Source organism: Mirounga leonina, unplaced genomic scaffold (genome assembly GCF_011800145.1).
Source record: "Mirounga leonina isolate KUSES-001 unplaced genomic scaffold, KU_Mleo_1.0 Mir_493, whole genome shotgun sequence".
Classification (NCBI taxonomy): Eukaryota; Metazoa; Chordata; class Mammalia; order Carnivora; family Phocidae; genus Mirounga; species Mirounga leonina.
In genome coordinates this window covers 2,397,359-2,466,630 of record NW_023270780.1, presented here as the reverse complement: position 1 = coordinate 2,466,630, position 69,272 = coordinate 2,397,359, and the positions used below count along the sequence as shown (strand labels likewise).

At 46.1% G+C, this 69,272-nt stretch overlaps 4 protein-coding genes across 8 annotated transcripts in view; 1 reads left to right on the top strand and 3 right to left on the bottom strand.

The window, feature by feature from the left end:
• ANXA9 (annexin A9) overlaps nucleotides 1–8,109 on the bottom strand; it is an 8,447-nt gene extending 338 nt beyond the window's left edge. Inside the window, exons 1-12 of the mRNA XM_034989966.1 lie at nucleotides 8,035–8,109; nucleotides 7,756–7,852; nucleotides 6,528–6,622; nucleotides 6,211–6,324; nucleotides 5,898–5,988; nucleotides 4,241–4,320; nucleotides 4,007–4,066; nucleotides 3,385–3,469; nucleotides 3,147–3,242; nucleotides 3,004–3,062; nucleotides 236–358; nucleotides 1–4 (exon numbers count right to left, since the gene is read on the bottom strand). The exon at nucleotides 1–4 is cut by the window's left edge and continues 338 nt beyond it. Coding sequence (XP_034845857.1) covers nucleotides 1–4; nucleotides 236–358; nucleotides 3,004–3,062; nucleotides 3,147–3,242; nucleotides 3,385–3,469; nucleotides 4,007–4,066; nucleotides 4,241–4,320; nucleotides 5,898–5,988; nucleotides 6,211–6,324; nucleotides 6,528–6,622; nucleotides 7,756–7,852; nucleotides 8,035–8,109 — 979 coding nt within the window. The remainder of the gene's footprint in view (nucleotides 5–235; nucleotides 359–3,003; nucleotides 3,063–3,146; nucleotides 3,243–3,384; nucleotides 3,470–4,006; nucleotides 4,067–4,240; nucleotides 4,321–5,897; nucleotides 5,989–6,210; nucleotides 6,325–6,527; nucleotides 6,623–7,755; nucleotides 7,853–8,034) is intronic.
• A 7,149-nt stretch (nucleotides 8,110–15,258) lies between these two features.
• Nucleotides 15,259–24,779, top strand: CERS2 (ceramide synthase 2). Its single transcript, XM_034989964.1, has 11 exons — nucleotides 15,259–15,403; nucleotides 20,418–20,591; nucleotides 21,011–21,128; nucleotides 21,313–21,431; nucleotides 21,871–21,928; nucleotides 22,032–22,082; nucleotides 22,317–22,409; nucleotides 22,808–22,936; nucleotides 23,135–23,241; nucleotides 23,372–23,525; nucleotides 23,709–24,779. The coding sequence occupies exons 2-11, from the start codon at nucleotides 20,419–20,421 to the stop codon at nucleotides 23,847–23,849; spliced, it is 1,143 nt and encodes a 380-aa protein (XP_034845855.1). The 5' UTR covers nucleotides 15,259–15,403; nucleotide 20,418; the 3' UTR covers nucleotides 23,850–24,779.
• Nucleotides 24,780–24,960: 181 nt separating this feature from the next.
• On the bottom strand, nucleotides 24,961–59,815 carry SETDB1 (SET domain bifurcated histone lysine methyltransferase 1). Of its 3 annotated transcripts, none has more exons than XM_034989961.1 (22): nucleotides 59,651–59,815; nucleotides 58,483–58,753; nucleotides 57,553–57,704; nucleotides 43,342–43,376; nucleotides 42,827–42,926; nucleotides 41,859–41,984; nucleotides 41,490–41,691; nucleotides 40,883–40,956; nucleotides 39,592–39,782; nucleotides 37,919–38,048; nucleotides 37,087–37,261; nucleotides 36,637–36,795; nucleotides 35,139–35,765; nucleotides 34,588–34,704; nucleotides 29,472–29,641; nucleotides 28,308–28,936; nucleotides 27,197–27,225; nucleotides 26,965–27,097; nucleotides 26,572–26,737; nucleotides 25,978–26,189; nucleotides 25,628–25,716; nucleotides 24,961–25,482 (listed from the first exon to the last, which is right to left on the bottom strand). In XM_034989961.1, exons 2-22 carry the CDS (start codon nucleotides 58,740–58,742, stop codon nucleotides 25,365–25,367), a joined length of 3,894 nt encoding a protein of 1,297 aa, XP_034845852.1. In that variant the 5' UTR covers nucleotides 58,743–58,753; nucleotides 59,651–59,815; the 3' UTR covers nucleotides 24,961–25,364. The 3 variants fall into 3 exon arrangements, with proteins under 3 accessions (XP_034845852.1, XP_034845853.1, XP_034845854.1); XM_034989962.1 differs by having other exon boundaries at nucleotides 36,637–36,792; XM_034989963.1 differs by having other exon boundaries at nucleotides 59,627–59,753.
• A 9,119-nt stretch (nucleotides 59,816–68,934) lies between these two features.
• Nucleotides 68,935–69,272, bottom strand: part of LOC118000315 (cortexin domain containing 2) — a 10,462-nt gene continuing 10,124 nt past the window's right edge. For 2 of the 3 annotated variants that reach the window (XR_004676431.1, XM_034989960.1), the window contains exon 3: nucleotides 68,935–69,244. The gene's annotated coding sequence lies outside the window, so the exon portion shown is untranslated. The other variant, XM_034989959.1, reaches the window with a different exon arrangement.

The following is a 69,272-nucleotide window of genomic DNA, read 5'->3' as shown; positions in this document are numbered from 1 at the left end:
CCTCCTGCAGACAAGAGAGTCAAGTGTTAGACCCCACTACCACCATGGCCCAGGCATTCTGTTTCCTCCCTTGTGCTGGTCCAGAACTGTCTGATGTCAAGAGTTGTGTACGAAATTAACCAAAGACTCATGAGTTCTCCAGGGCATGAATATGCTCGGTGGTGTGCAGGGAGGGCAGAGTGGAGGTAAGGGGTGAAGCTCTGGGGCTCCAGGTTAAGAACGAGCCAAGTCTCACCTGGAGAGAAGAGTAGAGGGACTTGCCAGATTTCTTTTTGAACTCCGCTCGGATGCTTAGAAGGTCAGTCTCACTTCGAGAGATAAGGATGCGCATCAGGACTTGGTAATTGGGCTTGATGTCCTGGTAGAGGGAGAAACAGAAGGGGGAGAGGGTGGTAGTAAGCTTCTCACAGAGTAGAGACTGGACAGCATGGTAAATTACTCTAGAAAGGGGAAGCGAGGTGTGAATCCAGGGAAAAGAGAAGTGTACGTTATCTAAGAGGAAAATGGATCCTTGTCCACCCTCATGGAAGGTGATATAGCAGGAAAGATCGGTCTCTGTGGGAGCAGCTGGTTAATTCTCGTCCTGGCCACATGTCTTTCTAGGCCACGCCACTAGCTTAGAGCCTCATTCCTCAAGATCTCAGTGGTGGGCAGCTCCAACGGCAGTTCCTCCAAAAAGGATAGGAAAGACTTGCTACCTATAAAGACTTCCAGCATGAAAGCCAAGAAGTTCTCAACTTCCAAGTTAGTGAATGTCCAAGGAGGATATACCCAGCCTATCCCCAAACTGAGTTGATGGGGCTCTGAGAGAGAGCAGGGTCATGTGGCTTTTGGTTCTGAGCCTGACCTACCAGGGCCACCTCACATCCCCATCTGTATACATCAGTTTCTCCTGGTTGGACCCCTGGGTCCAGCATCACTGTCTTCCTCCTAAGCCTGTACCAAGCCTCCTGCCTTTTGGTTAAGGAAAGTAATGGAGGATTCAGTTTAGAAATAATAGAGGTACAATACGTGAATTATAATTGGTTATATCAAATCATGAATTTTAACTGATTATAATGAATGTGTTAGCTATCATGAGAGATTTCTAAATAAAAACATTGGTTGCAAAAATCCTACTTATGTCATGGGCTGTATACCGGCGCTGTCACAATTTCCTAAAAGCTTCTTTCCCGGTGTTTCCTGTTACTGGACTCACGAGACCCTTCCCAGAACTGCCTGATACCCACACTTAAGGCATCTACACAGATCATAAATTCCCACGAGGGAGAAAAAAAGAAAATGAGGAAGTAACAGGATGCCATATTTCATTTGGACTCATTACCTCATGGTCAGTGCTGAGAGCTGCTTTATCTTAAATTTCATGTATCATCAATTTTGTATTGTGATAAAGATTGTTGATCGCTCCCTAATATCCGTTCTTCCCCTTCTTCCAACTCTTATTACTCCAAAGTTGTAGAATTGGGGCAAGGTACTCATTACTGAAAATTCTGGAACATTGATGCACAAGCACCCTGTCTAGCAAACCTACATTAAACATAATTCTTGCCTTGTTACTTGAGAATGTACGTGGCATCTCATACTTCCCCAGGACCTTTTAGTGAACATTCATTGTATGGTTCAGATTGGTCCCAATTTTCCTGAATCAGCCTTCACTGAAGGTCATTTTTCTGAATAAATATTTGTCACAATCTATGTTTTCATATATTTCTCATAAGAGAGTTAAGAAGCATATGATTGAGTTTTTCCTTTTAAAAAAAAACTTTTCAGAAAAATAGGCCTATATTATTTTGTGACTCCTAGAATAAACCTGGCATTTACAGCTAAGAGCATGGGTCCCACAATCCAAATACATTATAATCATTTACTGCTGGGATACAAGTTTGTTTATGACCGGAATTTAGACAGATAACCAGAACTCTTCAAATCAGTCTTAGTGTTGGCTCAGTATAATAGTACGGAGTTTACTGGGTAAGTAAAATATTAATCTACTGTCAAAATGGAAATCTCCATTGATGATAAAATAAGTGCACATATGTACTGTCTTTTGAATAGCTGTCAACAAGGCATGATGGTTTCTCACTCAGTATACAAGAAGCTATGCCATCTACCAAAACAATAACTCCTTTTATCTTCTTAAAAATTTGGGTGAGTTTTTTATTTATAGGTTTTGGGGGACAGTTGTACTAATAGGAGACCTAGCTCAATGAGTAGAACGACTGGATTCTGTTTATGAAATTACTCAAACCAACATCACCAATTTAGGTGTGGATAATAGGGAACTAGGTCCGACCAGTGTGGAGAAAGGTGGTCCTGGGTGCTAGAACTCTAATGGTTTAGCTTATAGGATAGACCAACACCTATTTGAGTTGACACATGGCAGTTAAATGTCTTATAAGACCATTATGTGTGTGTGGTTTTTAATTATTTTTAAATTCCAACATAAATAACATACAATGTTATATTAGCCATTATGTGTTTTATAGGAAGCCTATATGATTTATTAGCTGTATATGACCTTGGGCAAAGAATTTAACCTCTCTGTACCTCAGTTTTTTCATCTATAAGACAGATGGAGGGTGACCATGGAGATTAATTGAAATGTGTGTAACAAGTTCAGCATAGGCCCCGGGACACAATGAGAGCACCCAAGAAATGTTGGTTCTTGTCATCACCATCATTATTCCGGTGACAACTGAAATTGGACATGGTGCTGTCTTACAGAGCAAATTCATATCTATATTTGGCCACCTAGACATCAGTTAGGCCAAAATTTTGGCTTCAGTGCCCTTTTGAGTCAACTCATTTAGCTTTAACCACGGCTCACGCCTCTATTATTCACAAGACAGTTTGCAAACCTAGGAAAAGAGAGCTACTATATGTTTATAAAGTAAATATGTGGTTGTCACATTAGCAACAGTGTGAAACTTCCTCTCTCTTGCCCAGAAGATGTCTTCCCCCAGTTTTTGTCCCAAAGGGAGGGGAAAGAAGCGTCCCTCTCACCTGGAGGGCTTGATGAAGTTTATCAGCAAAGTAGAGCGGTGTGTTCCTGATCACCGAGGCTGCAAGCAGAGAGGGAGAGATGGAGAGAGCCAGCTCCCACGCTAGGCCAGAGCCCTACCCGGCATGTGCTGAACAGGCCCTACCTAGGCTGAGCAGAGCTGCCTGGGCATCTCCGTGGAAAAGGTGGTGGACAGTCTTCTCCAGCTCGTGCCCAGTATACCGCTGGTACAGATCGAACACTTGTGGGGGGTGTGGGAGGTAGTTAGAAAGATAAATGGGAGCGGGGGTTGATTATCACAGAGAAGGGTGAGCCCTCCCCACCTTCCTCAGCCAAAACTCATCATTAGAGTAAGCGGGGAAGACAAGAAGTCTTGCGTGTACCTCGGACGAGGTGTTCAGGATTTCGCTGGGTGAAGATTAGGACCCACGTGCCCTCTGTGCTGGGCCCTTCAGCCTGTCTTAATGCCTGGGAGGGAGGAGTAAACCGGGATCATTGGTTGGGGGTACGGGAGCCACGGTTGTGATGTTCCCAGAATCTGTGATCATGATGATGGAAATGGGATTCAGAGTGGAAAAGCTTAATTGAACCTGTGAAGCGGTTGCCTTTATTTATGGTTAAAACAAACAAACAAAAAGGGAATAGGGCTAAGAGAGGGACTCTGCCCTCACAGCTCGATTCCCCAATTTGGGGAAATCCTGGCACTCAAGGAATTAATCTCCAAGGGAAGGTCTGAGGAGGGTTACCCCACCCAAACGCCCCTGAGAGGAGAATGTGTCAGTTGACGAGCTCACTGCCTGTGAGTTCAGGAATCAGAGGCTAAACGAGTGAAAAGCCTTCAGATGGTCACTACCTGAAACTTCATGTCCTCACCTGTCACTGAGGACTCCCCCAAGGCAAGGAGAGATTTGCAGGACAAGTGGGGACACTTGTCACTGGCTCTAGGAGTGGGTGGAGGAGGGTGTCTTACGTGCGTGGCTGGGCAAGCTCCTCACCCCTGCTCACCTGGACATCCTGTTCCACCAGGTTATAGTCAATGATTCCAGAGTAGCTCTCACGGGCCCCCTAGAAGAAACTCTCTCAGGAGGACTCTTTGAGGGGTAGTTTTTTACCTCTAGGACAACCAACCCAAACCAACCAAAGCCCTCTCCCCAAAGCCTTCTCTTGTTAATTATACCAAAGCAATGCTCCCCCCTCTCCCCCAGCCCCCTTACTCTCCTGAAGGCCAGTCCTCCTCACCATGGCCAGGGCCAGGAGCAGTTCCTGCAAGATGCCGCTGGTCTCACATTTGATGTCCTCCTCAGCCTCCACCTGGAAATCTGGGGTGGGGGCAGGAGCTCTCTGAAGTCTCCTGATTTTTCCCAATGTAGATATTCCCTGTCAAATGCCCAACCCACTGTGCCCTGCCTACACTGTCATCTCCTGCTGGGGGTAGCCTGATGGCTGCTGGTTCCCAGGATGTAAAGCAGAAGCACCATTATGGCCACCCTGAAAACATCCCTAAGCTGTGAGTAACCCATGCGCTGTAGGGTCATGCACCACAGGGAGCCAACCTGCTAGGGGAAGGAGGCGTCTGTTATTTGAGGGCCGGCCAGCAGTCAAGGGGGATAGGGAAACTTACATCATAAGGCCGGATGGCTAGGGCCTGGCCCCTTCATTGGAGGCAAGGAGAAGTGATGTGGAAGGATGTGAAGAAGTGAAAGAAAAAGAAGGAAAAGAAAAACAGAAGCAAGAAGTGAGAGGTAGGGGACGACTGGGTGGCTCAGTCTGCCTTCAGCTCGTGTCATGGTCCCAGGGTCCTGGGATTGAGCCCCGCGTCAGGCTCCCTGCTCAGTGGGGGGCCTGCTTCTCCATCTCCCTCTCCCCCTGCTTGTGCTCTTTCACTCTCAAATAAATAAAATCTTAAAAAAAAAAAAAAAAAGAAGTGAGAGGTAGGAGAGGAATTTAGAAAGACCAAGAATGGACATCAAAGGAAAATTAGGGAAAGCAAAAAAGGGGGGGTGCTCAGATGAGGATGAGGGAAGGCCAGTTAGCAATTAGTGGGTGAGGCATGTGGCAGTCAAGCAGGGGGCTGAGGGGTAGTACCCATGACTTAGAGAGCAGGTCCCCCACCTTTCCCCCCAGCTGCAACAAGGTTCCATTCAGCCTGGGATGGGGTGTGAGGGCAGAATCAGGAAGGGGCTGGGAAGATGACATGGGTACCCTTGGGATCGTCACAGTGCCCGACGTCATTACCTCGGAATCTGCCCTGGAGCCCCAGACTAAGATGGCTACTCATTGCTTCTCTTTAAAGAAAGGAAATGATCATCGGGGTGCCTGGGTGGCTCAGTTGTTTAAGCAACTGCCTTCGGCTCAGGTCATGATCCTGGAGTCCCGGGATCGAGTCCCGCATCGGGCTCCCTGCTCAGTGGGGAGTCTGCTTCTCCCTCTGACTCTCCCCCCCTCATGCTCTCTATTTTTTTTTTAAAGATTTTATTTATTTATTTGAGAGAGAGAGAATGAGAGAGAGCACATGAGAGTGGGGAGGGTCAGAGGGAGAAGCAGACTCCCCGCTGAGCAGGGAGCCCGATGCGGGACTCGATCCAGGGACTCCAGGATCATGATCTGAGCCGAAGGCAGCCGCTCAACCAACTGAGCCACCCAGGCGCCCTCATGCTCTCTCTTTATCACTATCTCGCTCAATAAATAAAATCTTAAAAAAAAAAAAAAAAGAAAGAAAGGAAATTATCACATTGGGCTCTCGCCCTGGGGGAGACTGAGAACTGGCAAGGGTGGGGGGAAGACCCCAAGGGAACAGAGCTGGGGCAGACAGGTTCCCAGAGGGCTTGCCTGTAGGGAGTGCCAGAGAGTGGGCGCTGTCCTGCCATCCCTTTCCCCTCTCCTTACGTGCTCTTACTATGTTTGTAGACCGTCAGGCACTCCTGCAGCTGGGCTGGGCTTCGGGTGGCAAGAATTTCCACGGCCACATCCTCAGCAGAACCTGAGTTCTACAAGAAATTGGGAGGCCACTCTGACACTGGGCCATGTCATTAGGATGGCAGAGAGCAGAGGCCGACCACTTGTCCTTTAAGGGTCATTATGGGCTGTTTAAAGGGGGCCCCTGCCAAGTCGACTCCTCTGGAGTGGGCAAAGGCAAATCAGTCAACCCTCTCCTCCCCTCAGTGGTGTCCTCACTTCCTAGACACCCAGCGAGCCTCCTCTGCTGGTACCTTCAAGGCTGTCCTCAATTCCTGGGCATCGAACTGGGCTGCAGGCTGCAGCAAAGCCATCACAGTCCTCTCGAGGTTGCCAGAGAGTGCTGCCTGCAGGGACTTCAGCAGGTCCTACAATAAAAGGTCCCCATGGCAGAGAGCGGGCACCATGGGGAGGGCCCTGGATGTGTGGGGAGCTTTGGGAACATCTGGCTGGTTTTTTCCTAAGGCCAGAAGCACCAGCCATCCCCCTCTCAGCTGCTATTGCTGTACTCCAAGTCTTCCAGGGGGCTGCTCACCCCAGTCCACTGCTCCTGGGAAGTCAGCGGCCTCACCTGTTGGGTGCGCTCCTGGAAGGCTCGAGAGATGAGCTGCCTTTGCTCTCTGCTCCTGTTGGTCAGTACGTCCACGATGGAGCCACGGTCCACACCTGAACCAAGATGAGGGCTGGGTCATCAGCTGGGCGGAACCCAACAGAATCTTTACAGGGCGGGGATCCCCTTCCTCCTTGGACTTGAAGCCTCCAAAGGGTGTTGCAACATCCCCACTTCCATTCAGCCTCAGAAGAAGATGCAGGGCCACCGGGGTGGCTCAGTCGGTTAAGCTTCCAACTCTTGATTTTGGCTCAGGTCATGATCTCAGGGTGGTGGGTTCTGTGCTCAGCAGGGGTCTGCTGAAGATTCTCTTCCTCTCTCTCTGCCCCTCCCCCCAATGCTCCTGAGCACTTTCTCTCTCTCTCAAAAAAAAAGAATTTAAAAAGAAGAGGGCGCCTGGGTGGCTCAGTTGGTTAAGCGACTGCCTTCGACTCAGGTCATGATCCTGGAGTCCCGGGATCGAGTCCCGCATCGGGCTCCCTGCTCGGCGGGGAGCCTGCTTCTCCCTCTGACCCTCCTCCCTCTCATGCTCTCTGTCTCTCATTCTCTCTCTCTCTCAAATAAATAAATAAAATCTTAAAAAAAAAAAAAAAGAAGATGCAAATAAGATGCCAAAATGGCATGCGAACCTGACCCAAAATTAGGTGAAGGTGGCCTGGTGTGGTGGGGGAGAAATGGCTTGGTGATTATAGACTTAGATTAGAATCCCAGTCCTGCCATTGAGCTGTGTGAACTTGGGCCAGCCTCTTTGTCTCACCAAGCCTGTTTCCTCATCTGTAAAATGGAAATAAGACTTACCTCACAAGGGTGTCCTGAGAATGGTAATGACATACCTACCATGGTACTTGACATACAGGAATTCAGGCATTCCACAAACATTTATTGAACAACGTCACTTCCTCCTTCCTGGCTCCTTCTTGGTCTGCGGACTGTTTTGTTTTTTTTTTTTTAAGATTTTATTTATTTATTTGAGAGAGAGAGAATGAGAGAGAGAGCACATGAGAGGGGGGAGGGTCAGAGGAAGAAGCAGACTCCCTGCCGAGCAGGGAGCCCGATGCGGGACTCGATCCAGGGACTCCAGGATCATGACCTGAGCCGAAGGCAGTCGCTTAACCAACTGAGCCACCCAGGCGCCCTGCAGACTGGTTTTTAAAAGGTGGATCCTCAGGTGCAGAAGGAAAGGGCTCACCTTGTCCTGCAATGGCCCTCAGCAGCCTTTGCACATCCTTGTCCACGCTGAAGCTCAAGAAGGTCCTGAGGGTGCCCAGGGTTCCCCAAGCTGCAGTCTGTAAGAGCATGAGGGGTGGGGGGTTGGGGGGAGCATCACAGGTCCACACATGCCTGCCCCAGTGCCTCAGCACGGCCCTTGGCATGGTCTCAGGGCCTGCTCTCCCTTTTCCCATCCTCCATTCCTTCACCGCCCTGGAGTTGATATAGTAACAACGATTCCAACGATCACAGCCCCTACCTTGCTGGCAAGGCCCAGGTGGCTGAGGATCTCCTGGGTCAGGGATGATCTTGTCTTCCCACTGGCCACAGACATGGTATGACTGGCTGTCCCAGGGAGGGAAACAGGAGCCAACTGAGGAGAATTTCCTGCCCTTTGGGCCTCTTTATGACCCCCAGACCCTGAGGCCCACCTCCCATGCCGGTCCTTTCCCATGTTGCAGAAAAAAAAGAACATCAACCTGCTTGTCAGGTTTGGGAGCCCAAATGGAGGGGTAAGGGGATGACATGGGTACCCTTGGGATCGGTGCTCAGTGGGGAGCACCCATCTTCCCCACCTCTCACCCCTCCTTCAGGAAGCAAGGATTGATCAGGAATGCTGTTAGAATGAGCACCAAACAAACCCTCCCTGACTCCAGGGTGGTCCCAAGGCTCCCAAACTTTGGTCTCAGGTGGATGACCCCCTTCTGAGATCCATATCCCTTCCTTCTGATGGCCTGGCTAGGTGTTCCTGGGGCGGTGCAGGGGAGGTGAGGCGATGTGGCAGGATTAAGTATGTGGGGTGGGAGATAACAACCTCTAAAACATCTCCCCACCTTCAGCCCCAGCCCAGGAGTAAGCCCCTGCCCCCTGCCCACCAGGCTGTCTACCTGCTGCCTGCCTTTCCTCCTTGGAGTCTCTGGCAGTGATCTTCAGCTCAGCAGGTGTGATCTCGGGGCTGATGTATGTGTTCCTTCGGGTACATGGGTGCCTAGACAAGGGAGCAAGCACTCACATTAGAAAGAGAAAACTCCAGGGGCGCCTGGGTGGCTCAGTCGTTGAGCGTCTGCCTTCGGCTGGGATCATGGTCCCAGGGTCCTGGGATCGAGCCCCGCGTCGGGCTCCCTGCTCCGCGGGAAGCCTGCTTCTCCCTCTCCCTCAGCTGCTCCCCCTGCTTGTTCTCCCTCTCTCGCTGTCTCTCTCTCTGTCAAATAATAAAGTCTTAAAAGAAAGAAAAAGAAAAAGAAAACTCCTTTCTCCCTCTCCCAAGGGATCCACAAGCTCTCCCTCCTCCTTCCCCCCTGAGGGCCCAGGTCCAGTGCTTACCTGGAGGTGCTGGGGGCGAGTGGCAGTCACAGCCTGGCAACTGCCTGTGTGAGCACCGGCTTCTGCGTGGTCGGCCAGTGTGCCTCCCAGGCCGGGCAGCCAGTCAGATGACCTCTCTAGCAGCCCAGCCCAGCCGTCGCCTGGGCTCTGGCCCCTCCCAAATGTGGGAGAGGACCCGGCCGTACCTGGTCCCACAGGCAAATCCCTCCCTAGAGAGCATCTTTCCTCCCAGGAGCCGGGCCTCAGCCCGCGGAGAGAAAATTCTGCTCAGCCTCTCAGCAGCTCAGCTGGACACAAGAGGCTAGGTGCGTTGTTTCCCCTGTGAGGCCAGGGGGGAGCCATAGAAGCCCAGGCTTTAAGTCCAGCTTCTGACCTGGCTCCGCCTCTGGCCCCAGCTCCCTGGGGGGACAGGTCAGACAGGCTCCAGGCTGATTTAGAGGCTGATAGAGAAAAACCTGTTGGGGCACATACCAGCAGGGCACCCCAGCCTGCACCCCAGAGGGGGTCCTAACCCCCAAACTCCCTGACTACTACTACCTTATCAGAGCCAGTCAGCCTGGGTGGGAAGGGCAGGGGAAGAAAGAGCAGGTATTTGAGGGTGGGCACAGATCAGCAGAATCAAGGGAGAAAAATGCAAAGAGTGTTCCCTGTGGACAGAAGCAGGATGCTCCCAAAAGGCAACAGGGAGATGGGAGAGGCTCCCTGGGTTCCTGTGTCTTCGATTCCTTCTGGGGCCTTTTGGCTGCCAGGACTGTTTTAGCAGTAGTGATGCAACCGCTGCAGCTGGGCTTGGGGCTGCCAGTGCACAGAGGGGCAGGTGAGCAGCCCTGGGAGCCCCGGGGCCCCTAGCAGGTAGTCGCTTGAGCCTCACAGCCTGGGACCTAGGAGCAGTCTCCTTCCTGCTTTCCTCCAGTCCGGTGGGGGCTGGGCACAGAAGCTGGAGAGCTGTTTCCACTCCTCTGCCCCTCTCCCCGCCAAGAAAGGCCCTCGCCGGTTCTCTCACGTCCCTGAGGAGGGAGGGACCTGCCCCTCTTCCACAGAGCAGACCAGGCCTAAGAATGCACGAAGGGAGATTTCCTTGGTGGCAATCACTGCTTCTCACTTTGTCTCCTGTTAAACTGGGAAACATCCACCAATTTTTGCTGTGAGAAAGTGGGTTCAAGCCCCAGCTCTGCCAATCGTTCTGTTCTGTAACCTCAGCTAGTCATTTCAGGTCTCTGTGTCTGTTTCTTTCCCTGAGAAAAAAATGGGACTATTGGGAGAGACTGAAGTGTGTGGAGGGGGCATCCTGGGCACCTGAGAATAGTCTTCCTGGGAGGACTGAATTAGGTAATATATGTGATGGCATTTGGCAGAGAAAAATGCCTTGTAAAATAAGGCTGGCAGATTTAATGAAAAAAAATACAGGACACCCAGTTAAATTAGAATTTCAGGTAAACGATAAATAATTTGTTGGTATTAAGTCTGAACCAAATATTTCATGGGATATACTTAGGATAACAATCATTTGTTGTTTATCTGAAATTGTGATTTAACTGAGCATCCTGTAATTTACCTGGCAACCTGGAAGATGGGACTCAGTTTCAGCATGGTGATTAAAAGCAAAAATTCTGGAGCCAGACTTCTTGGACTCAGAATTCCAGTCTCCTATGTGACTAGCAATTACCTCAAACTTTCTTTCTTCTCCTTTTTTTTTTTTTAAATTAATGGCAATTTTTTAAAAAAAGATTTTTATTTATTTATTCATTAGAGACAGAGAGAGAGAGGCAGAGGGAGAAGTAGGCTCCCAAAGAACAGAGAGCCCGATGCGGGACTCGATCCCAGGACCCTGAGATCATGACCTTAGCCGAAGGCAGACGCTTAACCATCTGAGCCACCCAGGCGCCCCTTTTCTTCTCCTTTTTAAAGATTTTATTTATTTATTTGTCAGAGAGAGAGAGAGAGAGAACAAGCAGGGGGAGAGGCAGGCAGAGGGAGAAGCAGGTTCCCCACTGAGCGGGGAGTCCAATGTGCGACTCAGATCATGGACCCTGGGATCATGACCTGAGCCAAAGGCAGATGCTTAACCAACTGAGCCGCCCATGCACCCCTACCTCAACCTTTCTGTGCTCAGTTTCCTCATCTTTAAAACAGAGATAATAATAGTGTTTATAAGCTGTTGTGAGAAATAAATTAATACATGTAGAGCACCTTATTTTTTTTTAAGATTTTATTTGACAGAGAGAGAGCGCGCATAAGCAGGGGGAGCGGCGGGCAGAGGAAGAGGGAGAAGCTCAGTGGGGAAGGGCAGGGAGCCCGATGTGGGGCTCAAGTCCAGGACCCTGAGATCATGACCTGAGCCAAAAGCAGATGCTTAACCAACTGAGCCACCCAGGTGCCCCTTTATTTATTTATTTATTTATTTATTTATTTATTTATTTATTTATTTATTTATTTAGATTTTTTATTTATTTTATTTGACAGAGAGACACACAGAGAGAGAGGGAACATAAGCAGGGGGAGTGGGAGAGGGAGAAGCAGGCTTCCCATGGTGCAGGGAGCCCGATGCGGGGCTCGATCCCAGGATCTTGGGACCATGACCCGAGCCGAAGGCAGACGCTTAACAACTGAGCCACCCAGGCGCCCCTCAGGCGCCCCTTTAGAAGAGTGCTCGCACAGACTAGTAGGTACACATGTCAAAATGTTAACTAATATGTAACAATAAATATTGATACAATGTTATTTTATAAGGAACTGTTATTGTTAACTTGTCTCCCTATGGAGTCCAGTCTTGGCTCTCTTCCGCAAGTTCTATTTTGCCAATCTTCAATCTGGCCACGGGAGGGCATTAGAAGCCACCGAGAGCCGAATGCCCTCTAGTGGCCACTTGAGGCCTCCGAGGCGCTGGCTCCACCCACAGATAACCCAGGGGCTCCCTTCGTGAGCTTGTTGGGAAGTGCAGTCTCTGGAGGACATCAGGTTCCTAGGTGGACTTGGCAGGCAGGCATGGTCAGCAGAAGAGCCTCAAGGAGACACCTACTCAAGGGACCTCCCCCCGACCAATGGGACCTCAAGACAATTGCAGGAAACGTCCTAGGCTGGGTTACCCCAATACAGTGTCTTCTCAAGTCCCATGCCTTTGGCCTTCCGTATCCTTCAGAGTCCATTCTGGACACACATTCCAAGTAGGTTTAGAGGGAAATGAAGGGAGAGGGAGAGGGCTCTTATTTCCCCAGTCTGAACTTCTGTGAGGGATTCCTGGCAGATCAGCAAGGCTGAATCCTGCGTTTGAAGGATGTACGCAGAAGGGCAACCACACGGCAGAAGAGCGGTCCTTGTGGTCCAGGAGCGTGAGGAGGGAGTACGGGAGATGCTCTACTGAAACTTGGTGGAAACTCACTTCTTTTGTCCTGGCGTTTTGTTTTGTTCAACTCCAGGGCCAGATTGAGGTTGTTTTCAAATTTACTAATCACCTTTTACCCCTGTGCTCTAAATTTTAGAATTTCAGAGTTGGAGGGGTTCTTGGAGATGACTGGTCTACTCTTATTACTGACTCAGGAGGCAAAGTGATTTCCCAAGGGCCACGGTGTTGGAACCAGATCCAGGTCTCCTAACTTCTCCTGTGCTTTCTTCATTACTTAGATGAGGGCATAGCTGATTTGGGGTCCGTCTTAGTAGAGTATATAGGGGACAGGCAGTAATATATAGAGCCTCAACTGTTGACTCGTGAATTCGGGTTCAACTCCAACACCATATTGCTCTTCTGCAAAATCTTGCATTGCATGATTTCAGAACACATAGAAATTCCTCCCGGGTATTTTTCTCGTTATGAAACTTTTTCTCCCCAGAACTCCTGGCACCTGAATCCCTCTGCTCACATAGTAGCCATGCTCTACTCCTTTACCCAAACAGGCTTCTGTGTTGCACGAGCCAGCCTGACTTTCCTCAGCTGGGGTCCATGCCTTCTCCTGTCCACGAAGCCTGCTTATACGTAAATCCCAGCTTGAAGGCCTGGTGGTGTCCTCTGCCTCAGGCCACCTCAGCAGCCCATATAGAGGAAGTGAGTCACAGCAAGGCAGGCAGCTTGGGGCACTGCGGGCGTGGCTGTGTCTGCCCGGGGGCACTGGGGGATGGGTCAGAAAGGTGGCGATCGAAATCTCCTGGTCCAGCTGCGGCGGGGAGTGGGTGTGTGGGGCGGGGAGTGGGGGTGTGGCGCAGGTGCAAGCGTCTGTCCTAAGTATGTTGACAGAACTGGTAGCATCATTCTAATGCTGCCTGAGGCTACTTCCCCTTCTCCATCCACCTTCTCTTTTGTCCCTTGGGGGAGGGGTACACCCTCTTATCTTTATTTCTCAGGCCTTGGCTATCCAACTTCTGCCCCCAAACTTCCCCTGCCCACTGCTATCTTAAAAAAAGTTAAACGGTCTTCAGTCCCCTAAGGAATCCTTTAAAAAGTCTTGCGGGGACCTTGGAGAAACCTGGCATCTAGGAAAACTGCTTGAGAAAAGGGCTCAGAAGCCAAAGGAAAGGAACCAAATAGTACAGAGGCGTGAGGAGTTAGAGAGGGACCCGAAGGTTAGCTGGAGCCCGAAGTAGAGACACTGAACCCTTCTGGAAAAGGGTGTGTGGGTATGTAGCAGAGAGGAGTCTGTGGAGAACTCTCAAGAAAGGTAGAGGGAACTTTGGATTGGAAGGCAGAGGGAGAGGGTTACAGAGAGGTAAAAAGATGTAAGCAGTGCTAATCAGGGAGGAATTCAGCCTGGGGCAAAGTAAAACAGGGCTGGAGGGCTTGTTGGGAACTGTAAAATCAGGCAGGTCAGGCTAAAAGAGGCGGAAGAGTCCCCTGGGGGCTGGTCTGGGGGGAGATGGGCCAGGGGTTGGGCCAATAATTCTCATTTCTCCACTGGTAGGAATGAATGGGCTGAGGGTCCTGCGGCAGAGAGCAAATGAACAAATAGCTTGAAAATCAGTCGGCTTCTGCTTCTCTACCTCTCTGGAAAGAGCCTTAGGTGAGGGCCAAGCTCTCAACTGGAATAGGTGGGGAGGTCACTCTCCTTCCTAAGAAAGCTATCAAAACACCTGAACTTGACTAGATAAACCATGAAAGAAGCTACTGTCAGAGGTTCTAACCGTGACAGGACAAAAACACCATTTCATGGAGGTAAAAAACGAACTTACCTCTACGTGGAGTAAGCTCTAGCTCTCTTTCTAAACAAACCTTCAAACACATCCTAGCCACATTCTGTCCATGCTAGGAGTCGAGGTCAGTTTTCTAGGATAAACATGTCGCATCTTCCCGAAACGTCAATTTTACCAGACTAAGGGAAAGGCATCTTAGAAATATGAGTTAGAAGAGGGAAAAACAGTGTAGATGGCACTCAAACACATTCTACAAAACAAAAGTTGGGGGTTGGCTCTTTCAGAGTATCTACTACAGCGGGGTATGTGTGCCACCGGGGGTAGGTTTTAAACACCCGGGTGGAAACGTGGGTTTTGTGGCGCGGATGCAGTGGGGGATCTCGCAGGGGCCGCAGGCTCTGCGCAGGGAAGGGCAGTGGAACCACCAGGGTCCGCTGCCTGGGCCGGCCCGGAGAGGCGCTCGGCCTGGCCGCACCGCACTCGGAAGGGACTCCCCCAGGCTTCGCTCGCCCGAGGCCGGGGCGCTCTCCTCCCTCCGCCGCTCAGTGGGTATAGAGCTGGGAAGTGTGGCAATCGGTCGGGCCGGGGAACCGGGGGCCGCAGCAGGGCTGAAGTCGCCAACCGCAGTTGGGGGCGGGCGGGTGGGGCAGGCGCTCTGCCGCTGCTGGCCCGGGATCCCCGGGCATCTCGCGGGTCTGTCCCCGAGGGCCACGGGGAGCCCGGAGTGGCCGCCGGGCCCGCACACAGCCTTCCCTCCTCGGGGGGTTCTCCCGGCGCCGAGATTACAGTGGGCGCGGCCGCGGGGCTGGCCCGCGAGGGCGCGGGTCCCAGGGCCGGGAAGGGCGGCGGCAGCGAGCGGGGGCTGGGCGAGGCCGCCCCGCGCACAGGCCTGCGCCCCGCTGCCCTCCCTCCTCTTGCTGCCGTCGCCGGGCCGCAGGCCCACGCCCAGTCTCCCGGTTCCTGGGCCGCCCGCGGCCTTGCTCTCCCGGGCTGGGCTCGGACGCGGCTCGGCTGGGCTCGGCGGGCGGAGGAGGAGGGAGGGAGGGAGCGGGCGGGCGGGCGGGCGGGCGGAAGGGGGAGGGGAGGAGCGAGCCGAGCCAGTCCGGAGGGGGCCCGGAGCGCGGACGCCAGGAGAGACGGAGCAGCGGCTCCCGGCCGGGCCAGCTCCGCGACGCCGCTGCCGCCGAGTGAGTCGGGGCCCCAGCTTGGGAGCCGCGGGCGCTGCGCGCAGGGGTGGCGCGGGGAGCGGCCGCGGAAAAGTTGGGAGAAGTGGGGGCCGCTCCGCCGCGGCTCCGCCGAGAGGGCCCCCGCTGCGGAGGCAGCAGGGGGCGACAAGGACAGAGGGCCCAGGGCGCGGGCTCTGGGCGGCCGGGCGGGGGGCGGCAGCCGCGGGCTCGGGGGCCTGTGCCCGGCGCGCTCATGGCGGCGGGCCTGGGGGAGGGCGGGCCGGAGCGCCTCGCGGCAGCGGCCGGGTCCCCAGCGCCGCGCGAGGGCAGGCTGGCCGGGCGCCTCGGCGTGGTGGGGCGCGCCGCCCCGAGCCGGGAGAGGCAAGCCCTCCTGGCAACAGGTAGGGGCTGGGAGGGAGGGCCCGAGCCACAGGCGCCCCCTTTGTTGGGGAGAAGAGCTTGGTGACCATTTGCGCGAGAGCCCCAGCCTGGCAGCGGGCCCGCGGCGTCGCTCCTGGCCTGCACCGGTCCGGTGGCTGGAGTGGCAGGGCGGGGAGGGTCCTGCTGCTTTTTGTTCGCACCGGCCCCCAGTGCCCGCTGCGGGAGCGGGGTCAGAGCGTCCATGTGCTTAACGGGAAACAGGAAGGAGTGGCTCTGAGTGTCTGCCCCGGTCCCCCAAGGCTAAGGCTCCTATACCGTTATGGGGTGTGTGTGGCTGGGCTGGGGAGGGGGAAGCTGCTGGTGAAACTGGTTTTCGGGGCCACGGCTTGTTAATTACCGGCCTGGAGGCTCTCTGGCAAGTAGGTTAATTGCAGGTGTGTGGCGCTAATATTTGGCCTCAGCTTGGGGGTTTCTCTCTCTCCCCAAGCCAGGCTCCTGGCATCAAAACCTGGGCTTGATTCCCTGAGTTGTTGGACCCAGTACTCAGGGGGCTTTTGAGGATCCTGAGGAACGGAGTGAGCCCCTCTTCACAGAGAAGCGAACCTGGGAAGGCCTCCAGCAGGCAATCCCTCCCACATCTGTGTTGGAGGGGGTCGCTGCCCCGTACCAAAGTCCAGGTGACCGGGGCCAAATGTGGGTGGCTGACTGCACTTGTGATGGGCTCCTAGGGATAAGGACTTGTCTGCAGCCTTGTCCCTCTGGGCCTGGCCAGAATCTAAAGTGACCCGCACAGATTCTCTCTTCCAAAGAGAGAGAGTTCCTTGTCTCCCTTGGTACCCCAAGGCCCAGTCCCTTCACTGGGGCCTCTGGCCAGCTTTCCCCCTGGAGGCAGGGCCTCCTCTCTCCCCTGTCACTGGCCAGGAGCCTGGCACCCTGCGGGTCCTTTACTGTGCTCGTCAGCGCTGCCGCCCCCCCCCCCCCCCCCCCCCCCCCCCCCCCCCCCCCCGCCTCTTTAACCTGCCGGCCTCCCCCTGCCCCTGGAGGCTCTAGTCACATACAGTATTTGGGTGTGTTGGGGCCTCTAGTGGGGCGGCCCAGACAAGCTAAATTTGGGGACCTACCCTGCCTTCTGGAGCAGTGACACACCTCCTGTTGGCTTCATCCATGCTGCAGCCTTCGAGTTCCTAACACGCTGTTGCTAAAAGAAAGTTTTCAACAAGACTTACTCGAACCCTCCCACTTTTTTTGTAGTCCCTCAGGCTTCAGTGGCAGCTGGGAGCCTGTGGGACCCTGTGTTTGTCAGTCTCTCCTCCTCTGCTGATCCTATTTTGCTCAATTATTTCTTCAAGCTCTGAGAGCCAGCGGGACTGTTTTCACATTGAGTCTTTGAGATCCCTGCCTCATGGACTCAAACCTCTGCCCTCTCAGCATTCTGGGTTTACAGGCCCCCATGGGGACCCTCCGCCCCCTTTACATCCATCTCTGAGGGTTTGGGAGGGGTCAGTCAGAGATGGGGCAAGGGCTGGGGGCTGGGCAGAGCCCTCTTCAAGTTCCTGGTAATCCAGTGCCCGTGAAATCCCTGCTCTGCCAGCCCCTCTGCAGCCTGTGCCTCAGAGTGGCGTCTGTGTCTCTGAGGCAGGTGTGTCTGTGTGAGAGGGACAAACAGACACACACACTCTGTTGTCTCTTCATGTGTGCGGTGAGTAAATTCTGTGAGTGGGAGAATATCTGTAGGTGTGATTTCTCCCTCAGACAATCAAATATCTACCCTGAGGGCCAACTGGCCAGAAAAGCAGGGTTGTCTCCCTATACCGAGTCCACGTCCCTGTCTTGTTGCCCCAGCCTCTTGTTTATGGGATCCCATGCTTGGCTTGGCGCTCTGGTGCCAAGAAGCTAGCATCCCTGCCTCGGAGCGGACCTGTTGGTTCTGAGCGGGTGTGTAAGCGAGGCTGCTGGGAGCCCCTGTTGTCCTCCCCACCCTGCCCCCCATGTTGAGTCAGAAGCCCTGACCCTGCTGAATCTGGTGCCTCTCCCTGCTGGGCTAGGCTCTGGGGGTGGGGAGGGGGCAGGGATGGGGTAGCTTTACTCTGCTAATGGAAGTACTGGGCAGCAAGGGAGGGCTGTGGTCACAGAAAGCCTGCTACCCAGGTGTGAGAGAGCCCCCATTAATCTGCATTTCACCACGTTCTCTGGCTCTCCCTGCTTGGGATGGGAAGGGGATAGGTGTCATCTTGTCTTGGGGTTGAGATAATTGCACTATCCTGGTGCTTGCCCTTGACCACTCTCTGGCCTTTTTTCTGCTTACTTCTCCAGCTCCTCACCTTCTTTGTATAGACTGGCAGAAGACAATCCTGGGCCCCAGGAGTCAGGGAGAGGGGCCCCACTCACACCCTCTGGGACCCCAGCCAGCCCTCTGAATCTTTAATCCTCCAAATGTCCCTGACAGAGAAACTTCCTGCCAGTTTCCACTGACCAGGGTGGGGATGGGCCCGATACCCAGGTCTGTCTGTACTTTTTTTTTTTTTTAAGATTTTTTTTTTAAAAATTTGAGAGAGAGAGAGAAACAGCATGAGAGGGGAGAGGGTCAGAGGGAGAAGCAGGCTCCCCGCTGAGCCGGGAACCCGATGTGGGACTCGATCCCAGGACTCCGGGACCATGACCTGAGCCGAAGGCAGTCGCTTAACCAACTGAGCCACCCAGGCGCCCAGGCCTGTCTGTACTTTTGGCTTTAGATCTCAGTGGAGGACAAGGTGGGCTCTAAGAGACATGGAAGTCAGGGGATGTGTCAGTCATTTTCCCCCACCTCCAATCTAGCTAAGCTAAAAAGGTGGGAAGGAGGATCCAGAGGCGTGCTAGCACATCTAGGTATTCTGCCTTTTCCTTCTCTACTCAATTTTCTCTGTGAAAAAAGTGTGTTTGCACATGGTTGTGTGGGAGAAGTGCCACTGTGGAGAATTATGTTTAATTTTGTTCAGTTCCAAAGGCTTCCATCTCTTTAACTAATTAAATATTTATTCTGGCTAAGGTAGAGGAAAAGGGGCACTGCCCTCGGGAGCTGAGGCCTGGAGAGTGTGTGTGTGTGTGTGTGTGTGTGTATGAGTGTGTATGAGTGTTCCTGGGTGAAGGTGGAGCTGAAGCTCCTTGATTGTCAGTGCTGACCTCTGACTTCATCTGAGAGCAGTGACCAGCAGTGGGGACAAGAGGGTAAAGTCCTCGAGCTGGAATACTGACCCGTGACAGGCCGAGAGGGATTTCTGAGAGGGATTTCGCAAGTGCTTGTGTGGTGGGTGTGGGCGGAGCGGGGGGAAGAGCCTGCGGAGCACCAGCCCCACTCGGCCCAGATCTGATCAGCCTTCAGCCAGGGGCACCGCGCTCTGTGGTGCGCGGTGGACAACAGTCTCCCACTCTCTTCCCTCCGGGTGGGAGGAGACCACCTTCCTTCTGCGTTAGCTTTTAGTTCTAAGTCAGCCTGAATACCAGCACCCACCCCCCCAGCCCTCCTGAGAGGATGAGGGCTGGGGGCCCAGAAACTTCTGCCCTTGTTGTCCCGCTGGTCTTCACTGCCGAGTCCCAGGACTGCCAGGCATTCTGTTGGTCCTGGCATCACTGACTCCATGGGACCATCTTGCTGCTGTGCTCTCAGCTCCCAGCAGCTGCTGTCCCCCCTCGGGAGCCACAGACAATGGCTCTAGAGGACACCTCTCAGGAGGTCTGTACCCTCCCTCATTCCAGTATCCAAGTGGCCGGTGGTTGGTCACTACCTCCCTGTGGAAGGAAAGGGGGAGGCGGGGTGGGGGGATGGGGAAGCAACAATTTTTCCCTGAGCTGAGAGTCTTTGTGATGGGTGTTCCCCTGCAGACTAGTTACTATTTTCTGAATGAGCCTTAAGAAATAGCTCCTAGTTCCACCAGATGCCTTGGGTCTTCTGTCTCCGTTGTCTGGCCCCCAATCCCAAATTCTTTGCAGCCTTGCCTTCACTTTGTTTCTGAAAAGACGCTTCTGCCTTATGTGCAGGGATTGGATGGCTCGGCATGGGGTGTTAATCTCCTGTGGAATAGTTTGACGTTTACTGATTGTCCTGGAGCTCGCCATCCTTTAGGGACATAATTTTGCTTTACTCTGGCCTCTTAACTTTCCCTAGGGACCTGATGTCCAGATGGGTTGTAGGGAAGGAGGAGGTAGGGTTTGCCTAAGCCCTGCAATCTGTTTTTGGGCTTCCTTGGCACAGAAGCCTCCAGCTGTGGGTTGGCTTGAGGGATGGAGGGGCTAGCTGGAGAGTGGGGGTGGGGGGAAGAGAAGGTGCCTCCCACTTTACTCAGATTGTTGGTTATAACTCCTAGGGCCAGATCCTGCCTGTCCTCCATGCGGGGGTAGCAAAATGACAGGGAGACCCCAAGGTTCTTAGTTCTAGAGAACTGGGACTCCTGGGGGTCATCAGCATCTTCAGTTGTGGTAAATGGTGAATGTTAGAACTGGAAAGCCACCATATTACAGACAAGGAAACTGGTTTGTCCAAGGCCATGTGGCCAGGACCAGACTCCAGGGCTTGAGTCTCTGTCCCCTGCTCCTTTGTTATACCACGGAAACTTTCATCTTTCTCTTCCCCCATAGCTGCCCCCTGTGATCCCCTCTGCCTTCCCCCCTCCTCACTCAGGATGCTCCAGACCTTGTATGACTACTTCTGGTGGGAACGGCTGTGGCTGCCTGTGAACTTAACTTGGGCTGATCTAGAAGACCGGGATGGACGTGTATATGCCAAAGCCTCAGACCTCTACATCACACTACCCCTGGCCTTGCTCTTCCTCATCGTTCGATACTTCTTTGAGCTGTGAGCATACCAACCTTCCCCCATGCCTTCCCTGGCCGCCAGCCACAGTTTCTTGCACTTAAGTTTGTCTCTTGCTGTTTAATTGGTCCCGGACCTTGCTCTTCTGGCCACCCAGATCCCTGCCTACTATGTGCCCCCCCACTGAACGCAGCATTGTCTTCCTGAGGGCTCAGCACCCCCAGGCCCTTTCCTTCAATGGTCATTTGTTCTCCCTCTCCACCCCGCCTGGTCACTAGTGAACACAGGCAGCTTTGTCAGCTTTGGGCAGCCCAAGGAGGCCACAGAGGGGGTTGCTGGGAAACTGAGGCCCAGGATAAAGTTGCCTGAGCTTGCAGTTCTTTCCCCTGCCAGCTAGGGGCTACCAAGACACTGAGGTGCTTTAAAGAGACAGACCCTTCTCACTCCTGTCCCTTCCTCAGTTATGTGGCTACACCACTGGCCGCCCTTCTGAACGTAAAGGAGAAAACTCGGCTGCGGGCACCACCCAACCCCACCTTGGAGCATTTCTACCTGACCAGTGGCAAGCAGCCCAAACAGGTGTGCACCGCAAGCCCTGCTCTGGGATCACTGAGTGCGCCCTGGGGAGGGCGCAGGTTGCAAGGCCAGCCCTGGTGGGTGAAGAGATGAGAGGGCAGTGTGGTGCTGACCTAGGTTCTTGCTGGGAGGCGGTGGCGGGAGGATGGGGGCGCTGAACGTAAATGGGCTTCTTCACCACACCCAGGCAGAGGTAGAGCTCTTGTTGCGGCAGAGTGGGCTCTCTGGCCGCCAGGTGGAGCGCTGGTTCCGCCGCCGCCGAAACCAGGACCGGCCCAGTCTCCTCAAGAAGTTCCGAGAAGCCAGGTAGGGGAGGTTGGGGCCAGAGAAGCTGGGTGGCAGAGGAAGGTCTGATGTCTTGCTGGGAGGGGTGGGCCATGGCTATATGCAGGGAGAGGTTGTGCCTAGGTGAGGAGGTGAATTTGGTTATTAATGATATTCTTTTTTTTTTTTTTAGATTTTATTTATTTGACAGAGAGAGAGATAGTGAGAGCAGGAACACAAGCAGGGGGAGTGGGAGAGGGAGAAGCAGGCTTCCTGCGGAGCAGGGAGCCCGATGCGGGGCTCGATCCCAGCACCCTGGTATCATGAACTGAGCCGAAGGCAGACACTTAACCGACTGAGCCACCCAGGCACCCCGATTAATGATATTGAGAGGGAAGATATCTGGGGGTACTTGGCAATGGTTGGAGGGCTGTGCCCCTCTCCCAGCCACTCTCCTCGCCCTTTCCGCTTCCTCTTCCAGCTGGAGATTCACCTTTTACCTGATCGCTTTCATTGCTGGCATGGCCGTCATTGTGGACGTGAGTGGGGGTTCCTGGGAGGTGGGAGTAGGTTCTCTGTCAAGGTGGTGTGAGGCCATAGAACGTGGGTCTCTCCTCTCAACCTCTCACCGTCTCTCTACAGAAACCCTGGTTCTATGACATGAAGAAGGTTTGGGAGGGATATCCCATACAGGTATGAGATGGGGTCCTGACTCCTTATCTGGGGTGATTAAGAGGATCAAGGTAGGGCAGGACCAGGACATGTACACCCTTATGAAGAGATGGTCTCTGGAACATGTGGCAGAAGGCACTGGAGTCATGGTGCTAAACAACCCCGGGGTAGAAGGGTTGGGTTGGACAGTGAGACCCTTGGGTCCTGTTGTTCGGGGTACCTTACCTTTCCCTTTCTCTCCCTTCTTCCACCCAGAGTACCATCCCTTCCCAGTATTGGTACTACATGATTGAACTTTCTTTCTACTGGTCCCTGCTCTTCAGCATTGCCTCTGATGTCAAGCGAAAGGTGGGTCAGGGAGCTGTGCCATTAAGCCTAGAAGCCGAAACAAAGCCCTGGACGGAGAGCCTTCCCCTTTGATTTCTTTTTTTTTTTTTTAAAGATTTATTTATTTGAGAGAGCGAGAAAGAGAGCGAGAGAGTACATGACGGGAGGAGGGTTAGAGGGAGAAGCAGGCTCCTTGCTGAGCAGGGAGCCCGATGCGGGACTCGATCCAGGGACTCCAGGATCATGACCTGAGCCGAAGGCAGTCGCTTAACCAACTGAGCCACCCAGGCGCCCTGTTTTCTGAGTATTTGGATGGAGCTGTGGGTTAAGGGGAACTAAGTGGAAGGGGGAGGAAGTAGGATTAGAGTGGGGGCTGGGGAACAGGAAAAAGTCCCCTGGAGTCTGCATCTTTTCTGCAGGATTTCAAGGAACAGATCATCCACCACGTGGCTACCATCATCCTCATCAGCTTCTCCTGGTTTGCCAATTACATCCGAGCAGGGACGCTGATCATGGCTCTGCATGACTCTTCCGACTACCTGCTAGAGGTCAGGCTTCCCCGGGCATTTCTTCAAACCTAGAGACTCCGGTGCAGGTTCTCCTGTCCCTCTCCTATTTTGGGGGGTGGTGGTGGTGGGGGTTGACATTCCTGGGACCAAGGAGGTGGGGGCACAGAGCCAGTGTATATATGAATGTATGTGGGAGAGTCAGGAGCCTGTGATGATGGACGGGGGCCATCTGTGCAGTCAGCCAAGATGTTTAACTATGCGGGATGGAAAAACACCTGCAACAACATCTTCATCGTCTTCGCCATTGTCTTCATCATCACCCGACTGGTCATCCTGCCCTTCTGGTGAGTAGGCCAGACTATACTCCTGTCCTCAAGGAATCAGGAGTCTTGCCTCTCCCCGCCTCATTTATCTGTCCTTACCCCAACCACCACTTCGTGTGTTTACAATCCCGTCTGTCCTTTCCCGTTGCAGGATCTTGCACTGCACTGTGGTCTACCCACTGGAGCTCTATCCTGCCTTCTTCGGCTACTACTTCTTCAATTCCATGATGGGAGTGCTACAGCTGCTGCATATCTTCTGGGCCTACCTCATTCTGCGCATGGCCCACAAGTTCATAACTGGAAAGGTGAATGATCTGTAGGCCCTACTACCCTCAGCTCCAGAAACAGCCCAACCTCCCCGCCCCGTCGGCAAGCATCCTGCCAAGACACTACTGTGGCGCCCTGGGTGCAGCAGGACAAGCCTGCTGAGAGAGGCATTCCGTAAGCGTTTGAGGACAGCATGTAACCCTTCTTTTCCCTCTCCACAGCTGGTAGAAGATGAACGCAGCGACCGGGAAGAAACGGAGAGCTCAGAGGGGGAGGAGGCTGTAGCTGGGGGAGGGGCAAAGAGCCGACCCCTAGCCAACGGCCACCCTGTCCTCAGGAACAACCATCATAAGAATGACTGAACCATTGTCCCTGCTGCCCCTCAGATTAATGCGTAAAGCCAAGGAACTAGGCTGGCCTCCCCAGAGGACCACTTTAAGCCCTGGGGAGAAAGCAGAAAGCAAGGAGAGAGTTCCTGTGTCCCAACCCCCTGCTTGTCACCCAGTTGCCTTTAACCAAACTAACCAGCCTATCCCCAGGTAGAGGGGAGGTTGGTGTATCCTTTGCCAGAGGGGGGGATGGACTTATTTTCCTCTCTGTTTTCTAGGTTGTCCTTTCTATTGCTTTTGAGGCCCTGCCTCAGCTCTGGGGGTGGCAGTTACAACTCACATTCCTTATTCTTCAGAATTTGGCCCTAGCTGTTTGCTTTAGACTCCCTGACCTCCAGAGCCAGGGTCGTGCCTTACTGTCCCATCTGTGGGCCTCATTCTGCCAAAGATGGACCAAGGCTCACCTTTCTAGGTTCCCTAACTTGGGCCAGAAACCAAAGCTGAGCTTTTTTTCCCTCCTGAGACACAAATGAATTGAGTGTAGGAGGGTACATAAGACCCTTACCCTACCTCTGCCAAAAAAGTGTGTGTGTTGGGGGCCCATACTGGGACTGCTTGGACGGTCTACGTGTTATTTCTCTGCCAGCTCTCTGTCATCACAGGTCTAAGATCTTACTGCCTCCTTCCTCTGGCCTCATCCCCTAGGCTAGCTGGTTTGGAATAGAATGGCAATTAGTTCTTATTTTTATTTATTAAACATTTGGTGTTTTGGTTTTAAAGCCAGAATTACAGCTAGCACCTGGCATTTCAGCAGAGGGACCACTTCAGACCAAAATGTACTGTTAATGGTTTTTTTTTTAATTAAAATATATTAAAGATTAAGTAAAACATGGTAATAAGTGTCTGAGACTAGTAGGAACTGAGAAGGGAGATCAACTAAATAAACTAAGGTAGTCTTCCTCATGGTTATGTAATGTTTCCTTTTTAAAATTTTACATGGCAAATAAGAAAAAGCAAAAGTAGAGAAGGTATGAGATTAATGACAGCTGCCCCTTGGGAAGGACTGGGGGTGGAAATAGCTCTGTCACCGAAAGACCCAGAACTGGGAGAATGGGGGCTGAGGAAGATAAATCAAATCACAATCTTCGTTTTAACATCTTGTTAAAAGACATTCAAGAAACCATACAAATCAAGGATAGTGAATACACAGCCCTCATTCCAGGAATGAAGTCTGTCAGAAGCATGAACACTTGAACAAACATAGGCTGGGAGGGAGGAGTAACAGGAGGACTGAGGGAGATCAGGCCCAGGTCGGCGTGGTGACCTCCCCCCACCCCCGGCGCTTCAGGAGGTGGAGGAGGGACCTTGCCTGCTAGCACCACATTGGAAGAGATCTCCTGATCCAGAGCTCCCATTTCTATCTACCAGGAGCTGGGGGAAGAGCTAGACGGGAGACGTGGGGATCAGAGTTGAACAGTCAGGAAGACCCAGTTCCTGAGGAAAGGACGGTTCGGGAAGGGTTCAGAAAATTGAGAAGAAGGCTGTCCACTAAAGAAGACGCCCTCTGCACTCGATGGCCCCGCAGCAGCAGAGCAGTTCCTTGCCTTCCACACTGCCCACCTCGTAGTTGTAGTCCCACGTGAGCTCTGTGCCAGCCCGGATCCTCCTGGGCAGGAAGACAGGGGAGGGGGCGGCAAAGGAAGCACGTCACCACGTGCGAGCAGAGTTGGAGCACCAGGTGGGGGGCTGCCCCTCTTCAACCCTGGGCTGCGGCTCTTACCCAACCAACCCCCTCCCTGACCCCTTCTTACTTGCTGGCAAAGAAGGCCACCCAGGGGAAGCGAAGATCGTGAGTGTCCACGAAGACATTCTGGACAAACAAGTTGGGGCTGCAGCTATGCTGTGGGTTTAAGGACAGGACCCATAAGAACCGAGAAAACCACCCAGCTTTGTGGGGTGAGTGTGAGTTGGACAAAAAAATGCCATTTGATCCTCCCCATCATAGCAGGGAAGTTCTGAAAGAAAGCTACCTCTTTAAGATCCTAAAGATCGAGAATTTCTAACAAGTAAAGGTAGGTGTATATAGTTGTGTTAAAAAGAACTAGACATTTGAGAACAGTGGGATAATCCAGCATCTAGAGGGGAGAGAGAGGGGTCTCACATTGAGGTAGCGGCCCAGGTTGCCTTCGAGCTTGGCATCAATGATATAGCAAGACTCTTCCCCATCATAGAACTGCCGTGTGTTCTTGCGAACAGGTGCACTCTCCCCCTTTTCCACGGATGCCATGTTGGTTGATTTAATGGCAATCCCATGGGTTGATTTAAGAGCAAAGCCTCGGGTTGATTTTACTGCCACCTGGCGTTTTGTTGGACCTGGACAGGAAGGAGAACAGGGTTAGGCCCCATCCCACCTCACGACTGGACCTTCGACCCCCATTTCCATCCCACTCATTGCACTGCAGGAATACTGATGAGCTGTGACCCTGAAAGCAAAGACCCTAATTGGCAGTTTTTTCAAGCAGGATTAGAGCTGCTGGGTAAAGGAGCTGAGGGAAGAGAGTAGGGAAGTGAAGAGAGAGGAAGGGGATGTGTTGAACAACATTTAACAGCTGAGCTGGGAATCAGAGAATCCTCCCAGACATGCGTCAACTCTTAAGATCTGAATGTTTTCCCACTTCTTTAGCTTCCTTAGAAAAGCCCTATCCCAACTGTCCTACCATCCCTTCCTACTACCCCCAACATTCTTCCAGACTACCAGACATGTTCTTCTTGTCCTCAAAGTCATCTGCCTCAGAGCCAGAGGAGATGGTCTGGATATCATCGCTATCCACTGCTGTGGCTGAAGTCTGACCAGTGGTGGGCTTCCGGCTGGTCCCACTTTCCCCCTCGCTTTCTGTGCTGCTGGACAATGTTAGGACATCCTGGGAAACAGAAGGGTGAGAAGAAAGAAGAGTAAATGGAGAGGACCCATTCAAGTTCTTGCTCTTTCTACAGTTAGACAGGAAGAAGCTAAGACTACAGCAAGAGAAAGATTAGATGCTGGCTGAAGGAAAAGGAGGCAGGAAGCCAAAGAAACAAGGGATATATTGGGAATTATCACTAAGGCCCTGATGAGGTGAGGTCCAGCTTGAGGAAGAATGTCACTTACATCAGCATTAGACTGAGCAGAGGCCATGAGTCGTCGGCTCTGATGCATACTAGTCTTACTAGGTGGGCGGCGAAGTCCTTCAAGCTTCATGGGAGAAGGATTGTAACCATAATTTCGAGCGCTTTCAGTAACTCTAATGGGAGAAGGGATGAGAGGGGGTCAGATGATGGGTTTCTTTTATAGGTTTGAAACAAGGCAGATCTGGAAACAGGTCAGAAAGAGAGGCTCTTACATTGACGTCTTGTTTCGGTCATCAGGGTCCTGGAAGAGAGAGCAAGTGAAAGGTTAAAATGTTTTCAATGGTCCTGAGTAACAAATCCAACAATTAGACTTGATCTCAAATGACCTCCAAAGACCTCAGCTAGTGAGAAGTACGCTATCTAGAGATTGCTCTGCAGCTTGACAGAACACTCATGTTCTCATGAGGACATCACCTGAGAGGGGGTTTCCAGCCTTTCCAATGACAGGCATAAAATGCTCAAGGCAAACACTACGGGCAGAATCTTAGAAGGACAAGGGACACAGTTTACCACCCATAATGTGCTAAGTTTCAACATCAATAAAAATACATCTACAATCAATTGTTTTTTTTAAGGATTTATTTATCTGAGAGAGAGAGAGAGACCGAGATAGAGAGTGCAAGCAGGGGGAGGGGGCAGAGGGAGAGAGTGAGAGAATCTCAAGTAGACTTGAGCCCAGTGCCGGGCTCCATCTCATGACCCTGAGATCATGACCTGAGCCGAAATCAATAGTCGGATGCCTAACTGAGCCACCCCAGGCGCCCCTCAATTCTTGGTTTTTAAGTATAACAAAAGACAGCAATGCTGTAAATAATTTGAAATCAATGCTGTAGATAACTTGAAATAACACTTAACTTAAAAAAAAAAAAAAAACTACTGAGGTGCCTGGGTGGCTCAGTCGTTAAGCGTCTGCCTTCAGCTCAGGTCATGATCCCAGGGTCCTGGGATCGAGCCCCACATCGGGCTCCCTGCTCCGCAGGAAGCCTGCTTCTCCCTCTCCCACTCCCCCTGCTTGTGTTCTCCCTCTCGCTGTGTCTCTCTCTGTCAAATGAATAAATAAAATCTTTAAAAAAAAAAAAACCAACTACTTATATATCCTTTACTTTCGAATGAACCAGATACTTCTTCCCTAGGTTGATTTTAAGATAATTTGGTCCTTTCAGCACTAGGAATGTGCTGGGTGGAGGGGGAGATAATCCGGTTTGCCACAGATATCCATCCGCACGTAATCTACATGCTGAAGAGTGAGAGTAAGCCACATTAAGTCACTACACCAAAGTTACACAGAAGCTGCCACTCTCAGAGTTTCCTGCCACCACTTACCTCTTTCTTGGCCTGCTTGATGTCTCCCTCATCCTTGAAGCCCAGCCCTGAGGTGGAGGCCTTCTCAGCCTCCCCTCTGCCTCCCCCAGCCCGGCCTTCCCCACCTTCGCTAGTCTTGAAGGAGGACCGGCTGTCAGAGTCAGCAAAGCCACCCTCGCTGACACTATTGCAGCTCAACCACGAGGCCACCTTGTTCTTGGGTGTCTCTTCAGAGGAAGGCGGATTGCAGCCACCGACAGGGATCGCTGGAGGGATAGGAATATGCGGGGGGCCGAGGTCTGGGGGGCGGGAGTCCTTGGAAGCTGTCTCCGACAGGCCGTTCTCCTTTTGGCCCCGGGTCTGCCGCCGGGTGGCATAGCTGCGCCACACGGAGCTGGTGCTGAAGTCCTCATCCTTGCAGAAGTTGTCATCGGAGCTGTCATCATTGGACTCTTCGGGATCCTCTGTACCGCTGTTGCCATCCTCCTGGTCTTTCAAGTCTACCCCGCTGCTGTCCGAGGAACAGGGGGCATCACTCTCATAGCCTTCCTTGAAGTTCTCCACGCTCTCGATATGGTCCAGATTGGCAAAGTACTCATCACCCATCTCCAGGCCCTCCTTGTCCGCAAAGTCATCTGTCAGGATCTTGCCTGGAGTGAAGAGAATTAAAGGCCTTCCATGGTTATGAGGATCTTTTAGAAAGTATAGGGGTCCTTCCAGCAATACCGAGCCCACCAGCACACAGTCAAAACACCTCCATTATGGGCTCTCCCTTGTCTCCTCAGTGTCTTAACTATGAGAAGACAGGCAGCTTTCCTCTAGTTTTAAATCTTGCCCTTTCTGCCATCCCATCTTCCTCTTGGTTTACCAAAAGGGTGTCTGCAGCTATGCTAAAAGCCTGGGGATGGAGAGACGTGGGAGAAAACGACACACTGGACTCTGCTCCCATGTCCCTTGTCTGAAAAATCCTCACGTCCACTTTCATCCCTTTTCCTTCTTGTCCTTATAAAGCTCTTCGTCCCTTCCTGGTCCACCCGGACAGGCACATCATCACTTGTCCTGTTCTTTACAGAAGAAAATCCTGGCCTCTTACTCCCAAGTTTTATTCTTCTGTTCAGCTCCTCTCCGATTCAATTCCCCACCACGTCCTAATCCCAGAGGCAACTCTTTTGTTTCATCACCAACCTGCATAAATACAGACAAAGGAGCCTTTGGCAATGTCATCCAAGCAGCGGATACCCCAGCCCTTGTTCTGCGTCTTGAATAGCTGTAGCCGAACCTGGAGTCCATGCTGCACCAACCGGTTTGTGCACATGTTTGGGTCACATTTGCAGCGCTTGTTACACTCGTAAACTCTGGGAGGAGTGACAATAAACTCAATCATAACATGATCACCAGAGCATCCGTTCAGTCCATAGAACTGTTACAATTCTTAAGGTTTCATCATTTAGTAGGTAGTGATCTAAGTGAGTGAATTTAGGAACTATGCTCTTTGATTCATTTGGGAATAGAGCACAAGGAAATAATTCAGAAGAGGGAAAAGTGATTTATACAGGTAATTTATAGCACTAGTTAGGAACAGTGAATACCAGAATGCCATCACCTGGAGAAAAGGAAGCAAACTGATGTGAATACAGATTAAGAGCTGTTGAAATAGTAGACAGACTACATCACTTCATAGAAAGAGATATATAAAAATAAAGATATGTGAGAAAAGCAAAAGCCAATATAATAGATACTGAAAGAGACTAAAGGGGCGCCTGGCTGGCTCAGTCGTTGAGCGCCTGCCTTCGGCTCAGGTCATGATCCCAGGGTCCTGGGATCGAGCCCCGAGTCGGGCTCCCTGCTTGATGGGGGGGGCTTTGCTCTTCTCTCTCCCACTCCCCCTGCTTGTGTTCCCTCTCTCACTGTAACTCTGTCAAATAAATAAATAAAATCTTTAAAAAAAAAAAGAAAGACTAAAGAGGAGGAATTGGAACAAAAGTTTGGGTATAGCTGACTTTTATCCTTTTATTCTGTGAATATTTACTAACCACCAAAAGCTGTTCTATGTAAAACACTGGGAACTCAATAATGGAAAAAGTCATAATCTTTCCTCTCAGGGAGCTCATATTCTATCAAGTTTAAGGAACTGCACAGATTATTTAAAAAATAAACCATCAAAATTAGAGAGATCTAGCTAATAGTTATACTGAGAAAAGTTATCTTTTCAGGCATCAATGTTTCTTTTATTTATTTTATTTTATTTAATTTATTTATTTTTAAAGATTTTATTTATTTATTTGAGAGAGAGCACATGAGAGGGGTTAGGGTCAGAGGGAGAAGCAGACTCCCCACCAAGCAGGGAGCCTGATGCGGGACTCGATCCAGGGACTCCAGGATCATGACCTGAGCCGAAGGCAGTTGCTTAACCAACTGAGCCACCCAGGTGCCCCAGGCATCAATGTTTCTGCTCCATCTACTGTTGGATAGATGACACCGTACGATTTGAGAGTTGATGACATTAGTCCTATCCTTTTGGACAAAGTTGGTAAAAGCAGCTTCTATTCACTGAACATATAAACGTATACTTTGTGTTTGGCATTGTGCTAATAGGCTTTACATACATTCTCTATTTATCCTCGGAGCAGCCCTATAAGGACGTTTTTTTAACCTTAAAATCTTGGGAAGTGGGGTGCCCGGCTGGCTCAGTGGGTAGAGCATGTGACTCAATTGCAGAGGTCATGAGTTTGAGCCCTACATTGACTGTAGAGATTACCCAAAAATAAAACAATGAAAGCATAATATACACAGAGGGAAGTACACATACATGTCTACAGCTCAATGAATTTTCACAAACTGAACACACCATGTAACTAGCACCATATCAAGAAACAACTTCATTAGGTCCCTTAAAACCTCAGTAGGGATGGCGGCTGTTTGTGTTCAATTCTTCTATTTACAGCTAATAAAACAAGATCAGCTTAGAATGGATGAAGTCAGAATTTGAACTTAGGTCTAATCACCACCCTATGAAACTTTCAGAGTAGCTATACTGTATCATTCATTCATTCAACAAAATTTGTTTGAGTGGTTACTATGTACCAGGCACTGGGTCAGTTAGCTGCCCATGATATACCATGCTGAGCAAGACAGGTTCCCATCCCCATGGAGCTTATGTGCTAATGAAAAAAAAAAGCAAGGCAACACATAAACAAAAGTTGCCCCAGATGCTATAAAAAACACAAACAGGGTGTTAAACGAGAGCATGAAGGGAGTAAAAATGACCTAGTTTTCGGGTGGCCAGGAAAGCTCTCTCTGAGGTGGTGAGATTAAAGCTGAGAGCTCAAGGTTAAAGAAGATAACCATGCAAAGAACAGTGGACGGATGCCAAGCAGAGGGCACAGCATGTACAAAGGCCCCTGAGGTAGGCTGGCAAACACTGGGCAAATTGGATTCAGTAACTGAAGAATATCAGTGTGGTTAGAACAGTTTTGGAGGGAGAGAGATAGGAAGGGGCCAGACAGTACAGTGTCTTGTGACCCAAGATTAAGAGTTAGATTGAAATCCAAAGTGCAGTGGGAAGCTATTAAAGTTTTAGGCAGGGAGGTGACATATTATTTGTGGTTATTTGAAAATATTTCTATGAAACATTTCAAACACGAAAAAAGAACACTCATCTACTGCCCAGCATTAGCAAATCTCAACATTGTTACAAGACTCAAGTTTTATTATAATTAAAACATAAATGATACAGGGATGCAGCTAAAGCTAGTAACTGTCTTTTCCTTTGCTTAGTTTTCAATTTGCATTCAGCACAAATTCATCTTCTGACTTCCCTGGTAGCCTCCATCTCTTGTGAAGATCCTCAGACATACCAGGTTTTCTACCAAGCCCATTCTCCCAGAGCTTCTCTTGCAGCCGGATGCGCGCTGCTCTCATGCTGGCTGTCCTGTCTGGTGCACAGCTGTCAGCCTGGAAGCCTCCTTCACCCCACCATCTGTGGGTGCCCCCTCAATCCTCTTTTGAGTTGGAGCCTCTATTTCCTGGATCAGTATGCCTTCCCCTCTCTTGACTTTTCCCCTTATTCTGGTAAACAATTCCAGTTAACTAACTTACTTTTTCTTTTTTCTTCTCTTTTCTTTCTTCCTTCCTTCTCTCTTTTTTTAGAAGATTTTACTTATTTATTAGAGGGAGAGAGAGCACAAGAAGGCAGAGCGGCAGGGAGAGGGAGAAGCAGGCTCCCTACCAAGCAGGGAGCCTGAGGCGGGGCTTGATCCCAGGACCCTGGGATCACGAACTGAGCCAAAGGCAGATGCTTAACTGACTGAGCCACCCAGGCGCCCCTCCAGTTAACTTTCTGGGAAGAGGACTAATTGACAATTTTGAGGTATTTCATGTCTAAAAAATGTCTTTAGTTTTAACACTTAAAACTCATAGCCTGGGGCTTAGACCTCTAGGTTACAAATAATTTCCTCTTCGAATTCTGAATCCTTAATTTCCATCTAGCTTCCAATGTTATTTTGAGAAGGCTGAAGATAGATCCTGAGTCTTTATTTTTATGGTCTATTTCTCTTCTCCAGAAGCTTTTAGGATTTTTTTTTTTGTCTTCAGTGTTCTGTGGACACAATGATCACATTTTATTATCACGTTTTTTAGTGGGGATCTATTTTCATCTGTTATGCTGGGACATGACAGGCATTCTCCATTTGGAAACAGACCCTTCAATTATGGGAAAATTTCTGAATCATTTCACTGATGTTTTTCTCCTCTCTTCTGTTCTCTCTGCTAATTATGTATCTTGAGCACCAGGTTTCTTAGTTTCCATGTTCACATATAACCATTTTACCAAGTTTTATATCCCCCTCTTTCATTGTCTGCCCCTTTCCCTGCCCTTCTCAATCTTACATGCTGGCTTCATCTCCTCTGCTCAGTCTCTAGTTGGAGAGCCCAGGGCTTATTCCTGGGCCCCCTTATCGTTTCTTTTATCAATATTCTCTCTAGGTGAACTCATCCAGGCTTTATTTTTTTATTTTTTATTTTTTATTTATTTACTTATTTTTAAAGTTTATTTATTTATTTATTTGAGAGAGAGAATGAGATAGAGATAGGCAGCATGAGAGGAGTTCAGAGAGAGAAGCAGACTCCCCGCCGAGCAGGGAGCCCGATGCGGGACTCGATCCCGGGACTCCAGGATCATGACCCGAGCCGAAGGCAGTCGCTCAACCAACTGAGCCACCCAGGCACCCTATTTTTTATTTTTTAAAGATTTTATTTATTTATTCATGAGAGACAGAGAGAGAGAGAGAGAGAGAGAGAGGCAGAGGGAGAAGCAGGCTCCCAAGGAGCAGGGAGCCCGATGCGGGACTCGATCCCAGGACCCTGAGATCATGACCTGAGCCGAAGGCAGACGCTTAACCATCTGAGCCACCCAGGCGCCCTCATCCAGGCTTTAAATATCACCTCTCCCCTCTGTGTTCAGGATTCCTAATTCTTTATGTCCAGCCCTATACTTCTCTCCAGGAATCTTATTGCCTTCTTGATATTTCTCCTTGGAGTGCCTAGGAGGCACCTCAAACATAACATGGCCAGAGCAGAAGCTGAGTTTTTCCCAGACCTGCCACTCCTCTACTCTTCTCAGTAAAAAGCACCAACACCCACTTTGTTGCTGAATTATAGTTTAGAGGACTTGTCCTTGATTCTGCCACTTCCCTCCCACTCCAGTCAATCTATCAAGTTCTGTAGCTCTACCTCCAAATGAATCCCAACTCTACCCTCTTTCAGCTCTACTCGCTGTGTGCACTCTAGTCCAAGCCCCAGCAACCACCGTCTCTTGCCTATATTCCCGTAATTAATCTCCTAAGTGGATTTCCCAGTTTTACTTTTGCTGCCCTAAGACCTAGTCTCCACAAAGAAGCCACGGTAACCTTCAAAAAGCAGATGGCATCATTTGCCTGCTTAAAATTCTCTAACAGTTTCCTATCACACCATGATTTGGTTCTAATTTTTATTCTCATTTACAAAGTCCTATATAATCAGGTCCCTGCATATTTCTCTCTGAACACATCTCCCTTGCCAGCGTAACCGCAGTCTGTTAGGATATACATATAACTATGAAATTAAGAACATCTTTAACTGCAATTCCTAGATCCTATTCAATCATTAGAAGTCTTCATTTAAATGAAAGCCCAAGGAAGAAACATGTGCTAGAAATTCAGTAAATAAGATTTAATTGATAAAAAACACCTGGTTTCAGTTACTCTATTTTTGGTTCTAATTTTTAGAACTCTATCTCCGAGGTACTTCGCTTTCCCCTACTTACCCTGTGGGCAGACACTCTTCTAGTCTCTTGTACTGGTAGCCAGAGTTAGGATTGATCTGGCCGCCAGGGGTGCAGGCTGTGGCCTGGATAGTTAGCTGATGACAGGCACATTTGGACCTGAAAAAGAAGGGTATGACGGCTAGAGCTGTGAGACTTTCTTTAGAGGCAGGAAGTACTATAAAAGGATAGGGAGAAGACAGTGAAATTCTTTTCTGTCATACACGTAAATGAGAAGGGAAGAGACAGTAAGAACATGACAGAGTGAGAGTAAGATAGAATGAAACCAAGTGGCAACTGAAAGCACGATAGAGGGGCACAAAGGAAAAGGGGGAGGATCAGAAGAAACAAACACAGGACACGAGCACTCAGGGGCATGCAGTGGGGGCCAGGTCAGACCTGAGCCTCTCTCATAGCTTTCACGGAGGCCTTATGGCAGGAACTCCAGCCGAGGAGGGACGTAAATAGGAAACAAAGGAGATTTAAGGCAAAGGAAAGACAAGACAAGGATAACAAAGTTGGAGGCAGGGCCAGCAATTACCCTACCAACTCACTTGTCACGGCACCCATCCTTGCAGTCACAACCGACCAGAAATTCTGGGCCTGTGTTAATGAAAACACCCTTGCCCGGGATTCGTTCCTTACTGTAGGCCACCTGGGGTGGAGGGGTTGTGTCAATCTCATTGACACAGGATAAGGGAACATCTTCCTTCCCATAAGTGATGTCCAAAATATAGTAAAAAGGTTTATAGGGCTGAAACTTTCGGTCCACAAGAACATATGGATCCAAACAGAACATCTCCAGGAAGAGGAAGTCACAACCAGTCTCAAAAAGATAGCGTTCAATCTCCTGCATTGTCCGAAGGCAGAGGCCACAGGGTGTCTTATAGATAACATGAAAGCCCATCTTGCGGTTAACGCGGCGGCGGGCCGTCATCCGCCGGAAGTCATAGAGTAGTGGGACCAGCAGAGGATTCTTGCCCCGGTACTGAGCACTTCTCATAGGTCTGACTCGGGACAGACAGGTATAGCTGCACACATGAGGTAAGTAGAAGAGCTTCTCCATGGGGGCGCGGTAGGAGGGCTCTGCTGGGGCCCTCTCCAGCATGCCGTGGAAGGCGGGGGGCGCTGGAGGTGCTGAGGGTGCTGCTGGGGCAGAGGCTGTGGAGCCTAAAGGTGATCTGCAAGGACATGCAAGAGATCAGGTAAGAGGGCAATAGGACCTCTCTGCTGTAGAAGGACCCCTTGCAGCTGGCTAACCCACTGACCTTTCAAACAGCTGTGCCCGGGAAGCTACAGAGGACACAAAGAAGTCATGTTTTCCCTTGCCTGGACAATGAAAGGCTCTGGTTACTCTTCACTGACTGAAAACATCTCTACCTCAACAGTATCACTTTTCCTGACACTTTTTTTGCCTGTGAATTATAGAAATACAGTCCAGTTTTCTACCAATGTTTTTTCCCCTTTTATGTGTCCTACAGACGTCTTTACTCACTCCTGTGATTCAATGAGGGCAGCAGTAGTAATCCCTATTGTCCCAATCATGACACCACGTTCAATGACAAGTTTTAACAAATAACTTCTAGTGAGTCCATAGTTCTAGGCACCTAATTTCTAATTCAATTATTTTTACACCCTGTTTGTTGGAAACTTGCCAAGTTAAAGCTTTCTTTTCGGGGCACCTGGGTGGCTCGGTTGGGTAAATGTCCGACTCTATTTCAGCTCTGGTCATGTCTCAGGATCCTGAGGTTGAGCCCTCCATCAGGTTCCTTGCTCGGTGCGGAGTCTGCTTGAGATTCTCTCTGCCCCTCCCCACACTTATACGGGTACACTCTCTCTCTCTCAAATAAATAAATACATCTTTAAAAAAAAAAAAGCTTTCAAGTCCAAACCACAAATAAATAAATCTTAAAAACAAACAAAAAAGCTTTCAAGTCCAAACCCCTCACCATCATAACCTTAACTAAGCACGTTGGAACCAAGGAACATCCCCCATACAGTGACCATTTAGTCCACGCTGCCACCTCCCCAGAGAGTCTGGGAGTTTCTCACCTGTATGTCTGGTTGCTTCCAGGTTTCCCAGCAGGGACATTTTCACTGAGTGCAGGAGATGTAGGGGAGGAATGACCAGAGCCCACAGAACCTGGCCGGAAGGATGTGCTCTTTTTGGCTACCTGCTTCCGAGATTGGGCAAGCTGACTTTCCAAGCTGCTAAGAGATTAGACATCATACAGTAAAGAATACAGAAAATGGGGCGCCTGGGTGGCTCAGTTGGTTGCCTTCGGCTCAAGTCATGATCCTGGAGTCCCGGGATCGAGTCCCGCATTGGGCTCCCTGCTCGGCAGGGAGTCTGCTTCTCCCTCTGACCCTCCCCCCTCTCATGTGCTTGCTCTCTCTCATTCTCTCTCTCTCAAATAAATAAATAAAATCTTTAAAAAAAAAAAAAGAATACAGAAAATGCAATGTGAAAGAAACTAGTAAATAAAAAAGAATATCACTCACTCATTGTCACCTGCCTGTGGGGACTGAGGGGGAGCAGGTGGGGCAGGTGGGGCAGGGGGAGCCGGGGGGGCAGGAGGGGCTGTAGGCTGCGGGGGCTCCATTGGCTTGAACTGGGTCCCAGTACTGGTCAGATCCTGGGTGTATTGGACCACAGGGCCTTTGCTCCTTACAGCACCTAGAGGAAAAAGGAAACTGACCACTGAGGATGACAGCTGTGTCAAGTATATTCATGCCCACACCCGATCCTCAATTTACATAATGTAAATAAGCAGCAATGGAAACATTTTGAGTAAGTGTTAAGACTGTTGGTTTTCATTATTTACACCAATGAGTGAAAATACTGGCACAGGCTGGCTTTGACTCAGTAAGGTTTTATCTTCCTGCCTCAAACACAGTTTATGTTAGTAATTAGGTTATTCTTCGGTGAAAAATTTTAAAAATGTGTACTTTGATCAAGTAACGTTATCAGGAAAAATCAACCAAAAAGTATGCCAGGAATATATAAAAACAAAAGCCGTTTGGGCTTTAAAAAAATGACCATGGATCACATACCAAGCAGGTAATCCTCATGTGGATAACAGAGGTACCTACTACCACATTGGCCCCTAACAGTCGTTTCAGATTTTTACGGGGCCGTTTAGAACGCATCAGAGCCACCGCCTGTGGAGGCAGCACCACAAATCCACCAGAACTACCGGAAACAACTCAGGGCACATCCTGTTTCCAATGAGTCAGCAGTGTCATCCTGGTAAACGAAGGACAGCTATTGTATATGCTCTCCTTGCTGCTTTGTCCGTTTTTTTCCTCCCCTTTGGTGTCCTTCAGGACATACCCATATTTGGACGTGTCCTCAGCTGTCCCCCTTGCTTCTTCTCCAATGCAGAGGCTGAGGATGTCTTCATGCTGAACATGGGCTCTAGCCGTGTAGAGCCTCGATAGATCCATTCACATCTTTTGTCATCCTAGGGGATTGGGAGGAAGGAAGGTTGGAGGGAGATGAATTAAAGGCTAGAATCTATCCTGCCATCTGTGGAGAATACGCCTCCAGGTGCCTCCTTGAAGGAAATCTCCCTGATGAATCCCAAATTCCCTATCTGTTAATAAACTTATGTTCCAGGCTCCATGACAGCCATGAGGAAAATGAGAAAAGAAAAACATATGCTCCTTACTTAAGAAATTACAGGAGAGACAATTTTTTTTTTAAAAAAAGATTTTATTTATTTGACAGAGAGACACAGCGGGAGAGGGAGAAACAGGCTTCCCGCAAAGCAGGGAGCCCGATGCGGGGCTCGATCCCAGGACCCTGCCAGGTCCATGACCCGAGCCGAAGGCAGAAGCTTAACGACTGAGCCACCCAGGCGCCCCGAGAGACAAATGTTTATATTTAGTATAAGTGGTGTGACATGGACCATAAGGCCTTAGGAACAAAGGGCTGAGGATAGCTCAAAGGACTGTAACTCTAAGAAAGGCATGAGAGGGGAAAGGAGGACAGGCATAGAAGATCCAAGAGTTAAACTGGGCCTTGAAAGATCATCAAGGGTTGCCCGGGTGGCTGTCAGTTAACCATCTGCTTTTGGCTCAGGTCATGATCCCGGAGTCCCAGGATTGAGCCCTGTATCGGGCTCTCTGCTCAGCGGGGAGTCCGCTTTTCCCTCTCCCTCTACTCCTCTCCCACTCCTGCTTGCTCTCTCTCTCTCTCTCAAATAAATAAAATCTTAAAAAAAAAAAGATCATCAAGACCTCTAATTCTCTGATGCCTTTTTGTCTCACTATGCTACCAAAACCCTGACCCTGGACAGATGGCCTTCTCTGTGCCTACATGCAAGTATTCTGAGAGAGAAAAACAAACCAACATGCAAATTAGCTCATAATTAAATTCAGGGGATTTATTTTACTTTTTAAAAATTATTACTTTTGGGCGCCTGGGTAGCTCAGATGGTTAAGCGTCTGCCTTCGGCTCAGGTCATGATCTCAGGGTCCTGGGATCGAGTCCCGCATCGGGCTCCCTGCTCCTTGGGAGCCTGCTTCTCCCTCTGCCTCTCTCTCTCTCATGAATAAATAAATAAAATCTTTAAAAAATAAAAAATAAATAAAAATTATTACTTTTTAAAATTTATTTTTTACTTTTTTTTTTAAAGATTTTATTTGAGAGAGAGTGAGTGAGCATGCATGTGCACGAGTGGGGGGTGGGGGGAGAGGCAGAGGGTGAGGAAGCAGCAGACTCCCTGCTGAGCAGGGGCTCAATCCCAGTACCCCAAGATCATGACCTGAGCAGAAGGCAAACACTTAACCAACTGAGCCACCCAGTGCCCCAGGGAACTTATTTTCAATAACCATCAGAGAGAAACAAAAAGACAAAGTAAAATTTGGCCCCAAACAGTGAGAACAGATAGGATAAGAAAGAGGAAAATTACGGAGGACTACAAAATCATCCTCATTACTGCCTCTTACGCTCCCCCATCCCACCCTGACCCTTGGCTCCAAAACTCTGGGGAAGAACAGTACCAGGAAGAGGATCCTGACTAGGCTGCCATCCACCTCCTCGACCCGGGACTTCCACCATGTGCCTTCCCACTCAGTCTTGATAAGCTGGCCACTCTTGAGCAGCACCATGGGGCGGTTGGGGTAAGCCGTGATATACTCTTCTATGAAGTCCCGGCAGGAGATGTCTTCTATGTCCTCCCAAGTCTTTTTCACTGTCCCAAGGAAGAAAGAGGGCTGAGAGAGGGTAAGTGGAGCAGGTCTTTTTCTCTCTCTTTTTTTTTAAGTAATCTCTATGCCCAACGTGGGGCTTGAACTCATGACCCCAAGATCAAGAGTTGCATGCTCTACCAACTTTGCCAGCCAGGTGCCCCAGGGCATGTCTTGATAGGAAAAAATAAATGGTTGGCAAGGAGTCGTTGGGCATTTTTCAAGTTGGGAGGGAGAGAAAAAATAAATGAAGACAACATAACCTCAAAAGCAAAACCAAGACTACCTAAAAATACTGAACCTATTGTGTAAATGCACATACAGATCAAGTATATACTAACTAAGCAATATGCAAATATAGGTAAATCACTATTTCATAAAGATGGATGTTTTGTTTAGGAAAATTCAAGTGAAAATTCTTGCTAACTTGATGTAAGTCTAGAGATAAATAAAAAAGATCAGGTGGCATCATGAAATTGATCAAAAAAAAATTTTTGTCCTTCCTTCTCATTCTGTATCAGGCTACTTCTAAGGGACCCTGAATGTATTTACTGCCATGTCATGTGGAAAGGGAGCAGTGTTAGTTAACTCTTTTGTAATTAAAAAGAACTGCTTTGTAGGAGTCTGTTCGTAAGCCACAGACACAAGTATAGAGGACACTCTGAAGCCTCCATCTAATTCAGCTTTTGCAGAGAGCACCTTGCAGACTACAGATTTATACAAATGTTAGATGAAGGATAAGACTAGGAAAGAAGTAACATCTTCTTAAGTATAAATCATTCAGAAATGAAATCAAAACACAGCTACAATATGAGAATCCACCAAAGGTCAGTCACGATCTCCTAGTGTCCCACTCTTTGACTACAAAGATCCAGCACTAGAGATGAGCAAATAGAACTGTATCTCCCAAAAGACATTACTCAAACTTAAGCTCTTTGAGATGGAAGCACCACAAATATCAGGGCCTTCCTTCCTTCCTCCTTCCCTCCCTCCCTCTCTTTCTTTTCTTTTCTTTTAATATCAGGGCTTTTCAACTTATCTTAAGAAGAAATACAAGGTAGAAGAGGAAATGGATAAATCTCAGAAAGGAAGAAGGGACACTCACGTGGCCGGCAAATGGGATATAGTTCAGACTGTGTGACATAGGAAGCATAGCCATCATCAAAGAAAATGAGAAACCTGTAAGGACAGAGTGATGGCAGAAAGATCAGGGGTTACGATATTTAACATGACCTACAGAAATTACTGTATCATATCAAGAAAAGGACCTCTTAATCACAAATAGGACACAATCCTGGGAAAATGTTCCAGTCTACTACTTCCTTCCTATTATTCTTCCTTCTAAGAGTTAGGAATTCTCCTTCAATCTAATGAACTTACTGCTACTTTTCCAAAAGCTATTTATTCTTGTTTCACTATCAGACTCCTATCTTGCTAAAACCATTTAGTTTCCCCTTCCTTCCTATTCCCCTAACCATTAAACAATCTTGACAACTTTCCTCCTAGTTTTCCTCCAAGTTTTCCCCTTGAGAAAAAAAGAAAAAAAGGAGGAAGAATCACCTACACGATCCCTGTCACAAAAAAAAGAGCAAGGGTTTCTGGTCACTGGGGACTAAACACAAAAGCTAACTGTGAGATCTGGACTATGGTTTGAATAGGGCAGGTGCTTTGCTACTGGCCTCCACTCTCTTTACAATCCTCTGTCCAGGTACCTGAGCTTGTTTTTGACGTTCGGTGTCTCAGCTACAATGCCAGCATAGAGCCAGACCTGATTCCCATCCTTGTACTTGGCCACCACCCGACTGCCCACAAACAGCTTGTCAGCAGGAGGGTGGTAATCATAGGCAATATGGTTCCCCGACAGTAGACTCTTTCCTTTGTTGTCGAATTTCACCTTGTACTTCTTTCCTGGTCCTGAGTAAAAGGAAAAGATAAACAAAAATTTTTAAAAACCACCAGTTTCTGTGCAAATCCTGACTGCTACATGAGAGACAAAAGGCAAGGCTGTGGAGAAAAGAAATGATCAGCAATGGAGACCTGCAGGTTGCCTTTCATTAGCTCTTCTTCTAGCTTGAACATACCAACCGTCTGGATGGCAATAAGGGTGCCTTTGTGCCATGTCTTAGTTCTCTTCTTGCCCAGGATGCGCATGCTGACTATCAGGTCACCATCTTTGCTCAGTTCTCCAGACATCTGACTCAAGGTTCCTACAAAAGAAAGCAAAGTTGTCCTAAAGAGATACGGCATAGACTGGGGGGAGTGAATGGGAAAGTAAAGAGGGTATAATATAGTACCTGGGGAAAATGGGGTAATCATTGATCCTTAGTCACTTTTGCTGCTCTCTTGGGCAGACAAAAACATAGCTGACTCAACTATTTATGCTAACAGGAAATACCTGCATAATTGAAATTCACATGTAATTCAAGAACATCTCACTTTAACCAAGTATTTCCAACTCCTTATTAACAATATTAATTACACTCATTAAGTTCTAAATAGTAATTATAAAACATTTTCCTGTAGGAGATCTATTAACAACCCCATTGGACAAAGTTTCCCTCAGACCTCTTCATAAGAGTTTGAGTTGCAGGATGCCTGGGTGGCTCAGTCGGTTAAGCAGCCTGCCTTTGGTTCAGGTCATGATCCCGGGGTCCTGGGATCAAGCCCTGCATCGAGCTCCCTGCTCAGAGGGGCACTTGCTTCTCCCTCTGCCTGCCACTCCCCCTCCTTGTGCATGCTCTCTCTCTGGTATACAAATAAATAAATCTTAAAAAAAAGAGTTTGAGTTGCTCTCTTCTAAACTCTATCTAGAAGTAGTCATGAGCACAAGGCTAAAAAGGTATATGGATAAAGCCACCACACACTGGAAAATCAGCAGACAAAAGACTTAAGCAGACAAGGAAAACCTGTGGTGTTTAAAGAACCCAACAGAGGTGAGGAAGAGGATTCTGAGATGCTAAAACAAAGCCAGATACCCATGAAATCTCTGTAGGAATTCACCTCCCATCCCCGCCCCCACCCTCTGTACAAGGCACCTCCAGACCCTAACCTTTATGTAAATCCTGGGAACTGCTCTTCTTGTTGACAGCATCCATGAACTTCTGGACATCCTGAGCTGACTTTCTTAAGGCAGCCATAGCTTCACGGAGCTGTAAAAAAGGGGATGAGGGAAACAAGTTTTAAAATAGCATGGGTTAGACTTGAGAATAAGAACTTGTCTTTCAAAAAACAAAATAGAATGAGTTATGGTTGAGAAGGTACGGTTACTTCTTCCCCGGCAAAACTGTCCTTTCTTATAAATCTAATTCAGAAATCAGCTTTAGGGAACTTTCCTTATTAATCTCACCTAGCTGATCACTGCCAAATTCTACATTCCTATAGCACTTAGTGCATGCATCTCTAAGTAACCTCTGCTGCATCCTTAGAACACCTATTAGAGGACTGGAACCCACAGGGCTGATTACAGAGTGGATAATTATGTTGATGGCTGAAGTGGTCAGGCCAGAAGTTTCTCCCATTTTGATATTCTTAACTCTCACCTTTACCTTCCCTGTCCCAACTCACCTTCTGGTCTTTGGGAGTTCTGCTCCCAGCATCACCTATGGATGAGAAAAGCTCTAATGAGTGTAAGAGACTTACTTGTAAGAGTTTCCAAGAAATCAAAAACTAAGCTACTTTTTTTTTTCACTGAGGCATTTTATTTGCATGTATTATATATAACTAAGCTACTTAAAAACATTATCACGGAGCTATTACTAAAAACTACTGACAACCATATATAAATATATATATAGAAGTAGTAAATGGTCCAGAAAGATACACAGCAAATAGGTGACAGTGTTTACCTGAGGATAAAGTACTGTGACAGGTGGTAGTCTACAGGGTTTGGGTTTTTCACTGTATATTAAAAAATTTTTCTTTACTGTTTTATTTATTTGAGAGAGAGAGAGAGAACGAGAGCGCATGAGCAGAGGGAGAAGGCGGCTCCCCGCTGAGCACGAAGCCTAACACTGGACTCGATCCCAGGACCCTGGGATCATGACCTGAGCCAAAGGCAGACACTTAACCGACTGAGCCACCCAGGCACCTTGTATATTTAAATCTTTTTTTTTTTTTTAAGATTTTATTTATTTACGTGACAGAGAGAGACACAGCGAGAGAGGGAACACAAGCAGGGGGAGTGGGAGAGGGAGAAGCAGGCTCCCCACAGAGCGGGGAGCCCGATGTGGGGCTCAATCCCAGGACCCTGGGATCATGACCTGAGCCAAAGGCAGGTGCTCAACGACTGAGCCACCCAGGCGCCCCAGAATCTGTTGTTTTTATAACAACAATTTGCGTATGGATTATTTGAATGATTTGAAAAATGAAAAGTGGTCAATGAATGAAATAAAAATGTTTATTCTTGAGTAGTGCTGTCCAACAGAACCTCCTGCTGTGATAGATACGCTCATCAATAATCAATACTTGTTACTGTCTCTTTTTTATTACAGCCATCCTAATTAGTATAAAGTGGTTCTGATTTGCATTTCCTTAATGACTAATGATGTCAAGCATCTTTCCATTTACTTAGTGGTCATTTACATATCTTATTTGAAAAAATAATTATTCAAATATCTTGCCCATTTTTAAACTGGGTTGTCTTTTTATTCTTGAGTTGCAACAGTTCTTTATATACTCTGGAAAATAATAGACCCTTCACATTTCACGTAATTTAAATAGCTACATCTGGATAGCGGCTACTACTGTATTGGACAATGCAGTTTTAGAGATTTATAACTATTTAAAAACAGAGGGGCGCCTGGGTGGCTCAGTCGGTTAAGTGTCTGCCTTTGGCTCAGGTCATGATCCCAGGGTCCTGGTATCAAGCCCCACACTGCTCAGCAGGAACCCTGCTATACTCCCTCTCCTTCTGCCCCTCCCCTCGCTCTTGCTCACGCCCTCTCTCCCCCCACCCAAATAAATAAATAAATCTTTTTAAAAAATGGAAAGCAATGGTGGTAATCATTTCACAGTATATCCATGTATCAAATCACTATTTTCACACCTTAAGCTAATACAATGTTATATGCCAATTATATCTCAAAACTGGGAGAAAAAGGCAGCAAAAATTAAAAACAAAAATGGAGGGGCACCTGTGTGGCTCAGTTGATTAAGTGTCTGCCTTTGGCTCAGGTCATGATCCCAGGGTTCTGGGATCAAGCCCCGAGTCGGGCTCCCTGCTCAGTGGGGAGCCTGCTTCTCCTTTCCTCCCTGCTCATGCTCTCTCTCGCTATCTCTGTTGCTCTCTCTGTCTCTCTCAAATAAATAAAATCTTAAAAAAAAAAAAGGGAAAGCAATGTAAATGTCCTAAAAAAAAAAAAAAAGTCCATTTAACAAAATGGTTAAACAAACTAACATCTCCAAATGAGGTTCACAAAGAATCTTTAATAACATGAGACTGCTAACAATATATTAAGTTTCAAAAGTTAGGATACACAGTAATTTATTTGAGATGAACCAAACCTTGGAGAGAATACAGACACACCCCTATGCATACACATGCATTCCTCAAAGAGCTGTGGATATAGTATACGACTAAACACCTGTTAAACCCAGACCTCTACAACTATAAAAGTGCATTTTATTTATTTACTTATTTATTCATTTATTTATTTATTTAAGATTTTATTTATTTATTTGACAGAGAGAGAGATAGCGAGAGCAGGAACACAAGCAAGGGGAGTGGGAGAGGGAGAAGCAGGCTTCCCGCTGAGCAGGGAGCCCGATGTGGGACTTGTTCCCAGGACCCTGGGATCATGACCTGAGCCGAAGGCAGACGCTTAACGAATAAGCCACCCAGGCGCCCCTCATTTATTTATTTTTATTTTTATTTTTTTTATTTTTTTAAAGATTTTATTTATTTGACAGAGAGAGACACAGCGAGAGAGGGAACACAAGCAGGGGGAGTGGGAGAGAGAGAGGCAGGCTTCCCGCAGAGCGGGGAGCCCGATGTGGGGCTCGATCCCAGGACCTTGGGATCATGACCCGAGCTGAAGGCAGACGCTTAACGACTGAGCCACCCAGGCGCCCCTCATTTATTTATTTTTAAAGGTTTTATTTATTTGACATAGAGAGAGAGACAGCACAAACAGGGGGAGCGGCAGGCAGAAGGAGAAGGAGAAGCAGGCTTCCCGCTGAGCAAGGGAGCCCGATGCAGGGCTCGATCCCAGGACCCTGGGATCATGACCTGAGCTGAAGGCAGTTGCTTAACCAACTGGGCCACCCAGGCGCCCTAAAAGTACATTTTAAAAGTAAAAATATTCATGTGGTAAAAAAAACTCAAACATTATGAAAGGACACACAGTAAAACATAGCTCACCCTCAGACTCCTGCTTCTAGTTACTCTCCTCAGAAACAACCAATAATATCAGTTTTTTTGCAGCCAAAGATACTCTGTAAATGTACATATGTATTCTTTCCCCTCTCCATTCTTTTACTCATAATCAACATGCACTTTTTATGTTGCTTTTTATCCCCACACTTCAAATATCTAGGAAAAGTATTCCCTCTATCTATAAATCTGATTCTTTTGTCCCCAATTTTGTTTATTGTGGTAAAATACATGTAACATAAAATATACCACCTTAACCATTTTTAAGCATACAGTTCAGTAGTATTAAGTACATTGGTATCATTGTGCAACCATCAACTTTACTGTTTTTGTTTTTGTATAGAAGAATTAAATAGTATAAAATGATCAGCTATCCCTAAATTGATCTTTTAATATTGTCAATAGTTTTTTTTGGGGGGGGGTGAGAGGGGAACATGACAAGCTGATTCTCAAATATATATAAAAGCATGACAGGTGAAAAGAACCAAGACATCCATAAAGAAGAAAACCACAGTGAAGTTACTGCTTTAACAGATGTAGAAACATACAAAGCCCAGTTATAGACAATATAGAACTGACGTAAGAAAAAATGACAGAGAAATGAAACAGAATAGAAAGTCCAGAAATAAATCCACAAATATGGAAATAATTTATGACAAATAGACAGTGTAAATCAGTAAGAAGAGACTCATTTCAGTAAGTGGCACTGGAACACTGATTAATAACCATATGAAAAAAAATTAGGTATTTACTTCAAATACTACACAAAAAATAAATTTCAGTTGGATTAAAGGCAAAACTATGAATCTTTCAAAGGCAACATAAGAGATCTTTATAATAAAACCTCAGGGCAGAAAGGCTATACAAACCAATTACCATAAAAGAAAATGCTAAAATTATAACTTCTGTTTATCAACAAATAACATAAAAAATAAAGATAAACCATAAGCTGGGAATGATGTTTGCAACTCATAACTACAAAGGATTAGTATTTGTGACATATAAAGACTTCCTATGAATCAAGAAAAAGACAAATGATCATTGAGCAAGCAAGCAAGAGATATGAACAGACATATCAAAGAAAAACTACAAGGGGCGCCTGGGTGGCTCAGTCAGTTAAGAGCCTGCCTTCAGCTCAGGTTGTGATTCTGGGGTCCTGGGACTGAGCCCAACGTTGGGTTCCCTGTTCCTCCCTCTCCCTCTTCCTGCTGCTCCCCCTGCTTGTGCGCGCTCGCTCTCTAGTAAATAAATAAAATCTTTTTTTTTTTTTAAAGATTTTATTTATTTATTTGACAGAGAGTCACAGCGAGAGAAGGAACACAAGCAGGGGGAGTGGGAGAGGGAGAAGCAGGCTTCCCGCCAAGCAGGGAGCCCGATGTGGGGCTTGATCCCAGGACCCTGAGATCATGACCTGAGCCGAAGGCAGACGCCTAACGACTGAGCCACCCAGGCTCCCCATAAATAAAATCTTTAAAAAATAAAATAAAATTTAAAAACCACAATACCAAGTGTTGTCAAGGATGTGGAACATAGGACACATTCATCCACCGGTAGTTATAAATATAAATTGGTACAACCACTTTGGAAAGCTGTTTCTTACTTATCCAATAATATTAGAATTTCCATATCCTAAGAACTAGCAACTCCACTCTTACAGTATATATATCCTAAAAATTCAGTTTAAGACTGCCAAAATAGAAAAATTCTTGCACACCATAAGAGACTCTTTTTTTTTTTTTTAAGATTTTATTTATTTATTTGAGAGAGAGAATGAGAGAGAGAGCACATGAGAGGGGGGAGGGTCAGAGGGAGAAGCAGACCCCCTGCTGAGCAAGGAGCCCGATATGGGACTCGATCCCGGGACTCCAGGATCATGACCTGAGCCGAAGGCAGTCGCTCAACCAACTGAGCCACCCAGGCGCCCCCATAAGAGACTCTTAACAACAGAGAACAAATTTGAGGGTTGATGGAGGGAAGGGGTGAGGGATGTGCTAGAGGTGATGGATATTGAAGAGGGCACTTGTGATGAGCACTGGGTGTTGTAAGTGATGAAGCACTTACAGAAATCAGTATTGCACTGTTAACTAAAAATTTTAAATTAAAAAATAATAAATAAATAAATAGATTATTTGAACTGAAAACAAATGAAATGTCAACTGGCAGGAGAATAGATATATTGTATCATATTCATAAGATGGAATAGTATATTCTAGTAGTTACCAAACTAAGCATCACACATCAGCATGATGTTAAAGAAATGACTGAAAAATGCATATACTAAGATTCCATTTATACAGTTAAGAAATAGGCAAAACTATGGCACTTCTGATAATAGTGATATGAAAAGGATGATTCCCCTATGCAGAAGGGGAACAAGTATAAAACTGCAGAAAACAAGTATAAAACTAGAAAAAAATTGTTAAAAACAATCAATTCAGGGCACTGGAAAGTGACCAAAGACAACAAACTGAGAAGTATTTGTTCTTAAAAAACTGCTAAAATTCTGACAAGGAAGGTTAAGTCTGTGGACCTCTTGCCTGGGGCAGCTCCCATCCCTACTCCACCTCTAGTTGGGTGAGCAGAAACTACAGCTTTACCATTGAGGCGCTAGCCATGACAAGGAGCAGTTCTGTTAGTCTGAGGTTGCAGCTCTTGTTTAGCGTGTGCAGCAAACCAGTCAGAAATTTAACAAGGAGATCCTGAAAATGAGAGAGCTGTAGACAGGCTTAAATAAATTCTCCATACATTCTTGAGTGACTGCTAAACAAGGCACATGCAGAGAAGACCCAGGAGAGTCAATGGAGACTTGAGAACTAGAAGCAACTCTGAATGAATTCTCTATACCTCTGTAAAATTCACTGGCTAAGTGCACATGGGTGGCGCAGTCTGTTGAGCGTCTGACTCTTGACTTTGGCTCAGCTCATGATCTCAGGTTCATGGGATCAAACCCCATGTTGGGCTCTGCACTCATTGTGGAGTCTGCTTAGGTCTCTCTCTCCTTTCCCTTTGCCCCTCCCCTCCACACTCTCTCTAAAATAAATAAATAAATCCTTAGGGAAAAAACAAAAACAAAAACCCAAAAAACAAAAAAACCCCACAACTCACTGGTTAAACTCTGCAAAAAAGGGGGGGGGCAATGGTTAGGAGCCAAGCTAATGTATATAAAAGCAAGTATGAATTCTGTGGGTGACTGCTAAACTATGTACATACAGAAAAGATCCAAGAAACCCAATGGAGACTTGAGAACTAGATGCAACTCTGAATGTATTCTCTATACTTCTGTAAAACTGAATGGCTAAACTATTTTATTTTAATTTTTCAAAGATTTTATTTATTTATTTGACAGAGACACAGCAGGACAGGGAACACAAGCAGGGGGAGTGGGAGAGGGAAAAGCAGGCCTCCCGCTGAGCAAGGAGCCAGATGCAGGGCTCGATCCCAGGACCCCGGGATCATGACCTGAGCCAAAGGCAGACGCTTAACAACTGAGCCACCCAGGCACCCCGGCTAAACTATTTTAAAAAAGGGGGTCATCTGTCAGGATCCAAGCTAATACATAGTTTAAATTTAAAAACCAAGCAGAGACATCAGCTGCACACTAAAGGGAAGACAGAGTTGGCAGTATAAGAAAAATTATTTAAAAAAAAAAAGAAAAAGAATGAAAAAAAACCAAAAACAGAAACCAGACGGGTGCCTGGGTGGCTCAGTTGGTTAAGCGTCTGACTCTTGATTTCGGCCCAGGTCATGATCTCAGGATCATGAAATTGAACCTCGCATCAGGCTCTGTGCTAGGCATGGAGCCTGCTTAAGATCCTCTCTCTCCCTCTGCCCCTCCCCCACCAAAAAAAAGAAAAAGACAATAGCAGCTTTAAATTAAAATTCAGAGTTGCTACATTATATAAATGTCCAGCTTCCAACACAAAAAATGGTGACGTTCAAAGAAACAGGAAAGTGCAACCTATACTCAGGGAACAAACCATGGCAATAAAACTGACTTGCTGCATGGGCCTAGATACTGGATTTATAAATATGCTCAAAGAGCTAAAAGAAATTACATTCGGGGCACCTGGGTGGCTCAGTCGTTAAGCATCTGCCTTCGGCTCAGGTCATGATCCCAGGGTCCTAGGATCGAGTCCCACATCGGGCTCCCTGCTCCGCGGGAAGCCTGCTTCTCCCTCTCCCACTCCCCCTGCTTGTGTTCCTGCTCTCGCTATCTCTCTCTCTGTCAAATAAATAAATAAAATCTTAAAAAAAAAAAAAAAAAAAGAAATTACATTCAAAGACTTAAAAAAAGAAAAATATGCTAATACTTAGTAAACAAAAGACCTGATTATAAAAGGAAGCAAATGGAAATACTGGAGTTGAAATTACAAAAACTGAAACATTCACTAGAGAAGCTAAAAAAGCAAATTTAAAATGATAGAATAAGTTGGAATATAGATTCCTATATAGAGAAATTTTCCCATTCAAAGCACAAAGAGAAGACTGAAGAAAAATGAACAGCTTCTGAGACATATGGGACAATGTGAGGCATTCTACCATATATGTAACATGGATCTGAGAAGGCAAGGGGAGAGAGAATGGGGCACCTGGCTGGCTCAGTTGGTAGAGTGTGCAACTTGATCTTGGGGTCGTAAGTTCGAGCCCCATAATGGGTGTAGGGATTACTTAAAAATAAAATCTTAAAAAAATGTATTGAAAAAATATATATTCTAAAAAAAGAAATGACTGAAACACTTCTAAATTTGATGAAAAACCTGAAACTACAGTCGAAATTCAATGAATCTCAAGTAGGACAAATACAGAGAGAATTATACCTAGACACAACCTAGTCAAACTACTAAAATCAAAAGAGAAAATCTTTAAAGCTCTAAGACAAAAATGACTCATACCCAGAATACAAATAACAATTTCATCTGACTTTCCATCAGAAATAATGGAGACCAGAAGACACTGGAATGGCATATTCAAAGTGCCAAAAGGAAACAGCCAATCAAGAATTCTATATCCCATGGGGTGCCTGGGTGGCTCAGTCTGTTGGGCATCTGCCTTCGGCTCAGGTCATAATCCCACGGTCCTGGGATCGAGCCCCACATTGGGCTCCTTACTCAGTAGGGAGCCTGCTTCTCCCTCTCCCTGCTGCTCCCCCTGCTTGTGTTCTCTCTCTCTCTGTCAGGTAAATAAGTAAATAAAATCTTAAAACAAAAGAATTCTGTATCCCAGGGGTGCCTGGGTGGCACGGTCGGTTAAGCGTCGGACTCTTGGTTTTGGCTCAGATCATGATCTCAGGGTTGCGAGATCAAGCCCTGTGCCAGGCTCCATGCTCAGCACAGAGTCTGCTTGAGATACTCTCTCCTTCTCCCTCTGCTCCTCCTGCTTGTGCATGCACTCACTCGTGCTCGCTCTCTCCCCTTCTAAAAGTAAATATAAATAAATCTTAAAAAAAAAGAATTTTATATCCCAGGTAAACAAAGGCAGAGAATCCACTTTTAGCAGAACTACAAGAAATATTAAAGGAAATCTTTCCGACTAGAAAAAGATGACACTAGATGGTAACTCAGATCCATAGGAAGGAATGAAGAGCAATGAAAGTGTAAACATCTGGGTAAATATGTATTTTTCTCTTTTCTTCCCATAACTTCTTTAAAAATAAGATTGGTCCTTGCAATAATTGTTAACACTAAATTGTTGGCTTTAAACATACGCAGGTGCAATATATTTGATGACAGTATCACCCAAGAAGAGAGTGAAAATGGAGCTATCCTGGTGCAAAGTTGCTATATTTTACCAGAATTAAGTCAGTATTAGCTTGTAGTACATAATGATCAGATAAATATGCAAGCACTTTTTAAAAAGCTAAAAAAAAAAAAAAATCAGAGGAATTAAAATGATTTACTGAAATATTTGTTTGACACAAAGAAGGCAGTAAAAAACAGATAAATACAAAAAATATGGGGGGGAAAAGAGTAAAATGATTGATGTAAATCCACCCACATGGATTCACATGAATGGACTCAAAACTAATTAAAAGCCAGAAACTGTGAGACTGGATTTAAAAAAAACCACAAGATCTAACTATATACTGTCTGTAAGAGATACACTAAATTCAAAGACAGAAACAGATTTTAAGTAAAAGGACAGAAAAAGACACAATACGCAAACGGTAATCATAATAAAAATGGAAATGCTATACTAATATCTGCTAAAACAGACTTTAAGAAAAGCGGTATCGCTTGAGACACAGAGAGATATTTTAATAATAAAAAATCAACTATAAATGTATACATAACAGACTCCAAAATACAAGAAGCGAAAACTGAAATAAATTGAAAAGACAAACAATTCAACAATTTTAGTTCAAGATTTCAAAACTCCTTTCCAAGTAATTGTTAAAACAACTAGACAGAAAATTAATAAGGACACGAACTTGAACAGCACTATTAGCCAACTTAACCTAACCAACATTTATAAAATACTCCATCCAACAGCAGAAGAATACAAATTCTTTTCAAGCACACATGGATCATTCTCCAGGACAGACAATATGCTAGGTCATTAAAAAATATTTAAATGGGGCGCCTGGGTGGCTCAGTTGGTTAAGCGTCTGCCTTCAGCTCAGGTCATGATCCCAGGGTCCTGGGATCGAGCCCTGCATCAGGCTCACTGCTCCGCAGGAAGCCTGCTTCTCCCTCTCCTTCTACTGCTTCCCCCTGCTTGTGCTCTCTCATTCTCTCTGTCAAATAAATAAAATCTTAAAAAAAAAAAAAAAAAATTTAAATAAATTTAAAAGGATTAAAATAATACAAAGTATATTTTCTGACCACAATAAAAAAAAATTTTTTTAAAGATTTTTATTTATTTGACAGAGACAGAGAGAGCAAGAGCAGGAACACAAGCAGGGGGAGTGGGAGAGGGAGAAGCAGGCTTCCTGCAGAGCAGGGAGCCCAATGTAGGGCTCGATCCCAGAACCCTGGGATCATGACCTGTGCCAAAGGCAGACGTTTAACGACTGAGCCACCCAGGCGCCCCCCACGATGAAATTAAATAAAAAACTCACAAAAGAAAGAAATCTGGGAAATCCCCAAATATTTGGAATAATCAACTGGTCAAAGAAAAATCACAAAGGAAATTAAAAATTATGAGTTAAATGAAAATACAACACACAAAAATTTACGAGATGCAGTAAAGCAACACTTAAAGGGAAATTTACAGCTTTAAATGTTTACATTAGCAAGAAAAAAAGATCAAATCAAGGGGCGCCTGGGTGGCTCAGGTCATGATCCCACGGTCCTGGGATCCAGCCCTGCATGGGCCCCCGCATCGGGCTCCCTGCTCAGAGGGAAGCCTGCTTCCCCTCTCCCATTCCCTCCGCTTGTGTTCCCTCTCTCGCTGTCTGTCAAATAAATAAAATCTTAAAAACATAAAAAAAAAATAAGGGGGCGCCTGGATAGCTCAGTCGTTAAGCGTCTGCCTTTGGCTCGGGTCATGGTCCCAGGGTCCTGGGATCGAGCCCCACATCACCCCACATTGGGCTCCCTGCTTGGTGGGAAGCCTGCTTCTCCCTCCCACTCCCCCTGCTTGTGTTCCCTCTCTCACTGTGTCTCTATCAAATAAGTAAATAAAATCTTAAAATAAAATAAAATCAATAATCTGTTTTAATTTTAAGAAACTAGAACAAGAAGAACAAATCAAATCCAAGTACAGGGAAGGAATAAAGATCAGAGTAGAAATCAGTGTAATAGAAAACAGGAAAACACTAGAGAAAAATAAATGAATGAACCCCAAAACTGGTTCCTTAAAAAAAAAAAAAAAAAAAAAAGACAATCTGTTAGCTAAAATAACCAAAACAAAAAAAAAAAAAAAAAAAAGAATATCCATATAACCAGTATCAGGAATGAAAGAAGGGACATTACTACAGAACATACAGAAATTCAAAAGAATCATAAGGGAATACTATGAACTTTATGGCAATAATTTAGACAACTTAGATGAAATGGAAAAATTTTTAGAAAGATACAAATTAACAAAAAGGACTTTAGAAGGAATAGAAAATCCAAATGGGCATATCTGGTAAAGAAAAGTAATCAGTAATTAAAAACCTTCTCACAATAAATTCAATGTGGTATCCTGTAATGGAAAAAGCCCAGAAACCAAAAGTCTAGAAATTAGGTAAAAGTAATGTACCTATGTTTGCTTCTTAGTTTTGACCAATGTACCACGGTAACATAAAACACTAACATTAGAAAAACTGATGAAAAGTATGCAAGAACTCTCTGTATTATCTTTGCAATTTATACAAAAATATAAAACTATTCCAAACTAATAATCTTATTTAAAAAAAACCTATCCACAAAGAAAAATCCAGGTCAAGATGGCCTCACTGCTGAATTTATCAAACATTTAAGGAAGAAATTCTATTTCATACAAACTCAGAGGAGGGAACATTTACCAACTCATCTTTATAAGGACCATAATACCAAAGTCAAAAAAACACATTACAATAAAACTACAACAGCTCTCATAAACATAGATGCAAAAATTCTTAACAAAATATTAGCAAATCTAATACAGAAACATATAAAAAGGATTATACACTAAGACAAAGTGGCAGGGGTGGGGTGGGAGGTCATCCCAGGAATACAAATCTCGTTTAACATCCAAAAAATCATTATTGTAACACTCCTTATTAATAAAAAAAAGGAAAAAACCTATATGATTATCTGAGGATGATACAGAAAAAGTAGCTGACAAAATCTAAACTCCAATCGAGCCATGATAAAAACTCAGCAAACTAGGAATAGAAGCAATTTCCTTCAACCCACACAAAAGATATCTACAAAAACCCTACAGCTCACATTACAATTAATGCCTATAGACCAAATGTTTTCCCCTAAGATCAGGAGCAAGGAAAAGATGTCTGCTCTCAAAACTTTCATTCAACATTGTACTGGAGGTTCTATAGAGTACAATAAGGCAAGAAAAAGAAATAAAAGACATCTAGATTAGAAAGGAAGAAGTAAAATTGACTTTATTTGCAGACAGCATGAGGTAAAAATATAGAAAATCCGAAGGGATCCACAAAAAACTTCTAAAATAGTGAGTTTAATAAGGTTACAGACGACAAGATTAATACACAAAAACCAACTAAATTTTCATATCCTAACAAAAATCTTAAAATGGAATTAAATATCCTTCACATTAGCATTAAAAATAAAACACTTATGAGAGATGTACCATATTAATGCATTATAAGACTGAGTATTTGTTAAAGATAATATTCCCCAAATTGACCTTTAGATTCAATATACCTCCTATTAAAAATCCCAACAGGTTTAAAAAAACATTTTTGATAGGAAATGACAAGCTGATCCCAAAATTTATTTGGAAGTTATATGAAACACAGGCTTACAGTATGGTGCTGGTATAAAGAGAAATACTTAGATCAATGTGACAAAATAGAATCCGGAAATAGACCCTCATATACATGGCCAGTTGATTTTTGACAGGAGTACCAAAAGGATAGTCTTTTTAACAAATGGTGGTGGAGGGGCGCCTGGGTGGCTCAGTTGTTAAGCGTCTGCCTTCGGCTCAGGTCATGATCCCAGGATCCCGGGATCGAGTCCCACATCGGGCTCCCTGCTCGGCAGGAAGCCTGCTTCTCCCTCTCCCACTCCCCCGCTTGTGTTCCTGCTCTCTCTGTCAAATAAATAAATAAACTCTTTAAAAAAAGAATATTAACAAGTTGTGGTGGAACGAATGAATAGCCATAAACAAAATAAGCAAACCACCCTCAACTCTTTTTTTTTTTTTTTTTAAAGATTTTTAAAAGATTTTTAAAGAGCCCGATGTGGGACTCGATCCCGGGACCCTGGGATCATGACCTGAGCCGAAGGCAGACGCTTAACGACTGAGCCACCCAGGCGCCCTCAACTCTTTTTTTTTTTAAGATTTTATTTATTTGACAGAGAGAGACACAGTGAAAGAGGGAACACCAACAGGGGGACTGGGAGAGGGAGAAGCAGGCTCCCCGCTGAGCAGGGAGCCCGATGTGGGGCTCGATCCCAGGACCCTGAGATCATGACCTGAGCCGAAGGCAGACGCCCAACGACTGAGCCACCCAGGCGCCCCGAACCACCCTCAACTCTTACCTTGAGAAGTTTTCTCTTAAAAGACACCATTAAGAAAATGAAAAGATCACATCTGAGAGAAAGTGTAAAATATATCCAATAAATGAATTGTACCTAAAGCCTAAGTTCTCTAAGTCAATAATAAAAAGACAAGCCAATTAAAAAAAAAAGACTAAAGATTTGAATAGATGTTTCCCCAGAGAACATAGATAAATGGCAAGTAAGTATGTGAAAAGATGCTCAACTTCCTTAGGGAAATGCAAACTATGATCACAATTTGATACCACACACACACTAGAATGGCTAAAAGACTGACAATACCAAGCACTGACAAGGATGTAAAGAAACTGGAACCCCATACTTTGCTAGTGGGAATATAAAATGGTACAGCCACTTTTGAAAACAGTAAGGCAGTTTCCTAAAAACTCAAACATACACCCACCCTAAGACCTAGCAATTCTACTCCTAGGTGGAATATCCAAGAGACATGAAACATAATGCCGATATAAAGATTTATATAGAAATGTACATAGCAGCATTATTCCTAATAGTCCCCAAACTGGAAACAACCCAAATATTTATCAATTAAAGAATGGATAAAAACCTGTGGTATATCTATAAAATGGAATATTATTCAGCAAAAAAAAAGGGGGAGCACACTATGGATACATGCAATAACATAGATTAATCTCAAAAACATTATGCTAAGTGACAGAAACCAGAAACAAAAGACAATAAATTGTGATTCTATTTACACAAAATTTCTAGAGAAGGCAAAAAGGAAGCAAGCAGATCAGTGGTTACTTGGGGGTGAAAATGGAGAATGTAGGCAAATAAATGTGAGGGATGTTTTTGGAGTAATGCCAAGTATTCTTAAATTGGACTGTGAAGACTGCACTACTGTATAAATTTACTAAAACTCAAACTACACTTAAAAGTATTTGAATTTTATAGCATATAAATTATACCTAAAAAAAAAAACCCCTCAAAAATAGACAAAATCAAACACTCTACCATTTTGAGATATATACATAGGTGCTAATGCCTATGAAGTTACACAGAATGGAGAAAGAAAAGTCATTCAATCAGGAAATCAGGAAGTAGTACATAGGGGACATCTATGATACTAATAATGTTCTATTTCTTTGGTAACAGACAAGTCCAACAGTTTGGAATATGTAGTCAGTGACAATGGTTTCTCCTTTCTTCTTTTATCTGCTTAACTTCCTGTCTTTCAATTTCAATCCTCGACTTTCTACCTGGACCCTTATCTCTTACCTGAATCAATACTGAGGACATCATCATCTTCATCAGGAATCTCGATTATTTCTGTAGGCCGGGAAGCTTCATCCTCAGAGCTACTGTCCCGGTATTGTAGACCCAGTTTGGAATAAAAGTCCTTCACCAAAGACTCACAGTTAGTCACTGCCCTAATATTGGAACACATGTAGAAAAGGTCAAAGCCAGAAGAAATAGGTGTAGATTTTATATATATTTAAGTATACAGTGACCTCAATTTAAACAGGCCAAGTGTCTCCGTTTAGAATTCATTTTTATTTTTATTTTTTAAATAGGCTCCATGCCCAATGTGGGGCTTGAACTCACCACCCTGAGATCAAGACCTGAGCCGAAGTCAAGAGTAGGACACTTAACCAACTGAGCCACCCAGGCACCGTTCATTTAGAATTTAAAATGCTTTTCTCATAGAAAAATGTTTAAATAGTGGTTTCCATACCAGTGCCTCAAAAATCCAAAATAAGCCCTGAGTACAGTCCTCTCAACCACATTTCATCATTTACCTTATTAATTGAAAATGTGTTCTAAGTGACAACTAAGGTACCAGACACAAATCTTCTGGGGCTTTTGGAGTAGATACAGGGCTCCACAGTTACATAAGACAACAACACTTTACAATCCTCACTCCCTAGATCATCCTACTAATAAAACAAAGCAATTGTTTGGAAGCAGAGTAGAGAAGAAAGAAGGGGAAGGGACTCAAGACCTGAACTCCCCTACTGCTGCCCATACATTAACTTCTGATAGATGAACATTCTATATATGGGTGGTTATGAGGTCAGATTTTGGATCCTAACCTATGAAGGAAGGTTCTATACATTTGTACCTTGTAAAGTATGAAGTGCTTAGCACAGTATCATGAACAATTATACTGCCAAAGGGGAGATTTCCTATTTTCCAGGTAGTCCTCACCTGGATGCATCATCAAAGAGCTGGTCAACATGGGCCACCTCAGATTCCTTCTGTATTACCCACGTTTCCAACTCTGCTAGTTGCTTCTTACGCTGCTGTACACAGTCCATCTTTTCTAGTTCTTCGTCGATGAACTGCCGAAGTTCCTCCATTGAGATCCCCAGCTCCTCAACCACTGCTTGTTGCAGCTCTGCAATCTCTTCAGACTCCACTGCAGCTGTTGCTGCATCCAAACCAATGCACCCAGGGAGGGAGGACATGCTGTTGTCCTCTACATGGAAGAGAAAACTAAGATTACCTTTGGAGTCATCACCACCGAATTTCAGTATCCTAATAAAACTCATTCCTACACTACTAGTTATTCAAATACAGTTAAGTTTGATTCTATGTTCTCTCTCTCCATTCTCCTGTATCTGACAGGAGATCAGATTTTGTAGCATTCTTATCTCAACCTATGGACTATGGGCCTAAGATTTAAAAGTTTCAGGGTATGGAGAACATATATTACGCAACAGGGAGCTACCGAAAATGTTTTAGGAAACGGAAGAGAACCAATTTGCTGAGGAAGGTATTTCTGTGACCTGTGTTCCTTAATTCACTAAAGAGATAAATCTTTGTTTGCATGCTATGCCAGTTTGAACACTTATCTCCACCTGGAGGGAAGCGATTGCTCTATAACTCACTAACTCGTTGTTTCCTCTTTAACTACTTGTTCCCCTTACATTACTTTGCTTCCAAGTGAAAATTTACCTTTTAAAGTCTATTAACACTTAAGCATTCAAAAGCAAAGAGGCTTCCCAAAAGTAAAAGGAAACTAAAGCAATCTGGGGAAAAAATGTGGTTACCTAAAAAGTACAATTCAAATAACCCATACATTGGTGTTAACTGCTTTTTTGATCAAACGGCTAAAGCAAAACTGATGCCAGAATGCCGTGCGACCCCAGAGCCAGTTCTCACTGCCTCCATTTTTCCTTTGCCCGCACACCGCCCCACCCCCGCGCTACCCTTTTTGGGGTGCGTCCCACCCACCCCGCAAATCCAGCTCAACCCCGCCCCCGCTCGCCTCCCGGAGAAGACTTCCTTCCCACCCTCGCCCAACCTCCTCCCACAAAGCATTCCAGACAGGCCCCTGATCTCCAAATACCTCAATTAACAGTATTTCCCACACCTCCCTGCTTCCAGCTACAACAGTTCTTTTCCACCAGCCAGACCCCAGACTCGAGACTCAGGGGTCGGCCTCGATGGGGTAGAACGAAACCGTAAGGGAAAGGGAGCAGGGGGAGGGGAAGAAGCGTGAGGGAGGGAGGGAAAGGGAAGCGAAAGAGACGCCCGGAAGCAAACCTCAGGTGCCGTTCCGGTCGCCACGACGGCGGCCTGACAGGGTCAAACCCAAGGCCTCTGAGCGCCCCCGCAAGGCCAGGCAAACTCAGGCAAGTACGCATGCGTCAAAGCACAGCCGTCCGGGGCACACGTGGGAGACAAATGGCCGGGTAAAGTAGGCGTGGCCTGGAGTATATTGCAGAAGCTCCGCCTTTTCCGCCAACCCCAACTAATGGCAGCAATGTTAAGTTTATCGTGTAGACTCAGTAGCCAAACACTTAGGTTTAGATTTTTTTTTCCTCACCCAGTTTTGGTTTTATTGCACAAGTGGTACAAATTGTAACAAGTGGAGGAATATCAAGATGTAATAGGAAAAACGTGGTAATATCCTCTCCTCCCTCCATCTCGTATTACTCCTGCTCCTTTGAGGTAAAATAGCTTAGTTTTCTAGGTTTGTATGTACAAGGTCATGCATGTGGGTTTTTTTTTTTTTTTAAGATTATTTATTTATTTATCTAACACAGAGAGAGACAGAGCACAAGCAGTGGGAGCAGCAGAGGGAGAGAGAGAAGCAGGTTCTCCACTGAGCAGGGAGCCCAATGCAGGGCTCCATTCCAGGACCTCGAGATCATGACCTGAGCGGAGGGCAAGACGCTTAACCGACTGAGCTACCCAGGCGCCCTGTGAATGTGGATTTTTTTTAAAGATTTTATTTTTAAGTAATCTTTATACCCAGTGTGGAGCTTGAACTCACAACCCTGAAATCAAGTGTTGCATGCTCTGCCAGCTGAGCCAGCCAGGCACCCCTGAATGTAGATTTTGTTTTGTTTTTCTTTTATTTCACACGTGGACATCCCTTGAAGACAATAAAAACTGTAACATTTGTCTTTTTGACAATTGCATAATACTTAATAGTATGGTTAAATCATATTTAGAAAGATGTTCTCAGTTTTTAGCTACTACGAATAGTGCAACAATAAACATTAACATCCTTTTGAAGTAGTACTTTTATTTCTGTGGAAGAGATTCCCCAGAATGGAATCTGAATAAAAGGTGTATATATACACACATGCATATATATGTATGTATATATAGGTATATATGTACTCTTTTTTTTCTACTTTAATAGAATCTTCTGTCAAATTACTATTCAAAAAGTTTGAAACATGGGGCGCCTGGGTGGCTCAGTTGGTTAAGCGACTGCCTTCGGCTCAGGTCATGATCCTGGAGTCCCGGGATCGAGGCCCACATCAGACTCCCTGCTGAGCAGGGAGTCTGCTTCTCCCTCTGATTCTCCCCCCTCTCATGCTCTCTCTCTGTCTCATTCTCTCTCTCAAATAAATAAATAAAAATCTTAAAAAAAATTTTTTGAAACAATTTTTGCTCCTGCTAGCAAATCTCTGAAAGTATGTTTCCCCCCACCCTCATTAAGATTGGATGTTAACTATTTAATTTTTAAGCATTTGATAAGTCTTAAAATAATAGGTGCATCAGGATAGACTACGTTGTGCTGTGGAAACAAACAATTCCAAAAGGTTAAAACAAAAACCATGCATTTCTTGCTCATGCTGCATAATCATCTCTAGTTGACATTGGAGCTCTGCTAGGATATCTACTCAGGAACCCAGGCTGATGAGTAAGTCAGGCCAGAAGGAGACCACTGACGCTCTCATATTGGCAGTTAAAGTGATTCAGGACACTTTCATTAACAACGCATTGTTCTGACTGAGTCATAAGGCCCTACCCAAACACAAGGGGGCTGGAAAGTACAATCATGTCTCATATCTGGAAGGAGAGAGAACCAGTTGTATTTGATGAACCAGCAGTATTGACTACTACATTATTTTGTTATTGCTTTAATTTGTTCAGCTATCTTTACACTAACCGCACCTAACTTCATTTAAAAGGTATAAACCAGAACCTTCTGTGTAAGACTGGAAACAGGTTCGGGCAGCCTTGAAATCCTCTCCTTGTGACCACACTTTATCTTTGCTCATTTCACCTGTCCACCGGTGTCCTGTAAGTCCCTATTTCCAACTGTTAAGACACTAGGAATTGAGGTACAGAGAAATGAAAGTGTCCTCTAGATATTTCAAATTCAGCATGTTCCTAACTCATCTTATGATATTATTTTCTAATGTGAACTAGAAATTTTAGACTACTCCTCCCTGTAAAACACACATGCACACACATACCATATTTATTGAATGTTTACTTCATACTAGGCACTGTTCTAAGCACTTTACAATTATTAATTTATTTAATCCTCACAATAGTCCTATAAGGTAGGAACTGTTATTGTCTCTTTTTTATGAATGAAAAAACCGAGACACACAATTACATTGTCAGAGCCAGGCAGTTTGGCCCTAGAGCTTGTGGTCTTTTTTTTTTTTCTTTTTTTTGAAGATTTTGTTTATTTATTTGACAGAGAGTGAGAGCAGGAACACAAGCAGGGGGAGTGGGAGAGGGAGAAGCAGGCTTCCCACCAAGCGGGGAGCCCGACATGGGACTCGATCCCAGGACCCCAGGATCATGACCTGAGCTGAAGGCAGACGCTTAATGACTGAGCCACCCAGGCGCCCTAGAACTTGTGGTCTTTTTTTTTTTTTTAAAGATTTTATTTATTTATTTGACAGAGAGAGACACAGCGAGAGAAGGAACACAAGCAAGGGGAGTGGGACAGGGAGAAGCAGGCTTCCCGCGGAGCAGGGAGCCCAATGCGGAGCTCGATCCCAGGACCCTGGGATCATGACCTGAGCCGAAGGCAGACACTTAACGACCGAGCTACCCAGGTGCCCCTAAAACTATGTTTTCTTTATGTCTATAAAATAAAGTTCAAACTTCACAGTATAGAGTTTGAGGCTCTTCAAAATTTTGTCCTGACTTAGCTCTCTGGCCATGTTTCCCATTTTCCCCTTCACACCCCTGGTTAAGTGCTATTTCCCCAACATGTTTACACATTTCACTTTTACACTTATACCTTCGTTCATTGTGGTCTATCTCCTGGAATGCCCCGTCTCTTCCTGTCTGCTGTAATATGGATTCTCTAAGGTCCAATTCAAATGTCTCTGTGAAGTTTTCATAGACCAGAGGTTGTCAAACTTTATCATGTATCAGAATCACCTGGAGGGCTTGTTAAACTACAGATTGCCACCCTCACCCCACCATTGGAGTAGATTTGGGTGGAGTCTGAGAATCTGCATGTCTAACATTTTACCAGAAATGCCTATGCTACTGGTAGGGGGACCAGAATGTCTTACCATATGATTTCACTTATATGTGCAATCTAAAAATCAAACAAAGAATAGAAACAGACTTATAAGTACAGAGAACAAACTGGTGGGGAGGGACTGGGGGGCTATGGGCAAAACAGGTGAAGGGGATTTAGAAGTACGATCTTCACAACATGCCTGACTGGCTCAGTTGGACGAGCACGTGACTCTTCATCTCAGGGTTGTGAGTTTGGGCCCTCATATTGGGTGTAGAGATGACTTAAATAAGTAAACTAAAAAAAAAAAAGAGGTATGAACTTCTGATTATAAAATAAATAAGTCATGGGCATGAAAAGGACAGTATGGGGAATATAGTTAATAATATTGCAATAACTTTGTATCATGACAGATGGTAACTACACTTATCATAGTGATCATTTTGTAATGTATAGAATTGTGAAATCACTATGTTGTACATCTGGAACTAATATAAAATTGTATGTCAATTATACATCAAAGAAATCACTCACTAGCCTATCCTAGACTGTCCTAGACTATCACTCACACTCTGCAGAACTAACTCCTGTCTGTGTGCTTCCATTATCTTAGTTCCTTCCACTTGTGAGTTATCTCTGTATGTCTCTGTCTCCTTTGCTGGTCTGTGATCAACTTAAAGCTGAGGACCTGTCTAGATCGTCTTTGTTTCCCTTAGCACCTGACATATTGCCCTGTACATGTGGTGTTCTGTAATGTGTGATGAATGAAGGGAAATCCGTTCTGCCCCGATTATGTTTCTGTTAGAGTCTTTCAGCTTTCTGATATATGTGCACATGTGTGGGGGGAATGGAGGTGGAAATAAGTAATGGACAATGTTGAAAAGAAACAGGAGCTATTTAGGGCAGCATATCCAGTCTGATTTCTTCAATGCCCTGAGAAGTCTGGTAGAAATCAGCAGTGGGACTCAGGAAGTATCTTCTAAGACACTTGCTACTCAACACGCAGTCAAAGAGCTTCTTAGAGATTCTGAATCTCTGACCCCACTTGGGATGTACTAAATCAGAATCCGAATCTTAGTAAGGTTTCCAGGTAATGTGTTTGCTTGCTAAAATTTGAGAAGCACTATAGGAAAGGCAAGTTTGGGTTCTGTAATCCTTTCCAGGACAGGGCCTCAATATTTGGGGAAACAAGCTCTGGGTTTTTTTTTTTAAGATTATTTATTTATTTATTTATTTGAGAGAGAGAGAGAGCGAGAGCGAGAGCACAAGCAGGGGGAGTGGCAGAGGGAGAGGGAGAAGCCGGCTCCCAGATGAGCAGGAAGCCCAATGCGGGCTCAATGCGGGGCTCCATCCCAGGATCCCAAGATCACGACCTGAGCCAAAGGTAGGCACTTAACGGACTGAACCACCCAGGCGCCGCTCTGGCTTTGTTTTTATTTTATTTTTTAAAGATTTTATTTATTTATTTGACAGAGAGAGAGACAGCGAGAGCAGGAACACAAGCAGGGGAGTGGGAGAGGGAGAAGCAGGCTTCCTGCCGAGCAGGGAGCCCGATGTGGGACTCGATCCCAGGACCCTGGGATCATGACCTGAGCCGAAGGCAGACGCTTAACGACTGAGCCACCCAGGCGCCCCTGGCTTTGTTTTTATTAAGGTCTGAAGACTGTCAGAAATGATCAGGCCCTGGGGCTCCTGGGTGGCTCAGTTGGTTAAGCGGCTGCCTTTGGCTCAGGTCAAGATCCTGGAGTCCCGGGATCGAGTCCCACATCGGGCTCCCTGCTCGGCGGGGAGTCTGCTTCTCCCTCTGACCCTCCCCTCTCTCATGCTCCCTGTCTCATTCTCTCTCTCAAATAAATAAATAAAATCTTTTAAAAAAAAGAAATGATCAGGCCCTGATATAAATGACTCACATTATTAAAATGTACAAATTATTGAAGTAGATAGCTTATTGCCAGTTGAATAATATAAAGTAGTAAATAACTGATATGTCACTTGGGCTACTCACATTGGTGTGCTCAGCACAGTCATTCTTGTAATCCATTGTGATACATTGAAAAACAACAACCATGTGCTACTTAATACTTGACCATGAGAAGGGGCACCTGGGTGGCTCAGTCGTTAAGCATCTGCCTTCTGCTCAGGTCATGATCCCAGGGTCCTGGGATTGAGCCCCGCATCAGGCTCCCTGCTTCATGGGAAGCCTGCTTCTCCCTCTCCCACTCCCCTTGCTTGTGTTCCCTCTCTTGCTGTGTCTCTCTCTGTCAAATAAATAAATAAAATCTTTAAAAAAAAAATACTTGACCATGAGAAGTCATAGCAGAGGGGTCAAAACCTTGGAATGCCAAATGATCCTTTCCCTGCAGACAGACTTAAGGGAAATTAAATCATAATCTAAACATTGTTGAGTGATCTCAGAATTAAAATGAAAGAATATGGGGATTAAAAATTCAAAGGGTTTTAGGCATCAGGAAAGTAAAGGAGCCAAATGGGGTGGGTGAGAACTGTGGTCACCTGAGAAATACATATCTCACCCTTAGTTCCAGCTAGTTTTTGCCCTATGTGATAGATACAATTTTTCTGGATTACCAGTTTTTCAAATGAGGTTAAAAATCTATATTTTTAAATATGCAACCTTCTGAGTTTTGAATATTGACAATTTTAAAATGTAGTACACTCTGCAATACTTTTTAATTTTTTAATTTTTTTTGAAGATTTTATTTGTTTGACAGCGAGAGACACAGTAAGAGAGGGAACACAAGCAGAAGGCAGAGGGAAAGGGAGAAGCAGAATTCCCACTGAGCAGGGAGCCCGATGTGGGGCTTGATCCCAGGATCTTGGGATCATGACCTGAGCCGAAGGCAGATGCTTAACAACTGAGCCACCCAGGCGCCCCCTGCAATACTTTTAAAATCAGCAATTCTACTTCTAGGAATTAAACTACATACCTTTGAAATTGCATTCATTTGAATATGCATACCTTTGATATGAGGTAAGTGCTAAATTACCATCTGCAACTTTGTATGAAATAGCAAAATATTTAGAAACAATACACATTTCCATCAGCAGGTGTTGGTTAAACATATTATAGCATACCCAAACAATGGAATACTCTTCAACTATGTTTTTTTAAAAAGGAAGCTCTTTCTGCATTGATACAGAGTGATCTTTAAGAAACATTATTAAGGGGCACCTGGGTGGCTCAGTCAGTTAAGCATCTGCCTTCAGCTCAGGTCATGATCCCAGGGTCCTGGGATCGAGCCCTGCGACGAGCCCTGCAAGGAACCCCGCGTCGGGCTTCCCACTCAGCGGGGAGCCTGCTTCTCCTCTCCCTCTGCCTCTGCTCTGCCTACTTGGGCTCTCTCTCTCTCAAATAAATAAAATCTTAAAAAAAAAAAAAGAAACATTATTAAATGAGAAGAGCAGCCGTAGAACATGATATATAGCTGCTGTTACTTGTCTAAATAATACATTTTTAAACGTTTTTTCCTCGGGCACCTGGGTGGCTCAGTCCGTTAAGTGTTGTGATCTCAGGGTCCTGGGATCTGCTCCCAGCTCAGCGGGGAGTCAGCTTGTCTTCCTCTCTCTGCCCTTCCCCTTGCTCGTGCTCTCTCTTTTTCACTCTCTCTCAAATAAATAAATAAAATCTTTAAAAAAACATTTTTTTCTTACATATATATAAAAGATCACTGGAAGGGTACATAAGAGACTCCTACTGGGTGTCTGAGAAGAGGGCAAATGGAAAGTGGCAGACAAGAATCTGTAAGGAGTAAGGGTTTTCACAGTACACTGTCTTATAACTTTTGAATTTTGAAACATGAAAATGGATAGTTCATTCAAAATTATTACATTTAAAATTAAAAGAAAAGGAACATTCCTGGAAAGATATACATTCATACATGTAAAAACAAGCTACCTTAATAGCAGTTACCTCCGGATAGAAGGATTGGGAAACATGACAGCATCTAGGAACTTTCTGCATTTTTACCCTTCAGTAATGTTTTGTTTTGTTTTGTTTTGTTTAAAGATTTTATTTACTCATTTGAGACAGAGAGGGAGAGCATGAGCAGGGTGAAGGGCAGAGGGAGAAGCAGACTCCCCGCTGAGCAGGGAGCCCGATGTGGGGCTCTATGCCAGGACTTGGTGATCATGATCTGAGCTAAGGCAGATGCTTAATCGACTGAGTCACCCAGGCGCCCCAGCGCTTCAGTAATGTTTGAGAAATTTTTTTACTGTGTGCGTTTATATTTTTATAATAATAATAATTTTAAAACATTGACTCAAAAAACACATACACACATGGACACACACTTTGTAGATTTCAAACACTGGAAAGTGTCTGGCCAATAAAATTTCCCAGACTGATTGGATCTGTAAGCTGTCAGTTTAAGGTGAGTGAAAGGAATGTTTAAGGACATCCGATTAACAGAAATAATATGAGCAATAAAACCAGAGAGACCCCCCCAAACAAAAACAAAAACAAAAACAAAAAACAAAATAGAGAGACCCAAGGTATGTGGATTACAACTCCCTGAATCTACACACCAAGGACTATCTAACCACCGAGACTGAAAATACTCTACTGACCAATGGCTAAGCTGCCCTCTCCCCTGAACAGCATGCACATTGGCTGCATGAGTTTGCCTTGGGTCGCTCTTCCTTTTTTTTCTTCCACAGATAATCCACTTCTTCTGACTGATGCATTTTTTTCTTAGATAGGTTACTGTAGAAAGTCAAACCTGTGGGTGCCTGGGTGGCTCAGTTGGTTAAGCGACTGCCTTTGGCTCAGGTCATGATCTTGGAGTCCCGGGATGGAGTCCCACATCGGGCTCCCTGCTCGGCGGGGAGTCTGCTTCTCCCTCTGACCCTCCTCCCTCTCATGTGCTCTCTCTCAAATAAATAAATAAAATCTTAAAAAAAAAAAAAAGAGAAAGTCAAACCTGTGACTCTCTAGTGGCTGCATACTGATGCTCTCATTAATCATGTGTTTGCTTGCATTTTATTTTAGGGGGTAGGGGAAAGGTGAGTTCTCCCTATCTGAGTTCCTGGAGGGAATACATGGGAGTCTTCCAGTACAGACATCAATCTTAATCTGCTTTCCTCTGACCCTGACCTGCACCTTGTCCTGAATTTCTTTTTATCAAAACAGTGTACAAATCATCTCTCTCCCTCTCTCTTGCTCTCTTTCTTTCCTTAGTTTAACCAATATAGCACCAGAACAGAGTTCTGGTGAAGGCAAAATCTGGTACCCCATTGCAAAGCTTTGGTTCCCCTGCCTCCATTTTCAAATAACCCTGGGGACTTACTCAGGCCAAAGAGGGGGCAGTCCTGTTTCCAGGAGTCAGAAACAGAGACAATTATCAAGTCTCTGCTAACAATGCATGGATAGGTTTATGTCTCCATACCATTTGGTATTGCTGTTAAAGCCTGGTTCAGCATGGTCCATGAAAATGTGTGTCCTCTGATATGACTGCATGCTGGTCCAAGTCCCTGCACAAGCACAAGTGATGCCCCACACTTAGATTCCAAGGTTATGGCTCTTTTAGTTCACGTCCACATGTTAGGTCACTGTTGCCCAGGACATTTGGCCAGCATGGCTGAGCCTGAGAGCTTTTACAATCACTATCCCTATCACTTGCTGTGCCAGACTCAATCCTCTTCAGCCAAACCTGTGTTGGGCCTTGGTCAGTGGCCTAGCTGCCCTCTTTCCTTCCAGTGCATTCTCTTATGGACTTTCCTGCCAGTTGGCCATAGTCTACTCTACCAAATTTCCCTAACTTAAGACTTTGGAGAGAACAGATTATGATTTCCTTTCCTTTTCTCTTAAATGATCCCTGGGATGATGATGTTAACCACTACCATCATCACTGTGTATTATATATGAGTTTCCCATGATTGCCGTAATGAATTACCACAGACTCATTGGCTTAAAACAACAGAAATTTATTCCCTTACAGTTCTAGAGGCTAGCAATCTAAAATCAAGGTGTTGGCAGGGCTGAGCTCCCTCCAAAGGCTCTGAGGAGAATTTTTCCTTGCTTCCTCCAGCGTCTGGTGGTTCCAGCCAAGGGTCCTTTAGTTTGTGGTTGCATGACTCCAATCTCTGCCTCTGTCTTCACATGGCCTTTTCCTGTCTCTCTGTATCTTCTCTACTGTCTTTTATAAAAGACATTTGTCATTGGACTTAGGGCTCACCCAGATAATCCAGGATGACTTTATCTTGAGATCCTTCTTATATCTGTAAAGATCCGTTTACCAAATAAGGT

Excerpts from the sequence above, each read along its gene's own strand:
- SETDB1 (XM_034989961.1), bottom strand. The coding sequence starts at position 58,742 with ATGTCCTCCCTCCCTGGGTGCATTGGTTTGGATGCAGCAACAGCTGCA. Across the intron at positions 42,927-43,341 it reads GAACTCCCAAAGACCAGAAG|CTCCGTGAAGCTATGGCTGC; the intron begins GTGAGTTGGGAC and ends CCTTTTTTACAG. Across the intron at positions 35,766-36,636 it reads GGAAGCAACCAGACATACAG|ATCACCTTTAGGCTCCACAG; the intron begins GTGAGAAACTCC and ends ATGTCCTTGCAG.
- CERS2 (XM_034989964.1), top strand. The coding sequence starts at position 20,419 with ATGCTCCAGACCTTGTATGACTACTTCTGGTGGGAACGGCTGTGGCTG. Across the intron at positions 21,929-22,031 it reads GCATGGCCGTCATTGTGGAC|AAACCCTGGTTCTATGACAT; the intron begins GTGAGTGGGGGT and ends GTCTCTCTACAG. Across the intron at positions 23,526-23,708 it reads ACAAGTTCATAACTGGAAAG|CTGGTAGAAGATGAACGCAG; the intron begins GTGAATGATCTG and ends CCCTCTCCACAG.